The sequence below is a fragment of the Gymnoscopelus microlampas genome (genome assembly GCF_963454915.1).
Source record: "Gymnoscopelus microlampas genome assembly, chromosome: 8".
NCBI lineage: Eukaryota > Metazoa > Chordata > Actinopteri > Myctophiformes > Myctophidae > Gymnoscopelus > Gymnoscopelus microlampas.
In genome coordinates this window covers 33,088,489-33,160,577 of record NC_139945.1, presented here as the reverse complement: position 1 = coordinate 33,160,577, position 72,089 = coordinate 33,088,489, and the positions used below count along the sequence as shown (strand labels likewise).

Here is a 72,089-nt window from a genome sequence, read left to right as displayed (position 1 = left end):
AAGAAGGAGACGAGCAGTCTCTGCTGCTTACGGGGCAAGGTACGCCTTCCAGCCTTCCCAACGCCCCCACAGCCCATCAATGATCTGTGGTTTGCCGACATCCCTGAGGCCAAACTCTTTCGCACACACAGTCGTGTCTTCAATAACGCTGTCTGCCTCGCCAGCCTAGCAGTACATGAGCGCAGATTCACTCACTACTCCCCCACTGTCATCTTCCAGGGCAGGGTCGTCCAGCGCATGGGCCCACTCCAGGCACAGGCAGGTGCCCAGCCTGTCTTTGCACAACACCCTCATCCATGAAATGAAATAAAACAAACCATGTAAGGGTAAATACAACATTATGAACATAAAGATAAAATAAACCACATAAGGGGAAATACAACACTATGAACAAAGAATTAAACAAACCATGTAAGGGTAAATACAACACAATGAACATAAAGAATAAAACATAAAACCATAAAGGGTAAATACAACACTATGAACATAAATAAAACAGACCATATAAAATGGTAAATACAACACTATGAGTAGGGCACTGCAGGGAATTGAACCCCATCCCGGTAAACCAGGAGAACCACACCAGAGCCTTTGTTTTTATGTTGTTATTTACAAATCACATGGTAACATTCACTCATTTACATTTCAACAGTAAAGTCACTTCACAATTTTCAATGTAGATATTCATCTATACTCTTTGTCCAGAGTGACTCACAATAAACAAGGTAAACACATACATAGAAAGCAGAGACAGTGTAGCGTCTCAGTAAACTAGGATCACAGGTAAACCAAGAACCTAGCATCAGTCTAAACGGTATAATAAATTAATAATCTGTACATAGAAACTATAGGATGCCAGGTCAACAAATGAACCCAGCATCTGAGGTATTTTTTACTTTACTGGAGTATTTCCAATTTTCAGTACTTTTACTTATACTCCACCACACCTCAGAGGCAAATATTGTACTTTTACTCCACTACAATTTTTTGAAACGTTTAGTTACAAAACATACAAACATTAACCCTATTTAAACTTTGGCCATTTGAAAATAGCAGATCTACAAGCTCGAAATGCATCTTAGTGCTAAAGGATGAGGTGGAGTCTGAAGATGAGTCTCTTCACATTACAACAATGATGAGCTACGCTGTTGGTCACAGAATTCCTGAAGCAGCACAGCTGTACAGTTACAGATAATGAGCCTATTGAGATCAGATACGGTAATGTTTAGTGATATAGCGCCTTTATAAAAAAAAGAAGAAAGCAATAAACAAATAAATACAATAAAAAAAAAACATCACATTCTGGAAGTTAAAACAAAACATACATTACAACTGAAATATGTTTTGTGCAAATATTACATAATTTCCAATGATATTATCCATCAATGACTAATGCTATTATGTAATTTTGACAAGCCATAAAGTCATGACGACCAAGAAGAAAACAGGAAAACAATAACCCAAAATACATGTCAATAATTAACATTACAACAATAAAAAAGGAGAAAAACTAAAACAAAATACATTTAAGATACAATAAACTAACAGATATTCAAATTAATATTTGCACAAAAAAAACTCTTGCTGACCTCCCTCATCTATCCCGTCACAGAGACAGAGATTAAGAAAATATATTTGCATTTTATTTGTTCATGCTCATAAAGTGCTCCAAGAGCTAAGTGAAAAGTGCAGCAGCAAACTTTTGGGTCAAAGGACCATCGTCAGTGCCTCGCCTACTGACCTCCGTGAATAATGAAGCTTTACCCGCAAACGACAACACATAAATCCACATCACATACATCGCCTATGGTCATATGTGATGTGGACTGACATGATGAAGACTTACCTGCACATGACTGAAGTGACGTGAAATGATAAGACGAGACGCAAATCAAATTACGCAAAATGAAACAAGACATAAATCCACATCACATACTACACTACACTACACCAGACATACACTATGGTCATATGTGATGTGGACTGACGTAACGAAGCTTTAACCGCAAATGATTAGATCTGATGATATAGCACTGACGATGGTCCTATGACCTAAATGTTTGCTGCTGCACCTTTCACTTTGATCCCTTGGAGCACTTTATGATCATGAAACGAATAAAATAAAAATAGCTTTTCTTTGTCTCCGTCTAAGGAGTTTGTGGAGGGAGTCTTTTTTCTGCAAGTTTTGCTTTGTTTTTGAGACCAGCTACAGTCAGTAAATATTCCTCTTTTTCCTTTTATTTTCCTACAATAAAAAGAAAGAAAGAAATGTACAGAAATAAAACGTTATTTTTCAAAGGAACGTCATATATTTAAGGAAACACATGGAACCTAATGGACCCTTGTCCACTGTTTCCCAAGTTATGGGTCGGGACTCAATAATGGGTCGTGGACACATTTTCTTGGGTCATGAGTAAATAACCCCCCCCCCCCCCCCCCCACCTGTTAATTAAGTATTCAATCAAAGCTTCCAGCAGGTGATTGGCCTGTGGATTACGGTTCATTGAACATTGTAATGTATTTAATACGTTTGAAAATGACAATGGTTTGTTCTGAATGGAGCAGATATGACATATTGGAATATTGTTGATGTCCAAAAAACATTATAAAAAGTGAAAATAGCCGATCTACAAGATCAATGTCACAAAATAAAGAAAAACATTCAAAATAATGTAATTTAAGAAAATACTAAATAAGAAATTCCATGAAGAAAAGAAAATAATGAAAATCTACAAGAGTGAAGATCTACAAGCTCAAACTAATTTCAGTTTAAGTAAATTCAAAAAAGAAAAGCAATAAAGTAGGGGAATCATTTGTTTAACATACAACTTACATTTAGTTAAACCAGTGGTTCTCCTCCTAAATATTTGGCAAAAACATTAAGATTTAATATAAAAAAGTTATAATAAATAAATAATTTATACTAAGTTAGTACCAATGGATTGATTGGTCTTTAAAGCATGCTCTGGAAAGGCCCACCCATCTGTCCACTTAACACGGCTGCCATGTTAAGTGGTCAGATCCAGAATAAGGTTGAGAACCACTGATTTACACATTTCAAAGATCTACAACTACAGCAGAAATGAACATTTAATTAAAGATCTACAACTACGGCAGATGAAAACCTAACCCTATGGATTAAGTACATGAGCAACATGTAATTAAGTTTCACAATTAAGATTGACATTTTTAGAGGAACTTCATTTTATTTAACACTTTTTTAAAGCTCTGTGGACATTGTTTTAATAAAAACCTGATAATGCTTTTAATCGGGTAAACGACATATAGATCATATTTGTTATCAAAAAACAAAAATGTCCACAAAACTACAAGTGTGAAATACAAATTTGACTACTCCAACCAATTTTATATTTTTGAAAATTGTAATAATGTAATCATTTACAGACCATAAATGGGTAGCCATGTTAACATCTTTATAAAAAATAAAAAACGGTTGAAGAAAAGACTCACTCCACAAAAACCTTATGGAAAACTCCTTAGACAAAGACTAAGTAGATATATTAGTGTTTTAATTTTTCATGCTCATAAAGAGCTCCAAGTGCTAAAAGTGAAAAGTGCAGCAGCAAACGTTTGGGTCAAAGGACCATCGTCAGTGCATCGCCTACTGACCGCTGTGAATAATGAAGCTTTACCCGCAAATGACAACACATAAATCCACATCACATACAGCGCCTATGGTCATATGTGATGTGGACTGACATGAAGACTTACCTGCAAATGAATTATAAGTGACGTGAAATGATATGACGAGACGCAAATCAAATTACGCAAAATGATACAAGACATAAATCCACATCACATACTACACTACACTACACTACACTACACCAGACATACACTATGGTCATTATGTGATGTGGACTGACGTAATGAAGCTTTAACCGCAAATGATTAGATCTGATGATATAGCACTGATGATGGTCCTATGACCTAAATGTGTGTTGCTGCATTTTTCACTTTGAGCACTTGGATCACTTTATGATCATGAAACAAATAAAACAAAAATAGATTTTCTTAATCTCAGTCTATAAATCTTCCTCTTTTTCCTTTTAGTTTCCTACATTTTTTTTTAAATAAAACATTTACAGAAATAAAAAGTTCTCATATTTCAAAAGAACCTCATACATTTAAGGCAACAAATGGACCCTGGTCCACTGTTTCCCAAGTTATGGGTCAGGACTCAATAATGGGTCGTGGACACATTTTCTTGGGTCATGAGTAAATAACCCCCCCCCCCCTCCCCCGAACCTGTTAATAAAGTATTCAATCAAAGCTTCCAGCAGGTGATTGGCCTGTGGATTACGGTTCATTGAACATTGCAATGTATTAAATACATTTGAAAATGACATTGGTTTGTTCTGAATAGAGCAGATATGACATATTGGAATATTGTTGATGTCCAAAAAACATTATACAATGTGAAAATAGCCGATCTACAAGATCAATGTCACAAAAATAAAGAAAAACATTCAAAATAATGTAATTTAGGAAAATGCTAAATAAGAAATTCCATAAAGAAAAGAAAATAATGAAAATCTACAAGAGTGAAGATCTACAAGCTCAAACTAATTTAATAAAGTAAATTAAAAAAGAAGCAATTCCATAAAGTAGGGGAATCATTTGTTTAACATACAACTTACATTTAGTTGAAATTTAAACCAGTGGTTCTCCTCCTAAATATTTGGCAAAAACATTAAGATTTAATATAAAAAAGTTATACTAAATAAATAATTTATACTAAGTTAGTACCAATGGATTGATTGGTCTTTAAAGCATGATCTGAAAAGGCCCACCCATCTGTCCACTTAACACGGCTGCCATGTTAAGTGGTCAGATCCAGAATAAGGTTGAGAACCACTGATTTACACATTTCAAAGATCTACTACAGCAGATGAAAACATAACCCTATGGATTAACACTCTGTACATGAACATTTAATTAAAGATCTACAACTACGGCTGATGAAAACCTAACCCTATGGATTAAGTACATGAGCAACATGTAATTAAGTTTCACAATTAAGATTGACATTTTTAGAGGAACTTTATTTTATTTAACACTTTTTAAAGCTCTGTGGACATTGTTTTACTTTGTTTTAATAAAAACCTGATAATGCTTTTAATCAGGTAAATGACATATAGATCATATTTGTTATCAAAAAACAAAAATGTCCACAAAACTTACAAGTGTGAAATAAAATCTTGACTCCTCCAACCAATTTTATATTTTTAAAATTTGTAATAATGTAATCAGCAACAAATGGACCCTGGTCCACTGTTTCCCAAGTTATGGGTCGGGACTCAATGGTGGGTCGTGGACACATTTTCTTGGGTCATGAGTAAATACCCCCCCCCCCCCCCCAAACCTGTTAATAAAGTATTCAATCAAATCAAAGATCTACAACATCAAAACATAACCCTATCGATTAACGCTCTGTACATGAGCAAAATGTAGTTCACAATTAAGATTGTTTTTAAAGGAAAAACTATTTTATTCAACACTTTTTAAAGCTCTGTGGATTTTTTGTTTTACTTTTTTTTTTTAATGACAACCTGATAATGCATTTAATCATCGGGTAAACAATACATCATATTTGTATCAAAAAAACAAAGCAAAAATATCCACAGAACTTACAAGTGTGAAATACAATCTTGACTCTTCCAAACAAAAACATTTAGAAATTTGTAATAATTTAATCATTACAGACCATAAATGTGAAGCCATGTTAACATCTTTATACAAAAGGAAAACCGGTTGAAGAAAAGACTCACTCCACAAAAACCTTAAGAAAAACACCTTAGACAGAGACTAAAAAAATATATTAGTGTTTTATTTGTTCATGCTCATAAAGAGCTCCAAGTGCTAAAAGTGAAAAGTGCAGCAGCAAACGTTTGGGTCAAAGGACCATCGTCAGTGCCTCGCCTATTGACCGGCATGAATAATGAAGCTTTACCCACAAATGACAACACAGAAATCCACATCACATACTACACTACACTACATTACGGTCATTATGTGATGTGGACTGACGTGATGAAGCTTTAATTGCACTGACGATGGTCCTACGACCTAAATGTGTGTCGCTGCACTTTTCACTTTGAGCACTTGGAGCACTTGATGAACATAGAAAAAATAAAATAAAAATATATGTTCTTAGTCTCTGTCTGAGGAGTTTTCCTTAAGGCTTTTATGGAGTGAGTCTTTATTTCTGCCAGTTTTAATTTGTTTTTGAGATCAGTCAGTGAATATTCCTCTTTCCTTTTAGCATCCTACATTTGTTTTACATGAATAAAATACAATATTTAGAGTAGTAAAACGTTCTTATGTTTCAAAAGAACCCGATACATTTAAAAACAAAAATCAAAGAAATTCAATTTAAAATATTAAAATAAGAGTAATGAAAATAGCAGATCTAGAAGCCGAGCTTGTAGATCTGCTATTCTCACTAGGTCCCAGGGAGACATCACATTTCTCTTTTGGGTCTCGAGCTAAAACGTTATGAAAATCTTTACACTGAAATGTTTACATTCCAGTGTGTTTTTGCCATTGCTTGTTTATTGATAATTTCAGATCCAGATTCAAACAGTGACTATTTTTTCTGGGGTCAAATAGTAAAATGAAAATGAATTAAAAGCACATATAAGAAGCAAGCAAAATAGAACATGTGCTATTTCGTGAAAACAACAAATCTAAACAATAAATTAGAAACAAAACAAAAAAAAAAAGAGGTTGTGAAAATAGATTTACATGCTCGTTGTGAGCTTGCAAATCTATTATCTTCACTAGTTTGGGTCCTGAGCTAAAAGGTTTGGGAACCTCTGCAGTGGCACAATGCCTGGTAGCTGTTAAATATAGAGCTTACACATTTTGAATGACATCAGTTATGACTGTAATGTTTAGAATGCAATCACACAGTTATGACTAATGTTTATTTTATTTTCCAGAAGTAATACAGTCTACAGTGACTGAACTGCCTCTTACACAGTGTCAGTGGCTGCTAGCTGATGCCTATGAGTTCAATTCAAAGTTTCAATTTAAATGGTGCATTTATCTATAGTACCTTTAACCAAAGCACTTTGTAATGTGCATTACATTCACCAACATACTTAGCAGGGGGAGAGATAGAGAGATGAGGGATGAAGAGACAGAGAGAGGGATAGATAGAGAGACTCGTATAATTTACATCATTTGTGAACGATTGACATAAATCATACGAGGCGCATATGACGCAATGGCAGCAGCATTCTTTGTTTCATGTTCTCGGCATCAGTCTCAGTCCAGCATCAGTCCATTTTCTTCATTATTCTCCGGCCAAATGACGAGCATTGTACGCAAACAACGTGAAACTTAGTCCACATCACATACTGGTCATATGGTTGTATGTATCGTTTATATTATATTATTATATTATTATTATTATTATTATGTGATGTGGATTGACGTGATGAAGCTTTACTCGCAAATGACGGCACAAATAACGAGTAACTATACGTGATGCACATGCCGACATCCGTCAAACACCTTCACATCACATACTGGTCATATGCGATGTGGATTGGCGTGATTAAGCTTTACCGCAAATGACGCAACGCAAAATCAATTGTGCCAATATTTGTAAGCAATACAGCAACAGCATGAATGACATTAGTACACAACACTATGAATGACATTAGTACACAATATACAACACTATGAATGACATTAATACACAACATACAACACAAGCAACAGGAATAACCAAAGTCATTAAATGCATATGATATGAATGATGGCCCTACATCTCTCCCTGTTCTGACCTACTGTAAACAACGGCGTGTACCTCGCCTAAAAGAAAAAATTGCTGACCGATGTGAATGACGAGCTATCCGCAAATGTCGTGAAATAATCACAAAATCACATAAATCCACATCACATATAACCCTAACCCTACGACCAGTAATGTGATGTTATTGTTATTATTATTATTATTATTATTATTATTATTATTATTATTATTATGTGATGTGGATTGACGTGATGAAGCTTTACTCGCAAATAGCCTGAAACGGTACAACAGCAATAAAATTACGCGAAACGACACACAACGTAAAGGACGACATGCATCACATACCTCCACATATGTTCATATGTGACGTGGACTAACGTGATGATGTTTTACCCGCATATGTTGTGAAATGACAACACAAGACATACATCACATCAATGCACATCACATACGGCCCCCGTGTACGGTCATATGTGATGTGGGCTGACGTGATGAAGACTTACCTGCATATGACGGAAGCGACGTGAAATCAAATGTAATTTTTACCCGCATGTGTTGTGAAATGACAACACATACATCACATCAATCCACATCACATACTACACTACACTACACTACACCATGGACTTATGTGATGTGGGCTGACGTGATGAAGACTTACCTGCACGGATATGACGTGAAATCCTGAGACGCGACGCAAATCAAATTACTTAACGCAAATGACGCGAAATGCTACGAGACATAAATCACACAAACGCTGGCCGTGACCCAATAATAAAAAAAAATGGTCCAGTCCCTTACATATTCTTCAGGAATGACGGGCATTGAACGCAAACGACGCAAACCGCTGGCCCGCCACCCGTTAAATGACGCAACGCAAGCGGCGCTGATAGTGCAAATTTTACAGTTAAAGCTAAAAAAATGTTTAGTTGATACTATGACAGGGCAAAAAAAAGCTATATTTTTAACTTTATCAAAAATAGATAAAGCACAAATAGGTTTAACTATGTGAGTTCGCTATGTGACCAAGAGCCACATATACTATACCCTGTCACTATATTATACAACCTAGTATACATATACTGTACCCTGTCACTATATTATACAACCTAGTATACATATACTATACCCTGTCACTATATTATACAACCTAGTATACATCTACTGTACCCTGTCACTATATTATACAGCTTAGCGTAGGCCTACATATACTGTACCCTGTCATTACATAAACAGCCTGGATACGTATACTGTCAGTACTACGAATAGAACCAAATGGACCAGTGATGGGTCCATTTGGTTCCATTTGTAAAAAACTCAAAGACACAATAGAAGGAAAAAAAGTTATAACTTTATTCAAGCAAATAATGAAGAGAAAAGAGGGGAAGTTAAAGTATGGAGGTCAGGCAGAAACCTTGTATGTCCAAAATTGTTACTTTTTAAAATGGACACAAAATAACCTGTGTTCCAATGGATCCAATATAATTATCATGATCTTTGCGTTGTGAGCTTGCAGATCGGCTGTTTGTACTGCTTTAGTATGTGACACTGTCACACGGTATGACCAAGTAAAGAAATGTCTTTACGACAAAACATTTTTTTTATATATATATATGGTTTCTGCCCGACAACCAATGATAGACCGTGTCACTACTATCACTTACCTTCAACAGCAGCCACGACTCAAACAGCAGATGAAATTAAAAAAACACTAAGAAAGAAACAAATGACACCACGGACATCATTTGCTTTCTCTTTTAGTTTGCACAGACCTACAGCATAGATGACTGTTAACACAGTGTTAATGGGGCTACATGCTACCATAATGATACCAGACATAAATCACATAGCTCCACATTACATATATTTGTACACACAAACCACTAGTGAAGAACTAGTGCAATAGACAGGCAAGAAGAAAGAAATGTGTTTGTGAAAAGAAAGATAGACAAAAATAAAAAATCGATCAAATAACTCAGACACAAAAGTAAATAAAAACAAATAATCTTGTTATTGCTTTATTAAAGCAAAGAATAGAGAAAAAGAGGAGAAGTTACGACCACATATGGTCATATGTGATGTGGACCGATGTGATCAAAGTTTTGGGCGCAAATGACGTGAAACAATAAATAAAATCACATTAATCCACATCACAGAAAGGCACATGGTCCTATGTGATGTGGACCGACGTGATGAAGCTTTAACCACAAATGACGCGATGCAAATGACGTGAAACGATAGACGACGCAAATTACCACATACATGGTATGGTAGCATGTAGCATGTAGCCCCCTTAACAAGCAGCAGCTGCAATCAAAAGGTTCCTACCTTCCTGCAATCTTCACTTACGGACGTCTACTTCTTGTCATCTTCGTGTTCTGTAAAGACACAAAAAAGAAAACAAAAACGTTGAGTTGAGCAGGCCTTACAGGGTGACATTTTGGAAGCCAAGATGGTCTGTAGAGCCATAAGCTGGTCACTGACAGGGCTGTGTCACCATTATGGCATTTTACTTGAGTAATTGTCACAAATAATTGTGATTAAGGATTTAATTGTATTGTACATGAACATTGAACATGTTTGAAAATAAATCAACATTTTTGTAACTAGAAGAGTGGGCACCCGGGAAAAGTGGGCACTTCAATGTGTAATTGGCCATTTCTATTCCTCAAAGTAAGTAATTAAGTAACTTAAAGGAGTAGTTCACCCACAAAATGACTTATTTTCTATCAATTGCACACGCCATGAAGCCTTAATTCATGGATTTGTTTGTCGCATTCCTATGCCAATAATTAGATTCCCGTCTCCTACCGGCTAATGTATCCGGTAGGAGACACAAAGTAAATTATTTGTGTCTCCTACCGGAAATACACCCGGTCATCAAATGATTGGCTTAGTAATGAGACAAAAACTAAATCATGAATTCAAGGCTTCATGGGGTGTGCAATTTATAGAAAATAAGTGATTTTTTGGCTGAACTACTCCTTTAAGTACATGCTTTGAAGATGCTTGACTGGCCTACAGCCACTGTGGGCATAAAACAATACGTTCTAGGTCTGATAATGATGTACCCACCCGTACATGTTCAAATCATGTATACTTTACATTACTTAAAAAGGGATAGTTCACCCAAAAACATACTTTTTTTTCGATTAGTCACCCCACGGAGCCTTGAATTATGGACCGGTAAGCACAAAGGAGACTCTTTGTGTCTCCTACCGGAACCGCTGCCGGTCATCAAATTATTGGTTTAGGAATGAGACAAAAACAAAAACATATTCATGAATTAATGTCTCCATGGGGTGACTAATCCATAGGAAAAAGTGTTTTAAAGCGTTGGTTCTCAAAGTGGGGTCCGGGGACCCCCAGGGGTACTTGAGGGGGTTCCAGGGGGTCCCCAGCTAAATGATGGACAGGAACCAAATGGACCCTTATGGGTCTGTAACTCAGATTGTGTACAAATGGAACCAAATGGACCCTAACGGGTCCATTTGGTTCCATTTGTACACTCTCAGAGTTAAATTGACATTGGTTTTACAATGTGAATTGGGGTCCCAGAGGTATAAATGCCACTAGATGGGGGTCCGTAGCCTAATGCATGTCAAACTGGGGGGTCCTTGAAATGAAAATGGTTGAGAATCACTGCTAGAGAGCCGTAAAAACCTTCTCTTATTGGGGTCCCTGGCTTATCTTTTCAAATGGGGGTCCGCGGGGTAATAAGTGTCAATTAGGGGGTCCTTGACATGAAAAAGTTTGAGAACCACTGTTTTAAACTATCCCTTTAAGACAGGGGTCTTCAACGTTTTCAGGCCAAGGTCCCCCTAGCTGAGAGAGAGATGAAGCAGGGACCCCCTCTATATTGTATAAAATTGTGTTTGGGATAAACTTTTGCTGCTCTTTTTTCCCTCTACACCTATAACTCTTTGCTAAAAAATAGCCGATCTACAAGCTCACTACGCCTTGCAGCGCGAGGTGTTGTGAGCTTGTAGATCTGCTATTTTTGGCTTAAGTTCTCCTCAGCAAAGGGATGCTAGGGTTCAAGTGGTAAATGTAAAAAAAGATTTGGCGGACCCCCTGTAGTAACTCTGGGTCCCGGACCCCCTGTTGAAGACCCCTGCTTTAAGAACATTTTGCAAATTCTTCATTTGCTTTACATTTTGGGAGAAACATTGCCAATTTAGCAAAGAGGTGCCGTCTATTCCTGTATCAAACACCATGTTCAAGTAAAGTCTACAATGCTTATCATTTCATCAAGTTTCAGAAACAACTAAAGACAGTGGCTCTCAAATGTTTTCATATCAAGGACCCCCACATGAATATTCATTTGGCCAAGGATTGGGCCTCTTCCTTACTTCCTTCACATTACCACGTTACCAATGATACAAATGAAGGCTCTGTTCTATTTAGTGTAGCACAGTGGTTCTCAAAGGACACCCATAACTCTGAGGCAGAATGTTGAGGGTTGGGATTCGGCTTGAAAATAAAACCACAGACGTCTTGGTTTAGCTCTCAGCCGCTAGACCAGTGGCTCTCAAAGTGATGTCTGATACCAGTCATCAGTTACCATGAGTATAAACCCTAGGGTTTATACTAGACCGGTCACAATTATTACGCAATAGCCTAATTGCAATTATTTGAATTTGCAATTATGTTTTGCATAATCGTCATAATCATTACCATGTTAATAATGTTCATATATTTTCAAACATTTTGTGGAAATAGCAGATCTACCAGCTCAAAACGTGTTGCGATGCGACACGTTCTGAGCTTGTAGATTGGCTATTTCCACTCTGCTAATCCCACTATGAATGTATTTGTTGTAAAAAATTATGATGTATATTATGTGTCATATCTACCTTGTGCAACTTTTGTTTACGAAGCCCTAAAAGCCAAAAATAAATTACATTTGTATTCATAATGTTCCCATGCTCAACGTCAAACACAATTAAATCTTTGATCGCAATCAATCATGTGACAATGAATCGTCAACTTCCATTTTGTAATGGTGACACAGCCCTAGTTTATAATGGCCAGCAGTGGTGGAAGAAAATACTGATTTGTTTTTACTTAAGTAAAAGTATCACTACTGCAATGTAGAAATACTCTGTTACAAGTTAAAGTCCAGAATTCAAAATTCACTTGAGTAAAAGTACAAAGGTACAGGTATCAAAATGTACTTGAAGTACCAAAAATAAAAAGTACTCATTATGTAGAATATCCCGTTTCAAAAGTTTTCAAAATATATTAAAATCTTTTAAAAATAGCCGATCTACAAGCTCACAATGCGTCGCATCGCATTGTGAGCTTGTAGATCGGCTAATTTCAAATGGCCAAAATGTATATAGGGCTGAAGTGGTTAATAATTGTTTTTCTTAATTATAGTAAAAATCTACAAAGTAACTAAAATAAAGTTTTCAAATAAATGTAGTGAAGTAATAAGTACAATATTTGGATCCGAGATGTAGTGGAGTAAAAGTAAAAGTATTGAAATTTGGAAATACTCAAGGAAAGTACAAATCCCTTGAAATTGCACTTAATACAGTACTCAAGTAAATGCACCTAGTTACTTTCCACCACTGCTGGCCAGGTGTGATCCAGGTACGTACCGTGTGGGGCCTCCCGCCGCGTGGTTGAAGATAGCTGGTATTAATAGAGCCGCGTAGGTTGTATGGCACCACGTCCCGAGCACCGTACGCCTTGTATCTCAAACGGAGAACGTTCGTTGGCACCGTTATACGTTTCAGCTCTCAGGGCCTCGTCGTTGCGTCGACGCCATCGAGGTTCCATCTTCAAGCCCCTTGTCCTGAGTTACAGACACTCTATTACCAGCTATCTCCTGATGACTCCATCCATCCTTTGAACCTTCCCTGAAGCATTCATACAGTGAGTCAAACGCTGAGTCATAGCTAGGAGCCATGACTCAGCGTTTTTAACTCACTGTATGAAGTAGATTTAGTCCACTCTGCAGAAGGTCACATGATTAACCTGCAAGACACAGATATATACCAACATTAAATTTAATATATTGTATAATAATAATAACAATAATAATAGAAAATACAGTTTTTAAGTAGGCTATAGTGCAGGGGTGATACAACTTTGATGGTGTATAGGGCCACTATATTTCCACACTCACTCCAGAGGGATTGCATATTATTGTTACTGTCGGGCAGACGCCTCTTATCTCCATATTTTTACTTTTTTTGTAAATTAACCCATTGAGACCTGAAGCCGATTCTACATGTCTCCTAAATCCCAACAGTTTTCTGAAAAACGTATGTTTCTATATCAGTGGTGCTCAATCTTTTTCATGTCAAGGACCCCCAAAATTATATGTATTTGGCCGTGGACCCCCATCAAAATATCTTGTTCCAGGGACCCCCCAGAAGCAAAGATTTGAGTTAAAAATGTTCGCTTTTAAAAAATTATATATTCAAAGATTTGCACACATTTTCACGATTTTTCAAAAATAGCAGATCTACAAGCTCGTAGCGCGGCACTCAGTGCCGCGCTATGAGCTTGTATATCTGCTATTTTTGAATAGCCCAAAGTGTAAAATAATGCTTTTTAGCTCAAATCTAAAAATGACACAGTTCCAGGTATTAATGGTTAAATTCGTCATTCTAGTATGTCACACAAAAGTAGCAAAAAATAGCTGATCTACAAGCTCAAAACGCGTCGCGATGCGACGCGCTTTGAGCTTGTAGATCAGCTATTTTGGAATTGGAATCCTGACAGTTTTTTTTTTAATTTAATTTCAAACGGATTTGCTTATAATTAAGTTAACTTTATGAACTTAAATACAAATACATTGGATATAAAGTCATTGAACTAATAATATAGACTGAAGTAATTAAAGCGGGTCATGATTGCATGTTTGGAATTGGAACAGCTGAAATCAATAACATATATCACTATTAACCTGCGGGCCGCATTAAGTTAAGGTGAGGGCCGCGTGTGGCCCCCGGGCCGCCAGTTGCCCATGTATGCTTAACCCTTTAAGACCGAGAACGCGTCAGTGTAAACACTTTAACCATTATCTTACACTTTGGCTATTCAAAAATAGCAGATCTACAAGCTCACCGAGTGCGGCGCTATGAGCCTGCATATCTGCTATTTTTTGAAAAATTGTGAAAATTTCTGAATTTCTTTTACTCAAATTTTTGCTTCTGGGGGGTCCCTGGAACAAATATACATATCATTTTGGGTGGTCCTTGTCCTTGACATGAAAAAGTTTGATTATAGCAACATATGTTTTTTTCAAAAAACGTATGATTTAGAACATTGGTTCTCAAAGTGGGGTCCGGGGCCCCCCAGGGGTACTTGAGGGGGTTCCAGGGGGTCCCCAGCTAAATGATGGACAGGGACCAAATGGACCCTTATGGGTCTGTAACTCTGAGTGTACAAATGGAACCAAATGGACCCTAATGGGTCCATTTGGTTCCATTTGTACACTCTCAGAGTTAAATTAACATTGATTTTACAATATGAATTGGGGTCCCAGAGACATACATGCCATTAAATGGGGGTCTGTAGCCCTAATGCATGTCAAACTGGGGGTCTTTGAAATTTAAAATGGTTGAAAATCACTGCTAGAGAGCCGTAAAAATCTTCTATTATGGGGGTCCCCGGCTTATCTTTTCAAATGGGGGTCCGCGGGCTAATAAATGTCTATTTGGGGGTCCTTGGCACAAAAAAGTTTGAGAACCACTGATTTAGAAGACATTTGTAGAATCCCCCCAGAAGCAAATATTAGTGTTAAAAATGTTCGCTTTAAAAAAACATATTGAAAAATGTGGACACATTTTCAAGTAGTACCATCAACAGTAGCAGATCTACAAGCTTGAAACGTGGCACAAAGCAACACGTTTTGAGCTTGTAGATCTGCTACTTTTGCCATTTTTTTAATCCTGAAAAGTAACAGTTTGGGACATTCTATGGTTTCCTCCCGATAGAGACGATATTATAGTTTCATCTTAGCCTTAGATCAAGACTCAGATTTCTTATCGATTTTGATATCGATATTTAGTTTAGATTACTTATTATCCTGCCTGAGTGTTATTTATCTTATGTTACAATTTAGCTCAGTTTAATCTCTATCCTTAGGCTTTTACATTTGTTTTGTTCTAGATATTTCATGAAAAGTATGAAATGTGAAAAGTGCTGTACAAATAAAATGACATTATCATCATTATCCTATCTTTGACATTCTTAACACTCTCCAAAAATAGTGTTTGTTAGTTGGTTCCATGTTAAAGTCTCAAACATCTTGATAAATGTATGTTACTCTAAATATAACGTGTTTATCCCAAAGCCACAGATGTTATCCCACCATACAGACCCTTTATGTTCGGTAATATTCCGCATTATTCGATAAATAAATGTTTCAATCTGGTCTGTCTGAACATCACTGTATATATCATTCAATGGGTGTAAGTGGCGCTGTTGCAGGTGAACACCGGTATTACACCCCATGTAATCCAGGAAATACAATGACGTTCATCCACAGAGGGGATTAAAACACTTCTTTATTAATCTATACTGAACATTAACTGAACACCAACACCCCATATGTACGGATAACATCTGTGGCTTTAAGATAATCACTTTATATTTACAATGCATACATAAGTATAGACGCACGAGCCTTAAACACAGAACCACAAACTATTTGGTAAAGTGGCTGTTGCAGCAGGTAAATGTCCATGTAAATGTGGAACTAGAACGGCGTTCAGACGCACACGGGACTAAGACGCGTCTTTATTAAACTCTACGTAATATTACGGAACACAACAGACCCGTATGGACGGGTAACATCCGTGTCTTTGTGTTTAAACACTTTATATGTTGAATTGGGTTCATTTATGAGGATTTATGATCAGTTTAAAACTACCAACAAACATCAGACTCGATCACCATAAATAATACAATCCCTGACGGGCCGTCTTGATCCAAGACTAAAGTAGATTTATAAACACACATGAACATATGGCAGGGTTAGATCTACAAACCCCCACACAGTGAGTGTTTAAACTTTAGATATAAATCAAACATTACCTTCAGCAGAGCGGCGCGACGTGGTGCAAGCTAAAATGTTTGAAAGCAGACGTAGTGCGCTTGCGTCTTTTTTTAAATCCGAATTCACATCCGGTTTAAAGCCCCGCCTACTGGATCCGGTGCGTTGAACACGTTCAAACGAACGTCACCATAGAGGTATAATATAACGACGTGGACGCATCATTTCCGTTTTCGTTTTCCAACCGGATCTTCTTCCTGCAGAGTGAATTGATCCCCAGACTGCTTTCAAGTAATCAACGCTAAATCATCTACTGCTGTGTGGAGGATGCAGTGGTGTAAAGTAACTAAGTACATTTACTCAAGTACTGTACTTGAGTACAATTTTGAGGTGTTTGTGCTTTACTTGAGCATTTCCAATTTCAAATACTTTTACTATTACTCCACTACATCTCAGAGTCAAATATTGTACTTTTACTCCACTACAATTATTTGAAAACATTAGTTATAGTTACTTTGTACATTTGTATTATTATTACAAAACATACATTAACCACTGCAGCCCTATGAAAATAGCCGATCTACAAGCTCACAATGCGATGCGTTGTGAGCTTGTAGATCTGCTATTTTCAAAGCATTGATACATTTTTGAAACTTGTGAAATGGGACATTCTGCAAAATGTAAATACTTAATTACTTTAAGTACTTAAGTATATTTTAATACTAATACGTTTGTACTGTACTACTGGTAAATGTTGAATTCCGCACTTACAGAGTATTTCTACATTGCAGTATTGATACTTAATAAGTAAAAATGTGAGTACTTTTTCAACCACTGCTGGTATACAGTACTCAAGTTATAATGTACTTTGTCACTGTCCACCACTGGTAGATACTGTAGGTAGAGCTAGATTAAATAGATTGCACTTTATTGATCTCATAGCAGCCAAGATACAACAGATTACATACAGTACAATATGTGACCACCATCCTATAGGCTAAGCACTACTGAGAGAACACTATTTTCTTTCTATTTATGGAGAAACACACATCTCACTACATCTCAGGCTATGGGATCTGTATTAGCAGTTGCCGTCCCATAGCCAGGCGGATGCTAGTGGAAATGCGCGTTATACCCATATACTGCACATTTTTTCTAGTAAACTATTTCTTAAGTTTTGTTTTATTATTAATTTGTCTGTGGTTGTCATCTTGAATTGGTGGTGTCATTTTTCTCCTTTCCATTTGTTCACAGCCCCGCTAGGCAGCTCTGTGAGGATGGACACTAGACCCAAACAAGACATCTCAAAGGCTTCTGGCTGGAATGCCAAGGAATTAACCTTTCCTTGCACCTTTATGCTCTCTGGAGGATGAATCCTATGGATTTTGGTGACTTCAAGCGCTTTCCTCTAGCGCCATCCTTAGTCCAAACCTTCCAAATGCACTCGAGATACCACACAATCTACTGAACAGATTGCCATGAAACGTGCTGAATTAGTTCATGCCTCAGTGAATCCTAATCTTTTTACTGACCCCATGACATTTCCTCCAGCATCAACTTGAGGCCAAAATGTCAACCATGTGTGTAAGAGATCTAACAATCTCATAGGTAGATTTCAGGATGAACCATTGATTTTGTTTACCCCATGACCTTTTCTCCAAGACCTTTTCCCACTTGTTTTCTGTGTTAAATCTTTTTAATTATTTTATTCAAATTTAAAACTTGGCCTGCAGGCCGTGCTTTGAGAACCCCATGAATGAACCAAACTAAATAAGAGCTTAAAACAGCCCAATCTGCTGACCACTCACTAGTCACAGCAACCATCTCGGGCTTACAAGAAGGAGCTAGGGCACTGGCAAGCAGTGGTGGAAAGTAACTAAGTACATTTACACAAGTACTGTACTTAAGTACAATTTTGAGGCATTTCTTTTAACTTTACTGTGTGTTTCCAATGTTCAATAATTTTACTTGTACACTACATCTCAAAGGGAAATATTGTACTTTTTACTCCACTACGCTTGTGAGCTTTTAGATCTGCTATTTTCAAAGGAGTTTTATATATTTTATAGATTTGAAAACTTTACTTACTTTTGTACTTTTACTCAAGTACATTTTGAATACCGGACGTGTACTTGTTTTTTTTAATGTAGAGTTGCCATTTATTTCTTACCCCCTTTTTTTTACCCCTTTTTTCCAATTTATTTCTGTGTTGTCACTGCTGTCATATCCTACTGACTCACCTGCCAGAGAGGAGCCCCCACCGGGAGGACGTGGAGCCTTCGTCCTACTCCTCCCGCCCAACACTCCCCACTGACAGGTGCCGCCCCCAGTAGGTAGCCCGTAGGAGTACGTAGAATGACCAATACCTCCTACCCCGCCCGGCTTCCCTCCCCCGACCACGTGCCACTTGTGTTCGTTTTAGACGCTCGACAAAGCCAGATGCAATTAACTCGGTGGATTCGAACCCACAACCTCCGTAGTGGTGGGCAGGGACTTTACCACTGCGCCACCACGAGCGCTGCGACTTGTGACAGAGTATTTCTACAATAAGGTATTGATACTTTTAGTTAAAGTAAAACATGTGAGTACTTCTTCCATCACTGCTGTCAAGTCAATCTGCTGGGAAGATCAATCACCAAGGGGTTTAAGGGTCAACGCCTGCACTTCAAACGATACAGTCGGGTGACATCGGCAGCAGACGCTCACCCCGCCACGCCACTCCACCTCGCCTCCCCGTCCAATGTTCACACCCCTGATGACACTGAGGAGCTGAGAGGATCAGCGTGACCTCATCTTAACCCTAGGAGTTCAGCCAGAGTTGAAACAGTAAAATGTCACCTTCAGTAACCCCGTGGTGGATGCACGTCCGACGTGTCCTAGATCGGTGTCACGCACACATTCTTCAATCCGTAGATACATTCTCCACATTTTTTAACTGGAGCATGTGTCTATTTTTGAGTACTTAGGCCTACATGTTTCAATCCTGAGGCTGAAGTATGTTTGTGCGGCCGCATCTCATGACAATTCCTGTATGTTTCTCAGTCTCCTTTGAGGAATCGTTTGGAGGTCATTTGCTAGTTTTTGTGTGTGTGAGACAGAGATTGAGTCTGCGGAAATGTTCCATGACACCATATTACAGGGGTCTTCAACGTTTTTCAGGCCAAGGACCCCCTAGCTGAGAGAGAGATGAAGCAGGGACCCCCTCCCTATATTGTATAAAATTGTGTTTCAGATTAAACTTAATTTTTTTACTTGATTTGCTCTTCATTCCCTCTACACCAAACCTCTTTGCCAAAAATAGTCGATCTACAAGCTCACAACGCCTCGCAGTGCGAGTGAGCTTGTAGATCTGCTATTTTTGGCTCAAGTTCTCCTCAGAAAAGGGATGCTAGGGTTCAAGTGGTTAATGCACAACAATGTCATCTTCAGGCTATAATAAGGCATATATATGAGGGTGTGCAGACGGTTGCCCCATGTTGGCATTATGTTCATATGTTCGTCATGGAGTCTAATGAGGAGGAAGACATTATGTACCGGTGCACTGTAGCATGTTAAAGTGATTTGTGCCGCTCTGTGATCAAGTCATTCATCCAACAGTAGACAGTGACAGCTAACTGGGGGCCAAAGTCTTGTTAAGATTCTTAAATCAGCTCATACCAAGTGATGCCAAGCACAACAAATCTCATCCCCCTGGCCTTTCAAGGTCGCTCAAAGGTCATGTTGCCGCCAGTGGAAAGCCCATGTGACTTCCTATTCGTTGATAATTGTACATATGTCTCTATATTTTTAAGTTATAGAGTGTGTGGTAAAACTTCCAATGGAGCCCATGTCTATAATGCATTATAAACATACTTATAATGCATTATAACTCTGCTGTCCAGCCCGAAACTGCTAACTCCAAAACGCTCATTGTTCAGGAAACGAAAAAACAAGATATATGTTTTTCAGAAAATGAAGAAAACCTTATATTTTTAAAACAAAGCAATACTACCTCGTCAAAGTTGGTATAGTGACTGTATATATTGTGAGATACTTGCATGTGTCATTATATTATCAACACTTTACCCAAATCGCGGGTAAATCAACACTTTACCCAGCGCGAGTGGAGTTAGAAGTTTCAGATGAGCAGAAATCAAGCTGAAATGGAGTTAGGTGTCCAAACAACAGTAGCTCCACTCGCTGCTGAGAGAGGTTTCAAAAGGGTACAGATTCCCAAAAGCTAACAATGGATCTCCAAGCTCACAATGCATCACAACTACGTGTGAATTAATGCCCTGATGCTTCATGCCACTTATTATATAGGCCTACAACAATAAACAGGACTTTAAATATTACAATAACTTCTGCTAAGAGGTAGTAGAACACTAGCGCGACAGAAATGCTATGAACGTCTTTCTTCTTATCACAATGCTCTCCTCATTAAACACTTCATAGATTTTAGAAATATAATTACTTGTTTTCATAACATTAGCGTCAGTGCTGTTTGATAAACAGGTACATTGCATAGTTTTAACAGACTACGGGGAGTCTGTTTACGTGTTGTTCCTCCTCGTTCACTGCGCACCGCGCACTGCTAATGCTGTGCTGTAGCACTGTGTAGAGGAGAGGGGGGTTGTTTGTTTTTGACGGACAGTTTGAGGATCCAATGGAGTTGGGAGTTTTCGTCTGAGGCGCTTTTTAATACTTTTCATTGGTTCAAATGTTTAGATTTTTTACACAGATGTGAAGGGTGTTCAATAGCGTTGATTTATGGAAAAAAAAAAAAAACTGAAAATGGAGTTAGCTGGTCCCGGCTGGACACCGACGATAATATGCTTATAACACTGTATGATTATACTTATAAGAACATAAAAATATTCAATGCTTTATATCAATAATAATAACTTGTTATAAAACCTTTTATAATGACTTATAAGGTCAAGTATAATACATTATTACAGGTCACTGACCAATGTTTCTTTTGGCCAGAATCATAATGTGTTATATTTATCATAGTTGTAATACATTATGATGATTTTATAACACATTATAAACACTGTTATAATGCATTATAGTGTGATTATAAGACACGATAAGAGGTCATTGGGTGGTTTAACCCATGAAGACCTGAGGCCGATTCTACAAATGCCTTCTAAGTTCTTTCACTTTCAAGATTTTTCAAAAATGTTAAAAAAAGAATAGCAGATGTGCTCGCAGCACGGCACGAAGTGCCGCGCTTTGAGCTTGTATATCTGCTATTTTTCAATAGCCAACGCAAAACATCTAAAATGACAGATGCTTTCCCGGTTTTAATAGGTTAAGTAACATTTTTTTTTATTATTTCTCAAAGACATTCTGCACAGCTCCAGGGATTTCATTATTTCTCTTAAACTTTAAGTCTTAACTTAAAGCACCCAATGACCACTTATAGATTTATAATCTCACTATAGCTACAATCCTTGCCAGATCTGTCAGTACATGACCTCATAAGTAATTATAAAATGCTTTATAATATGTTATGATTATTATAAAGCATTATTTGTGTTAATAAGTGCTTATCTCAATAATCATACAATGTTATAAGCACATTAGAATGCATTATAACTGCTGTCCGACATTTTTCAGGAAAGAAAAAAAGTGGAGTTAGGAGGTTTTGTTCATCATTGATAAGAACAGCTGAATGGACCTCCAAGCTCACAATGAGGTTGGAGGTCAAAAGGGGGTGGAGCCTGGAGTCACCAAAACCAGGTAACTCCGGTGGACTTAGCTGGTTTAGCAGAAAGTTTGAGGATCCAATGGAGTTAGCTGGTTTTGTCAGAAGCGCTTTTTAATGCTTTTCATTGGTTCAATATTTTTGTACCAACACACAGACGTAAAGGGTGTTCAATGGCCCTGATTTATGGAAAAAAAATGCAAAAGCGTCAATGGAGTTTTGCCGGACAGCAACGATAAGTATGTTTATAATGCATCATAGACATGGATATAGTTTTAAGTAAATTAACAACTAAACTAGTCCCCCCACGGGGGGAGGTAAGTATCAGCAGTGATGTCTTGAAATAAGGTTCAAGCGTGGAGAGGAAGATGGGCATATAAGAATAGCATTCTTATATGCCCATATTACCAAAAGGGGTAACAGTCAATCAATCAATCAAACTATTTGTTCAAGTAAATGGTGTAACTCTAAAATATCCGTTTTTTGGGGGAGCTGGAAATGAGCTCTAAATAATTCAGCACACCATGATGAAATCTTCATCTCCGCCTCCACCTAAAAGAGAAATATTATGTTGTGGGTGGAATTGCTTGTGCTCGGCCACAGCCAGGAATTGGGGAATTGCTTAACGAGAATCGATCCATCAATTAGTGCAGTTGTGGATGGAGAGGGAAACCGAGCAGAGGAGGAATGATTATAGCGACTCTTACTCCAAACAGAATTCTATTTTTAGCCTATCATGGGAATATAGGCCCCACGGTGCTCCTGCAGTGTATGTTAATGTCACGTAGACAGTAGCAGCCACAAAGCACATAGAAATCACATCCCAGCTCTTTCTAATATTGCATATTGACATACACACAGGTTCCACACAGACTCTTTATTTATCCAATGTACATTGTTACACAGTCGTAGATCATAGCTTGAGACAGTGCCATGCGGATAAGAAAAATGCCTCTAGGTGAAATATGCTATTGTGAATGGACGGCTCCAGGACTGATAAAAGAACTTTCATTATGAAATTGCCTTTGTTCTATCTATTACTCTTAAAGTTCAAAGTGTTTGGATGCTTTTGGGGGGAAACCTAGTCCTTAACACAGGTTTGGAAGCGGGAGCTTATAGCTAATAGAGGCAAGGAAAAATATAAATAATACATATAAAATGAACATTTACTTAACACAAAAACACCAACTAGACTTAATGATATTTGGGGCAAATATGGCAGGACATAAGAGGAAACAGATCTTCATAGCTCTTTCTTTCCTTTCTCATTTATTGGTACAGCAATCAAATAATAGTAATAATAATTAACAATAACAAGAAGAAGAAGAAGAAGAGGAGGAAGAGGGAGAAGATGATAAGGAATAGTAATGATAGGTTACATCATGGAATTCACAGACATGTCATATGATTGACAGGCTACTGGCCTTGCATTCCCCCACCCCACCCCCACCAACCCCACACAGCCCCCCCCCCCCCCCCAACCACAGCCCCTGGAGTTCATACAGGTATGAATGTGTCTACATGCAAATGCCACGCCGTCACCGCTGCGCTGTTGGCGCCGAGTCCCCGTGGGGGGCCACTAGGACTTGTCGTCGTGCTTCTTCTTCTGGAACTTCCTGAATTGGGACTGGATGGCGACGGCGGCCTTCTCGGTCTCTGGAGCGCCCATGTCGATGTCAAAGTCCTCCGCCGGAACGTCTGCTGGAACGTCCTTCTTGGATGCATCTGCAAGAGGACAGGAGATAGATTATTATATTATAAAACATACATTAACCACTTTAGCCCTGTTTTATACCAAGCTCACAACGCGCCGCGATGCGACGCCTTGTGAGCTTGTAGATCTACTATTTTCAAACATTTTAGTACTTTTACTTTTGGTGAGTACATTTTCAGAGTATTTCTACATTGCAGTATTGATACTTTTACTTGAGTAAAAAATGTGAGTACTTTTTCCACCACTGCTGAGCACTAAATTCCTCCAAAACTGCTTTTACTTCTGCCCAAAGGTGCACCACAAATGCAAAAAGTTAAACTATGTCATAGAATTTATCCCCCCCCCCCCCCCCCCCAACTTCCTTGGGTCCTGGGTACAGCCCTGGGTAGGCCGCCTGGCTGGTGGAGATATGCACTCCATGGAGCGACCCTTTCTAGTTACACTGTGTAATCTGGCAGATGAAGTGCTCTATATGTCCTGAACCCGAGAAATGTTGTCGTATAGGTAATATGTTATCCTTTGTGGTTGAATGTGTAGAGCAGGGCTGCTGGTCCCACGATACCCCGGGTTGACATGCTATAAGGACATAAGCATTCCCTGTAGTGCCAGGCATTTTGGATAAAAGCAGGAAGGGTTGCCATGACTACACTACTACCACTCTTTTGGTGTCAAAATACCTCGACTCACCCATGTGCCCTACAGGGACTGCTTATATTGTTACAGAATAGAATATGAGCCACTGTACACATTATTGGAGGATATCAGTGTTGTTATGGTGTCAGAATCTTAATACTCTTTATTGTCACATTACAGGTTTACAGATGTAAAGAAGTGGGTGAAATTCGTTTTTGTGCAAGCTGTGCTCCATCGTTTTTCTTGTTTTCAGGCAAAAGAAGAGGGTTACAATTGGGGCAGGGAGAGCAAGGAGAAAAGGAAAGAAAAACAGAAACATGTCGAGGATAGTCACAAATCAAAGATCAAATATATACACATATAATCCAGCTGGTACAGTATGTACATGAGGTTAGACATAAGGTGGTGCATAAGGTTAGACACAGAGGTGGTAGCCCATTGGTAAATCCACATAGCAGCAGGTATGGACATGAAATTACACATTAAGGTGCGAACGAGTGTCGTTGTACATGAGATAAAGTGCAAACAGAGTATCAATGTATTTGTCTCTGGGCTCTCTGAGCAACAACACGCTGTGCTCCAATCATAATACCCATATAGGATAAGGCTGAGGGAGTATTTCCTCACCCCCGAGGAGGACAAAATTACTTTTAGGGATCTTGATCAAGGAGCTGCGGGATTACCCCAATCGTTTCATGTTTAATTCATGACCCAGTTTGTTGCTTTGCTACACTGGAGCCACATTAAAAAGAGGACCACCAATTCCACAATCCTGAACAGCGCACACGCACACGCACGCACACACACACACACACACACACACACACACACACACACACACACACACACACACACACACACACACACACACACACACACACACACACACACACACACACACACACACACACACACACACACACACACACACACACACACACACACCACCAATAGTACCATCCAATCGGGAAAGTGCACACTAGGCAATGAGCCTTTCCTGAATCCACAGGCTTCATTCTTCAGTGTTGGTTGCAGCCTCAAAAAAATGCAACAGACAAGATAATGCGAATGCGAAAAAGCCAGAAAAGCTAACCCGGTCCGAAAAAAATTGGGGGCAGACGAAAAATTTGGGGGCAGTGTGATAACGTGATGGACACAACGTGAGGTTGTGTTCTTTTTTTAATGTGCGACAATTTCGGATGAAACATTTTGGCAAGCTCCTTTACTGCTTCACTCAGCAGATGGTTGCTCAGATGGCACAGGGAGCTAGGGGTTAAGCTCAGTGACGCTTCCGACACGTAGACTGGGCGAGCTTAGGGTCGAACCAGTGACCTTCTGATTCCCAGACCGTCTCTACCTCCTCAGCTACTGGGAAGGTAGCTGAGGTAAGGGGGCGGTAGCTTCTCAGCTATACCGCCCTCAATATAATCTACCAATCTACCAATGTTTCGCACAAACAAGAAAACAAGTCCTGGGAGATTAAAATGTCCTCACATGTCCCTCATCAGCCCCATCTTTCATTACAATAGCACAACAGGCGAAGCCCTTAGAGGCTAACACAGGCAGTCGTTTTCCAGGACAGAGGGTAAAGCATAAATTGATCTCCTGTAGTTAATCCTCTCTGTAGCGATCCAACCTATCCAATGGGACACGACTGTAATCCCACAACTGTGCACAAAACCACAATATAACAGCTGGCTTCATCAGGCATTGCCTACTGCAAAGATAGAAGAACAAGAGTGTTTTGTGATTTGGATGGGGAGGTGTTTAAGGGGTTAAACAAGAATGAACCGTTTATTTGAACATGCTGTACTGGTGTTTGTTCTTGGATTAACAAAGTGAACCCAGTGAGACCCACCCAGTCCCTAACTGCAGAAAGGTGTTGATTACTATATTATTCTGTTAACCAATTATTTATGCCCTATAGGCCTATACGTTGTCGTACTGTATGATGAATAGAGAAAACAGGCTATCTACACTACAAGTGCACAGCAATGTTTCAAATGATTGGAAATGTTTTGAACATTTTTACCTATAACGACAAGGCCAAAACAGTGATGTCAAGTTGAAAGTGGTTAAAATGGCCTTGAATTCATACAAACTTATACTCAGTACTGAATGGTTCATTTCAATCTGTCTTTGAAGTACAGCTGTTGCTGAAACATTGTTCTCTATAGTGCAGAACGTGGCCACTGAACTCCTTAGATTCTTGGCTTCAATCATTTATTGTATGCCATCACTTGATCCTGTATTTTGTTTTGCAGAGTTTTAACCAAAGAATCAAGACAGAATCAAGGGCAGAAAAGCCAACTTGTGAATCGACGGCCCCTCGACTCCATCTGGGTGACTCTTCCTGCAATATTCAAGGGGGAAACACTCTGCTGTGTCAAGCCTACAGTACAATTGCTCTGAGACTTTCATTAACTGATATTGAATTGTCTAATGCCTGCCACTTTCATCCATGGAGCCCAGACCATTTACTGTAAGAGAGATTCACTATTTACATCTCCATAGTCAGTGGAGATACTCCAGTCCACAGACAATGGAGCAAATAACAACAACGGCAACAAAATGGCAGGTCTTCTTCTCCAACGAAGAGCCACCGGGGAAAGAGATAAGGAATATGACAACAGCTTAAGTCAAAACCACTCAGATGGATCTGTAGACCACCCCAGCAAAACACTTCTCTGTGTTCTGTGTTGAGAGGACTGAGTAGGAAACAGACAAATCAAGGGAGGTGGTGTTTGCTTTATGATGAACATTAATTGGTGTAATCCACCAAGTTGTCACGTGATTGTGTTTGGTTAATCAATCTTTTACTCTTATGCCATCCTTTATACCTCCCATGGGAATTAAATATGAACGTCCGTAACTACGCGACAACATCAACGGACTACAAACCAAACACCCAAACGTTGTATAGATGTACCGGTATACCTTACAGCACATTCTATAAATCTGATATTAAATTACCCCACATCATTCTTAACATTCCCCCTTGTTTTCTTTACTGAAGGTTACAATGTGTATCGTGCCAGTATTCTTTAACTTACTTTTTGTTTTTTTAAATGTATCCATGTATCTATTTTTTTTTTCAAAACGATTTTTTTTTTCCAAAACGATACATATCGTCACGAAAACGTATCGCGATATATCGTGGGACGATATATCGGCACACCCCTAATTAGCATGCACAATACTCTTAATTAATGGACACACAATCGTGAGACTACCTCCAAATAATGCACCTTGCAAATCCCCCCCCCCCCCCCAAATAAAAAGAGCTCTATTTCTTTAATCATAACATCATCGATGCAGTTTCAGTTTTAAGTGAGCACTAGGGGAACTCTCAAAATAGTAAGAATCTGAGGCCTATTAAAACTGTGAAGGTTCTATGCCTAGTACAGTAGATCCAAGACGGGTTTAATCAAGTACAACGTGACAGAAGACGATGGCTAGGCCTGACATAGATGGATGACACTCCGCAACAATACCTGGAGGATATTTCTCTCCCTCAAAAGGACGGATTATCGGTCTTATTACTTGAGGCAGCACTTTCAACACCCCTACCCTCAACTAATTGGAATGTGATGTCAGAGTGCCATTTTCTGTCATCTCTACAGTGCTCTCAGCAGGATGAAGGTAGTGCAACCTTGTATATCCAAAACCGTTACTTTTCAGGAAATGGAAAAAAGTACCTGCATGTGCTCCAATGTAGTTACTATATTATTTAGTCACTAGCTGTTGGTAATACTTTTCATTCGTTAAATATTTACAAAACCCACAGAGCATGTCATTATACTGTATGCAAAAATGTTTTCACCCCCCACTCCCCAAAATAGCAAAAACAGTAGATCTACAAGTTCACAACTTGTGAGCTTGTACTGTAGATCGGCTATGTCCACTACTTTTGTGTGACACTGGCATCCAACAAAGAAAGCATTAATTTATGAAAAAACATAAAAAAATGAAAAATGGACATACAAGGTTTCTGCCCATCAGCGATGGATAGAAAGTATTTATAGGGGGAGCAGGCGCTTGCCACTGGATCGAAGTCTACATGCCATCCTGTCTGAGGTCTGATCCATTCACCCATAGCGTCATGGCCTCATGCACAATCTCATTTCCACTATAGAACATGCACTGAGTGAATGAAAAGGTACAGTAGTGGCGGAATTGGTTTTTCCATGAAGTGCAATCACCAGGTGTATCCAGGTTAAAGCCTTTGTTGTTTACAGTCAAGCAAGTTTAAGAAAGATTTTGCAATTCGGAAATAGTTAACCACATACTACCCTAGCATTCCCATTCTGGGCATGCAGCGAAATTAGGTGAACATTCACCGATATTCATAATAATATGGTCCCCAATGCTTTGGGGTATTTCTTGTCACAGTACATTTGCACATATGTGAAATGTTACCTCTGCATTTGCCCATCCTAACAATTAGGAGCAGTGGGGGCCATTAATAGAGCACTGGGGGAACAGTTAGGGGTTAAAGCTCACTCCCAAAATTACTTTTTTTCAGAATCCAAATACAAAGAAAATAGTAGCTGATTTGAAGCTAATAGGTGACCAAGATTATCCAGTCAAATGCTCGTACTTCAAAAACATCGGCGGGCTAAATCGTCTCATGCATGAATTACGCACACACCTGGGCACGTGCTTGTGAACTGAGCTCCCATTGACCCCTAGTACGGACACGCCCAGGCGTGTTCATCACTCGTTCATGTCACGGTTTGCACTGGAAGGGAATTCAAAAGTACATTTTCTTCAGCTTAAAGCAATGTTTTGGAAGTACTGACTTGGTTAAGACACTTGGGATTACACTGAGCATTCATAGTTTATAAACAGATTTTTTATATAAGATTAGTTTTGCTATTAACATTGGCTGCTATTTACTTCAATTAAATGAGTATTTTCTTAGTGTTTGGATTCAATTCAATACAAACAAAATTTCTCTTGTATTCAAGCCAGGGTCTTGAGAGCAAACCTGAGACCGTTTGATTCCCAGATGGCTTCTCTAACCATTCAGCTATGACTGCCCCGGCATAGGCCAATCGGCAAACATTCTGTGAAATTAGTATATAGGGTTTAAGTGGTTAAGTGTTGATAAACCTTTGTACACCCAGTTTAGATGCACCTAAGATGGCTTAGATAAATTGTACAGTTTGAACAAGGGGTCTTTGTGATTGAGTGAGGGCTTACACAATGTTGAGAATGATGTATCTTCAGAACATCAGGATCAGAAGGCTTGGGTCTTACATCAATTATGTATTCAGTACAGTGCTTGACATATGTACTGTATGCGAGTGTTGTGTGCATGGACATATGATTGTGTTTGCTTTTGAGTGTGTGTGTGTGTGTGTGTGTGTGTGTTTGCTTTTGAGTGTGTGTGTGTGTGTGTGTGTGTGTGTGTGCGTGCGTGCGTGCGTGCGTGCGTGCGTGCGTGCGTGCGTGCGTGCGTGCGTGCGTGCGTGCGTGCGTGCGTGCGTGTGTGTGCGTGTGTGTGTGTGTGTCTGTGTTTGTGTGAAGGTCAAGTATAATGAACCCATCTCTCCCAAGCCACCTGAAGGGCACTAAAGCGTGAGAGGGACCCCTGGAATCAATAGCCAGAAATAGACATCAAGGGTTGATTCTGCATTGATTGGTGCTTGTTTTCCCAATGTGACTGCATTTATTTGCTTCAGGGAGATAACTACGGGGCCTACGTGTATGCAGTACCATGTCTGTAAAAAGATATACCATAACAATGTTTCAGTTTGTTCATCGACCTATAGGGAGATGGAAATAACATGGTCTCAGCACCTTTACTGTTCCATTCAAATGCTTCTGGTATGTTCTAAATGCAGTGATACAATACACATTTATCATCCAAACGATTACCAATATGACAGAACAGGATGGATTCATTAAAGCTATAATTGAGTACAGTAAAGCTAATTACAAAGTATGTAGAAAATGGGTCATCCTGCCTCTCTGAGAGCTTGTCACAGGCTAATTATAACGATATGACTTTGATCTCTAAGGTGAGCTAGTTTCAAATTACTGCCTCTGCCTCTTTGAAGTCAAAGGAACCCACCATGTGGCAATTTCCACCTTGTTCTCTGTAAACTTTGTCTTGCAATTTCATTAAAGTAGATGTGTCAAAATAGCTAAAACGGCAGATCTACAAGTTCACAATGCATTGCATCTAGTCAAATTGTGCTTCCTGATTATTCGATTAATCGAAAAAGTAATCGATAGAATAATCTCTAAGATAATGGATAGTTGCAGCCCTATCTACAGCCACGGAATGATTTCACAGCACAGTTACTGCTGCTGCTCCAGTTGAAAACTCAAACACATTAGGCTGTTCTCCACCACTCCAACACACACACACACACACACACACACACACACACACACACACACACACACACACACACACACACACACACACACTGGTCAAAGGATTATCAAGATGTTTTCTTTTTTCCTGTCCGTGCGGTTTGGTTGGATGATGTAAGACGGCCATGCTAAGCGTGCACTGTCCCCAGCTGTTGTAGTCATAGGGACAGTCTGTGTTGTGGTCAGAGTCATAAGGCGAATGAACATATGGCCCAATTGGCCCAAATGCCACAGCAGCTGCCTTGCAACTCTGCTGACAATGAAAGTCACCGAAAAGAAACGTGGGGCGAAGCGATACGCTTCAAGCTTGTAGATGTGCAATCTTTTAATTTGAATCCTGAAAAGTAACAGTTATGGACATATGAGGTTTCCACCCGACAGAGACAATATTGTCCTGAATATTGGTTTGTTTTATCTTTAGACTTGCGTGATTTGGTTTAATCCATCTCTGTGATACTAATGGTATTCTGTAACAAACTAAAGAATCACAGGGATTGTCTTACGGAATAATTACGGTCTTAAAGGTCTTTTATTTCTTCTCCTTTTTTCTGGGGACTTCTTATTGTCTCGGTACATGTAGCTGCTTTTAAATGAATGTTCTTTCTTTCTCTCTCTCATGGTACAGTACATTGGTGTCATCTTACTTTATGTCTTCATATTACAGTAATGCTATGGGAGCCTCTACGCTCTGTGTGGCATTTGGCTCCGCTGGCTCTGGGACATGAAAGGGCAGTGAAGATTGAACAAGTCATACTGTAGCTCAGATCTGGACTTCACCCTGCAGTCATGTTAAATCACTGCCATAGTTAAAATGCTCCTCCTGCATGGTAGGAGTGAAGAAACTCCAAGTTAACATCCACACAAGTGGTCTAAGAACAAGTTAAGTGGGCCCCCAAACAGGGGTCATCACCATGCCAGCTTGTGATGGACATTTTCATTGATATTTTATTAAATGTTTTATTTTATAATTTTACCAGAAATACATAATGAGCTCCTAATGTGCCATAGTGTCTTTACAATGATAGTATTTCTGCATTAACCACTGAGCCACAAATAAATATACATATGTTTTTTTAAAGCCAATCTACAAGCTCACAGCACATTACATTGTGACATGTTGAGAGCTTGTAGATCTGGCATTTTCGAAACATTTCAGATATTGTTCTAATTATTTATTTATTTACTTAGCCTATAATGACATGCCCAAAATGGGGATGCTAGGATTAAAGAGGTTACCTATTCTGAATAAAACCTTAAGACTGCCAGGTGGCTAAGACAGGCATTAAATGTGGCATGGTGAAAGTCTATTCCGTATTTGAGATTTCAATAATTGGGTCTTATCAGTACAGTTAGTGCTTCCATCTCAAGGGCCTTTTAGGTGCACCGGTGAGCGGGTGCGTGTCATACGGTTATTATAGAGATTTCTGGCTTTTCAGAGGACAGTGTTACTTGAGGTCAGGAGGAGATCAAGTTCAACCAGTTCTACCTTACCAAACCAAAACAATGTTTTGGTTTGCTAAGGTAGCTTCGATAGTTGTGGTTTCAGTTACGGTGGCATCTTGATGATCTTCTATCATAATGAGAAAGTCCTTAGACCTTGCATAGTTGTGATGTAAGGCATGACTATGGAACAATAGAAAAAGAAAAGCCATGTACCTGTACGTACATGATGAGTGAATAGATAAGGATAAAGGGCATGACAGGATTTAAAGGAATGCAGTGTCACAACTAGTTTCATGCAAGGGCTCCTAACTTTGATCAGAGGTGAGCAAACGTCTAAAGGTGACTCTCCACCAAACAGACTACTTCAGACTACTTCATACTGCAACAGTATCTATATCCAGTTGTGATTGTGTGTATTTGTCTCTTCTTAAGTAGACGAGAGAGAACCTTTAACGGCCATGGTTAATCAGTCTGTAAGAATAGTTATAGTCGAATAGTTACGATGTCACACTCTAATAGCAGTCCACTTCTGTGTTTTGGTACGGTCGGACTTGACACCTGATGCGTACTGTACCCGAGTACACATGACTCACTTGCATGCACTCCTCCTGACCACCTTTTTCAAGAGGATCCGTGTGTACCGTGCGGTACACAGCGTTCACACTAATCAAACCATATGGACTTTGGACTCCTGGACTCCTGAGCCCTTGGTGTGAAAGCAGCTGTGTCTGTGAAAGGTCATCTCTATAGACAGCACTGCTGTGTGGCATGTTTTGCAGAGTGGAGAAGACTCCTTAATGGTACCACACCCTCACCACCCACTATATTCTCCCTGTTTATTCTCTCTCTCTCTCTCTCTCTCTCTCTCTCTCTCTCTCCCCCCCCCCCCCCCCCTCTCACTGCATTGAGTAAAGATCTTGTGCCATGCAAAGAAAGCAGTTTTTCCAAGCATCAAATTAATTGTCAAGGTCAAACAACAAAGCCTTTCCTGTCCTTTATAACAGCACTAGTGTGTGTGTGTGTGTGTGTGTGTGTGTGTGTGTGTGTGTGTGTGTGTGTGTGTGTGTGTGTGTGTGTGTGTGTGTGTGTGTGTGTGTGTGTGTGTGTGTGTGTGTGTGTACACACATGTGTGTCTAATGCACACATGTGCGCTCAGACTGGTGTGTTTTCATTCCATTCCTGTTTTAATTAAGTGAATAAACAGATGGGCAGACCAGACCTGAATCCTAGAGGCAGTGAAATATGTGTTGCCCTGCAATACACTTCTTCCTTCTTTCTCAACAGCCAGGCGTGACTTGGGATCCAGTAATTACTGCTGCTGGGAAATGCTGCTGAATCGTAATGCCTGCATTTGATGTACCCGCTTTTGAAGAAGTTTAAATAGAATCACTGAGCTGCAACTGAATTTAAAGCAACCCCCCCCCCCCCAGTTAATACAAAAACACTTTCATTTTCTTAATACATTGTGGTGTGGCCAAAGGCCAAGCTGTATATAACAGGGTTTGGAGGATGATGCTGTCCATATTTTCCTGTTTAATGTGGCTTCATCTCTGCACACTGCATTGTGATTTGTGCTGCTTCCTTTACAAACTGTATACAGTAACTTACAGTACCATCGACAGCTTAAGATTGGACTGGGAGGCCACACCATTATTAGATATAGCCGTCTTGTTTTTGTCCCACAAGCAGCTGCATATTTACATAATTAGTTTGTCCCGCCTGCTCATGTAACCATACATCAGAGGCCTGCACTTTGGGTAACAACATACTGCGGTTTCTACTGTGCTCGTCACATCAAGAAATGTGTTTTTCCACGGTCCAGCTTACCTCCTTTAATAAAGGGATCATGCATACAGTGATGTGAATGGAGAACATCCCACAATTATCTCGTCAAACCAGGACAATTTGATCCCTATGATGCCATCCCCAAAATAGATATCCTAAGTCCACATCAATCTGGTTTTACAGGTAATCACAGCACCACTGCAGCTGTCACTCTCGTTTTGGACAATTTTAATTTCATTTAGACAACAGGAAACATGGTATTACGGTATATTGAATATGTTAATTTTCATAGATTTAAGAAAAGCATTTGATACACTTGACCATTGGGGATGATTGCAACTGGTTTCAATTACCTATGTGACAGTGTGTTAGGATTGGAAAGGAGAGCCCTTCGAAATGTTTGGACATTTTTATGTCAAAATGGTTTGGCAAAGAGACCTGTTCAACGAGAAGTTAGATAATTCTCTTGTCAGCAAAAGTGAAAACACAGTGATCAGTAACTGTGAGATCTACAGTTGTCAGCATGCTGATTTGCCTTGTTTTATCCACATTCCCAGTCTGCTGGCACCTTGCTTGAAGATGCTTAATTTACGAAGATATGCCATCGCACGCTCCGCCACTAGGCAGGAAATGGTATACATAAGTGCCTCTCCCCTCCACCTCCATCTCTCCCTGGCTGTGAACGTCATGTGGATGAAAGCATTGGTTGTGCGTCGCATGTTGTTACCAGATCTTGCGAGAGTGCGTGCTGGGATAGAGTAAGGTTGATGACAAAGTAGATTTTCTCCTGATTTGTTTCTCTGGAAAATGCCATTTTAGTGTCCGAATGTTTGGAATATGTGTGGCTTGTGAATAATGGCTCCAATATTTAGTTGAGTGACCATGGGGCTACAGACCTGGAGCACAGGTAGATATGTAGAGCCCAGGCAGTTTCATCACACAGACCAGAATGACCATATCAAGTTCCAAAGGGACAGGGCTAAGCATAAACATCTAATAAAGAAAACACAATCCCTATTTAACATATATAGTACAAAAATAGTTACTTCCGGGCGCCTGACACAGTGCAAGCCTCATCCTTCTCTCCCTGACCCTGTCCGTGATCCAAGGGAAGCCCTCGTATGGGTCCACCTTTCTGATGTGGTCCTCCCATGTGACATCAAGTGCCATTAGTAGCTTTCTTGTGTAGACACCATCCAGTCTGCCCTTTGTAAATGTGAAATAAATCAATATTGAGCGACTGCGTGGCCTATTTCTCGCCTAAAATGTTATCCGAAAATATTTTCTGATAACAATACTGCGTCAGTGGCAGCAGGGTCGTAAAACTGCCTGGTCTTGAAAGTGCCATATATCTGCCTGTGCTCCAGGTCTGCATCCTTCCATTATTGCCCAAGGGGTGGCTTTGTTGATCAGGCCATGCTGATGAACCATCGCGTTGGATGACAGTTTAGTCCTGCCTCTTCCCAATTAAGATTAGTCGGTCGGAAAAAAGCGACTTTGATAAGCGCCGCTCCTCTCCAAATGTTGAACTATTTTCCACTCGAGGTGCCCAGGGTGCTCTACCAAAAAACACTGAACGTGGAGATAGCTGAAATGCAACCCTCTGGGAAGAGGAGCGTCTTCTTTACCATAGAAATGCATGTCTGAAAAGCAAAAGTCTCTGTGGACACGGCCCCTAATGCTATGTCAATAGTAAAATTAACTTCTGATTCATGAGGGCTGTGGTATGAGCATATACACTTTACACATGCCCTGAGACAAAAAAAAAGGAGAAAACTGACAAAGATACGACGATTCTGATATGGAACCTTGAATTTTGCTCAGCTCCTAATATAAATTGATGGGTAGTTTCAAGGTTATTTGCGGTGTGTGTGCCCACGCACACGTATATATTTGTGTGCATGTTTGCCCATGCCCCGAAGGCACAAGTTGTCTTTCAGGCCATGTTACCATCAGTTCTGTGAGACATGCACAGGAAGACAAGGGCAGTAAGCACACGGGCAGGAAGCATTGGAGAGCTTGGTTAAGGCAGGGGTTCCCAAAGTAGGGGTCGCGACGCGGGAGACTGACGTGGGGTCGCGAAATTATTTTGGGTCATTTAAAAAAAAAAATATTTTTTTTTTTTTATTTTTTTTTTTACTTTTTATTCAACAGAATGGATGAAATACCATCTAAAATGATCACAAATGGTACATTTTACCATTTTAACACATTACAAATGCGCACCGAACGTGCAAGTTTATGTGCATAAATGACCTCCAGGTTTAGGTGGGGTCGCGAGTCAATTTCCACCTTATTTTGGGGTCGCGGGCTGAAAAGTTTGGGAACCCATGGGTTAAGGTACATGAGCCAGCGTATAACTTCTGCTACACACTTACACCCCTTCATCTTCCGTGCCCTTCAATCATTCTCTCGTTCTTTCCCCTCTCTCTCGTTCCATTAAGCTACATTACTGCATCGCCTTGGACAGCTGTTGGGTTTTATTTTCTGCAGAATGGTACAAAACTTTTGCCCGTTTCAAAATGCTTAGCTAGCTCTGGCTTAATTTCGGGCCTACAATGCAGAACGGTGCCGTGTCATTGGGTACTTGATCGCATAGGGCGCACATTTTTTGGTGATTGAAAAAGCCACTTATGGCTTGGCTGGCAGTGGCGCTGCTATCTATTGGATCTATCCGAGATACTTAACTAAAGACTTTGTATTTTCCATAATGGAATTCATTTCTTTCTGGACTTTTCTGTGCAAAAATGTTGCAGTTTATGAGATGTGAGGCGTATAAGTGTGCAAATTCAGGAAAATCTACAGGAAATCTAAGCAGTTTGAAAGCAGATTCTAAGATGTCCAACATCTTAATGTTATGTTACTAGGTAATGTTTGTTTTTTTACATGTTTACAGCCAATTTATAATTTGTCACATGGCTATATTGCTCAACAAAAATGATGTGTTCAACCTTCAAAGTATCAGCTGCGTTGACCCTTTTGTCAGGTGCAAACAATTTATCTCATCAGTATCAGTATAAATTAAGCCACACAAATCTACAGATTTCCTTCTTTTTTTTTTACCTTGTGCTCCAGATGTTTGGTTGTTGCCAGCTGCTGCTCTAGGACCCTGTCTCTGCAAAACACAAAACCATAGAAAGGAAGAATTAGGCCCAGGGGAACTGTAAAACCTTTTATTCCTTTAAAGCCTCGTATCGTTCGCAAATCTCCGACAAGATAACATTACCCATGATCCTTTGCATGTCAAGACACAGACGGCAAGGACCTGGTGTCACTAGGGCCTCTATACAACTGACTTTTCCGTTTTCGCTCTACATGAAATGTCTTCGCCGGAAATATCAGATCTACAAGCTCACAACGCGTCGCGTTGCGACGCGTTGTGAGCTTGTAGATCTGATATTTTCCCCACAATACGGATGCTGGGGTTTAAGTGGTTAAGTTGTGTCGTCACAAGTGCAGTGACCTCCGCTGAGACCAGTGTGATCGTGAGTGACATCCTGCCACAGGTGGTGCCATTAACTGTTGTTTGGCACTGATATGTTCGCTGCCTGTAAGAGAGGCGATACGGTGGCATGACGTTAAAAGACAAACTATGCCTCTGAAAGTATGTACAGCATGGGCCAAACACGCACACATCTCATAAGAGAATCAATGCAAAAAAACGTCTCTACTAGTCAGTCAGATTTTTACAGTGGTGGAAAAAGTACTCACATTTCTTACTTAAGTAAACGTATCAATACTGCAATGTAGAAATACTTTGTTACAAGGAATTCAAAATTTACTTGAGTAAAAGTACAAAAGTATTGGTATAAAAATATACTTAAAGTACAAAAGTAAAAGTAGTCATTATGCAAAATGTACAATTTCACAAGTTTTCAAATGTATAAAATGTTGAAAATAGCCGATCTACAAGCTCACAATGTGTTGCATTTTCAAATGGCCAAAATGTATATAGGGCTGAAGTGGTTCATTTATAATTTGTAAGTGGTTGTTTTGTAATAATAATCAAAATCTACAAAGTGGCTATAGTAAGTAGTTTTCAATTACATCTGAGATGTAGTGGAGTAGAAGTAAAAGTAGTAAATGTACTTTGTTACTTTCCACCACTGGATTGTTATGCTGTCACCCACAAGAAGCAATAAAACGTTTTTAAAAAGTAGTAGCAAAGCAGTCTGACAAAAGGGAATATGGACACAGATTGGCCCTCATTTATCAACGCGGTGCAGACCAAATAATGGGCGTACGGCGAGATCACCGCAACTTTCGGCATTTATCAATATATCCTGACGTTGCCTTCAGCGTACCTCCCGTTCAGTTCTCATGTCTGGTCGAGAGCAGTTGTTGACGTTGGCTGCACCCGTTTGTTCCATTCTAGACCTGCGGAGCAGCATTGTCTGACTGTCTGGCATTTGGACACATGTATCCACTCCAAAATATATTATCTAACACACTAATAAATAATCCCTGTGAAAATATAACATTTTATAAACTCATTTAAACAAACTGCTTTAACAGTCATTCAGATAAGATTGAAGATCTGGCTGCATTGAAAATAGCAGATCTACAAGCTCACAAGCGTTGCATAGCGACGCTTGTGAGCTTGTAGATCTGCTATTTCAAAATATACAAGCGCATTTTCGGGAGTCGGGACTCCTGACCATGGACAGTGAGGTCTACAAACTTACAGTAGCTTGTCCTATGGCATGGAGCTATGACCTGGCTGGGTTAAGGATATAAACCCAATCTCTTATTAACTTGGCGGCACAGAATCACTGCAGCCCGCCCGGGTCTCATGGGGAATAGCCTACTGTACATGACTGCTTTATTTTAGTGTAACTCGAACGCGCACTGCTCTGTATGGGTTAAATAAATGTATATACAAACGCATTCCATTCCTGGCGATGTGATTGGTATCATAATATGTCATTCATGTAGGCTACAAGCCTACGTGACAAAGATTGCACCGTTACAGATTACATGAAAGACACAGTTTGGCGTGTGTGTGTGTGTGTGTGTGTGTGTGTGTGTGTGTGTGTGTGTGTGTGTGTGTGTGTGTGTGTGAGAGAAAGTGTGTGTGTGCGTGTGTGGCGAGGTGAGGCGAGTGGGGGAAACTCTTTCTTATTGGCTTTCCATGTTGTCCGTTGTTTGGTCGTATTCTGGTTCTTCATGTCGTAAAATCGGGGCGTTTCGAGAATATTTAAGGGCGTGTTATTTAAATGATGCTCGGTTTCAGCTGTGACATTTGTCAAGGCTCCGACCAAATGTACGCTAGGATTGGCTGTATAGGACCGCTTCATAAATGTGACTTGGACGTTGGTGTACGGCCGAATTTATGAAAAAATATAAGCCATTTTTTAAGCTCCATTGATAAATGAGGGCCAGTAACTCTGTTATGCATACAATGGACTTAAAAATGCATTACACAACCACACTTATCTGATGTAACATATCCCATTATCCAAATACTGGGGGTAGCAACTATTATAGAATTATTCCATCTTCCAGCAGCTGTTTATTCACCCTGCCATTTTACCACTCAGAAATTCGAGCGCTCAACCAGCATTTTCTCATTAAATTGCAAACAGGCACTCTTCTCTTGGGAAATACTATCAAAACCCTGGTGTTAAATGTATTTCCCCCCATTTCCTCTGATCTAGCATAAGAGCCCATGTTTGGTAGCGCAAACTGATCCGTATAGAAAGTGGAAGCGATCACAGAGACTGTGGGAGTTATATAAGAAAAATGCATAATAAAACAAAAAGAAAATAAATGACCCAAATGACTGCTGTCTTTGAAAAATAAAATATATATTTTAAGACCTTTGTCTATGAAATGCCAAATGTTTTACATAGTATTTATTCTTTTAAACTGTTGCTTTGAAACTGTAGTGAATTCCAAGAGCCAATTGATCTTATTCACACAGTGGCCATTTTACGTACATTATAAAACTGACTCTTGGAATTCATTACTTAACAGTTTCAAAGAAAAGATAATTATCTCTGCCCGGCCGAAAGGCTGGGAGGCGGAGAGTGTCTTTTTGCCCCTGTCCGTATGTGTGTGTGTGTGTGTGTGTGTGTGTGTGTGTGTGTGTGTGTGTGTGTGTGTGTGTGTGTGTGTGCGTGCGTGCGTGCGTGCGTGCGTGTGTGCGTGCGGTGAGTGCGTGCATGTGTGTAATGTGTATACAGCTAATCTCGGGTAGAATAAGACTATGACACAAGAGAAAAATGGCTTGCATGCGAATACGGTCAATTACTCAACTAATGCATTTTAAAGTGCGTGGATAAGAAACCCTCCCAAACGAATACCCAAACCCGTGGTTATCATGCTGTGCCTGCTTGCATTAGTCTAAAGGTAGCTGACAGCATTTATAGAGTGGAACGTGGCAGGCGGCGCAGGTAAAAGCACAGATACTGCATTAGAGAGAAAACTACAGGAATGACACTCTATATCACAATGGAGCAGATTAGGCAAGGCTATTCTTAGAATCATATTGTACTCATCCTTTTAATATGCAATAGGCAGCGAAGCGAGTGAGAGCAGAGAATATCACTGGGAAATGATAAAGGAAAACCAGGGAAGGCATACAGGAGATAGATAGGAAGGAAGGAATGGGTGCAGGGGGAAGGGTTTGAGAGGGGAGGGCTGTGGTACTGTAGTTCTTAAGCCTTTTTAGTCGTCACGTGGCGTTTAGGTGCCATGGGAAGACAATGTTCTGGGGAGATTACCTCTGTAAAAGGTGGAAAAGGGAAGCTACATTTATTATTAATATGTGTATTATTGCTTTCTTGCTGACAAAGTGTGAATGATTGGCCCAACAACATATACACGACAAAACAATTTAAAAGTCACAGCACGCGGATCATACATCTGACACAAAATAGGCCATAAAATGCTTACTATCGGTTATCTGAGCGAGCAATTTCAATTGTTCTGCACAACATAGCACTGCAAATAGAAATAAATTGTCAAATTACAAGGATGTTTTGACACAACACACACAGAGCTATTACCCTTATGAAAACGATAGCATCAACTGATCCTCACGTCTCCTGTTCCCAATATATCTGCCCAACGCTAATTCCGCATTAGCTATCCTTCCTATAATTGATGTCCCTGGGCCTGGGGTATCAGACTGCCTTGGTGGCCCATTTATCTTCCTGATCGCAACGAAAGAGTTGTCGGCATTCAACTCCAAACGACTCTGTCACTGCCACAGAGCTTACGAAAACATTACATTTTAAAAGTTTCCATCACAGAGAAAATGCTCCAATTGGAAATGTTCAAGAAACCAACTGTCCCAAAAAAATCTACGACAATAATAACATACATTTGCTCTTGATACTTGATACTTGATACTCTTTACAAAGTTTTATTAGGAGAATAGGGTCCCATGGGTCCATTTGGAGGCTGGAAGTGAAGTTTTGTGTTTGAATGTTTAAGAAACCAGTAGTTATTCCAACCAGTTCCAATCTCCTGGAAGAGCGAACACTATCCCTTAGCCCGAGGACACAGTCGCCTTTTGGCTGCAGTGTCCTGTCTTATGACTAAACAGATTTCAATTCATACATCACTTGTTCTGACAAAAATAAACTTCAGCAAAGGATCGACTCACTCTAAGCTCCTTGGAGAGTCTCATCGTCTCTGCAGTTTTTCTATGGTTTCGGACCAGTCCAAAAAAAACGGCATCAACACGCCTGCCAGCTCGCTGTAAATTCTCTTAACAATGACCTGGTCTATTCACACATGGAGTCAATCAGACATTACACAGTCTTTGTGCTAGCTGTCAGAGCCAAGTCCAATTCAACTGATTCGGACATTTGCGTTCTCACTTACAACCCCTCCGGGTAATGTCTACATTGCAGTGTATGTGTGAAAGCAGCTCTAATGACCGTCTAGTGGCCGTCTAAAGAAGAGGAGAGGAGAGCAAGGAGAGGAGAGGATGATACGAGAATGGAATAAAGGGGTTGGGATCAATACATCCTTTTGCAGTTAAGACTTACTCAGGCCAACATTGGCACCGAGAAGAAGGATGACCTGAGTCAACTCTCTGATCGTCTGCTCTTGTCTTAGAGAGCAAGATATAAAAGAGAGGAGAGAAGGGGCAGTGAGAGAGAGAGAGAGAGAGGAAAGGCAGAGAAAGAATCAGGGAGAGGGTGAGAGAAAGACAGGGAGATAAAAGAGAAATAGACAGGAAGAGCTATAAATGAATGAGCAGAAGAGAGGAAGAGGGAGACACGGAAAGGGAGAGATGAAGAGAAAAACGAACTGAAGGGAAGAAAAGAAAAGAGAAAGGGGTGGAGATCAAGAGAGAAAGAGAGACTGCAACTGCAGCATCTATGGTAAAATTGTGAAGAGTGAAGCTTAACTCTGACAGTTAAATTAACCTCTGTCTACAGTCTTTTCAACATAGGTTGCGCAACATGCCTGACCAAAACCACGCTTTGTCACGCAAATTTCCATGTTGTCACTTAACAGATGCAGCATGTAAGCGATGTGACACTACGAAGACGCACAAAGCAACATAAACAACAAGAAGAAATCCGGGTTTGGCACATCCTCTCACGCTTTGAACTTGTTTGTGTTTAATTTAGCATCTTACGGGTCTTTTCTTTTTCTGTTTTTTTAAACATTTGAAAATGTGTGAACATCTTTCAACATGGAAACGATTATGCAAAAATAATTGCGATAATCTCAAATAATTGCGATTAGACGATTATGTAATAATTGTGACAGGCCTATCCCTTACTGACTGACTGACTCCCAAATGAAAAACACTATCCGTTCCCTGGTTTCTACCCCGTCACATTCAATAATCTGATTGGTCACTGCCCGGCCGCACTACACAAGTCAAGTGTCACTACCTGTATGCTTTGTTTCAAATTAAAAGCTCTCCAGCGTTTCACAACCCCTATCCCCACTAGCATGTATCCAAATCTGGCTTAACTAGACTTGCCTGCCCTGTAGTCTTGTTAACTCATATTGAATCTCAGCGAAGCATTTCATGAGGATGTGTCATCGCAGCCCCTAACACATTCTGAGGGAATGTGCTAGGGAGTTTATGCAGGTAATAAAAAAAAGGGGAAATATTTAATTTCATATTTCATGCACCTCGTCTCTGAGCTATTCTTTCCTATACGCTTTTGCCTGTGACCTTCACCAAAGCCATTCCCCGTCTCTTGCCCACAGGTTTTCCCCATTTGGTCATGTCAGAAAGTCTTCCATGCCTGTAATAGTTGAGATGGGGAGAAGGCACCATGATGCTACATGCTTCAGCTTCTCACTTCTCGTTCCTGCATTATTAATCTGAATGCCTTCAACAAATATCAAAGGGTGCATGTCACACTTTGATACTGCGGGGGCGCGAGAACAGCACATGACTGGAGTCTGAAAAATCTGTGCAAAATGTGGGACAGCTTATTACTCATCGTGTGTAGAATATGTCATATGCGTATGACACTGCCGTGTCTCTTTGCGCTGTATGTTTCATCAGGCTGTCAGAACAACACTGCCTCCCCTCTGAGGACAGTGCTACCTTTCATTGGCCTGTCAAGGAATAAATTGAAAGTCCCACACCTCACAGACAAACAGTTCTACATTGCTTTAGTCAATTATAGTCAAAGACCTGCTGGGTTCTTCTCCTTGCCTAAAAACACTGGTGATGCTGAAAAAGCTCTGCTGTATTTTTATTGCGTTGTCAACGTTTCGATCTATTCAGATCTTCATCAGGACATATATTCAGATGAAGATCTGAATAGATCGAAACGTTGACAACGCAATAAAAATACAGAGGAGCTTTTTCAGCATCACCAGTATGCAGACTCTGTTCTTTTTTATGATACCTTTGCTTGTCTTGCACCTGGGCCACGGATGTGCGTGCACTGCCTTCTTCATGCTGTTCTTCCCCTTGCCTCCCTGCAGGTCCAATAACAATACCAGGTCCAGAGAAACGGCAAATGTTTTGCTCCCCTGCCTCGTCACTAATCCCAGTTCAAAGGGAAAGAGCTGAGTCTCCACAACAGGCCCTTGTAAAGGCCGTCACGTCAAATGAACCGGTTCCTGAGCGTGAACCAGAGCCACATCCTGACTACCAATACCAACCAAGACTAACCTAGTGTATTGCTGATATCAGCCTCTGGTCAGTCAGGAAGAACCACTCGCTGCACAGTCACACCCCAAACTGCATTAGCTTGCTGTCGGGCATAAACCCGTTTTTGCTGTAAATGAATGCCCTACTTGATCCTACTACAGCGTCACACAAAAAGCCTCAAAAGTAGCGGATCTGCAAGCTCGAAACACGGTAAGTGTGGGCTCGCTATGACTGCAGCATTGAAAAGACTGGACCCAGGAGAGGATCCTTGGGATTTAACAGGGTCAAAACTCTGGCATAAATATTATACTTAGACTCTGTTACACAGGACACTTATTTTGTGAAATGGCAAATGTTCTGAGATCATTGCAGAGGTGATAAGAGACTGTAAGACCATTGTCTTACTTATAGCCAGAGGGCAGCGGAGAAGAGATCCCATTAAGGCTGAGCAGGTCTGGGGGGGGTGAGCCAAGTGTAAATTGCAATAACAGAAGCTTGATGAGTGGGATTACTGAAGTGGAAAGGGGCTATCCTCACTATGGCGCGCACGCACACACACACACTCCCAGAAACACAGGGGTCATTAGACATGCCATGCATTGTGTATATCGTTGCTGTCGGGCAGAAACCTCTTATCTCCATATTTTAACTTTTTGTGTTTTTTCGTAAATTAACGCCCTACTTGACCACACTAAAGCATCAAAAGTAGCAGATCCACAAGCTCGAAACGCGGCACGTTTTTTTGATGCCTTTGAATTTGAATACTGAAAAGTAACCGTTTTGGACATATGAGGTTTCCACCCGACAGAGACAATATTCAATGTACATGTACTGTATAAACACAATTTGGTCCATTAATTGCTACACTCACTGAGTTAAATGAAAACTCTGTTTTACTGCTCACACACTTAGTACATTTAAACATGCATAGACACACACAAACACACTTGAGCACACTCTCCTTGTCAACTCCACAGTGGCTGCTGCAGTATTATGCCTCTGGGCGTTAGATCCTTCATAGAGCGAACACACACACACACACACACACACACACACACACACACACACACACCCCCACCCCCACCCCCACCCACACACACACACACACACACACACACACCCCCACCCCCACACCCCCACCCCCACCCCCACCCACACACACACACACACACACACACACACACACACAGAATAGCAGAATATCTAATGTGCATATGAAATGTGTTGTTGTTTTTTACATCTGATTCAACACAGGGGGGTAGGAGGGAGAGATACAGTAGACATACAGAGTGGGAGACAGTGAGGGAATCCTTTGGATAATGCTTAATGTATGCTTTGTCATGGGACGTTGTCACTTGCCAAAAATAGCCAATCAACAAACTCACAACACATCGCGGACGCGAATCGCTGTGAGCTTGTAGATCAGTTATTTTCGGCGAGTGACACCAGCGTAGTGAGCGTACACAACGAAGCATAACTCTGGCTTAATTCCACCCCCTCTTACAGCTGCTGAAGAGTGGCTTCATACTGTACTTCACTCCAAACCATACAGCTAGCTTTAGTTCTGGGAGTGGAGATTACATGAAGGTCACCCAACCATTGGACCTTCAGAAGACAGACAGAGAAGATTGGCCGCTACATTGCCAGCATGTTCACACCACTACACTATTAGATGGTGTGTGTGAGCCAGGTCTCTATTAGCGCAGTGTCTGTGGTGGTGGTGGGACGTTCAAAGCACACTGGGTACTGCACTGCTGAGAGGCCCGTAAATTAAAATAGTCTTTTCCACTTTGATCCCACCCGACCCTCCTTCTCCCCCTCGCTAGCTCTTCAGAAATCCCGTTGAATGCAGCCCGTGGGAGGGGTGTGAGTGTGAGTGTGTGTGTGTGTGTGTGTGTGTGTGTGTGTGTGTGTGTGTGTGTGTGTGTGTGTGTGTGTGTGTGTGTGTGTGTGTGTGTGTGTGTGTGTGTGTGTGTGTGTGCGCATTAGGGAGGACTCACCACTATGTCTTCCATACAGCTAGTTACATAAACTGTGCTGCCTCGTTGCAGTCCCCCCAGTAATAGGTCTGTAGTAGAACATTTTAAACTGAGCAGGGATATAATGGTGCAAGCATGGTGCAGAGCCAATGATTAGCAGGGCCAGGGAATCTAATCAGTGGTGTTTTGTTTGAGGCTTCGTGGACCACTGTGCGCTGTGGGTAAAGTACTTTAGTGTGACAGAGAGTGGGCCACAGTCACCGATGCAAGGAACTTCTCTATCTATAGCCACGTTTTCACTACAGTGCCAGAATTGTACCAGCAAAATAATTAGCGTAACTTGCTGGAATGGCAATGGGGAAGGCCTTTTTCACATGCCCTCTTTGGCAGCAAAAGTTCTGGTATTGCCTGATAAGCGACCATTTTCATTTGTTTATTTTCTAACGTTATAGTACCTACTTTATACTCGCGCGAGAGGTGACTGTAAGCACACGAGATTGTAACTTTAATCCATCGAAAGAACAGAGGATAAGCAAGCTGTTTTCTCATTCAATCATTCATAATCGGGGGTTAACAGGTTGAGTGGAGTTGGCAGATCTGTTTCTAGCATAAAATCTCCGTTCAGTCTACGTCCAGTATAGGCGGTGGGGTAGCATCAATACCATACTATAGGAATCACTATAGGACTGTATATATGCATGCATAGCCTAAAAGTGTTTATTACAGTAAGACCCATAACACTATGGGTGGCCATAGCTAAACGGGTACGGGTAGAGAGGCCCCCCCCGACCCTGGTCTATGTGTCAAAGTGTCCCTATGCAAAACACTTCAACCCCTAACTGCACAGACTGTATTAATGGGACCCATTTGCCTGCCAACTATTAGGATTACCCATTCTAATGAGGACAAATTTCACATACTCTATGTGCACATATAGACCAAAATACCCCAAAGGTGTGGGGACTAAATTATTATTCATATAATATTCTATATATATAACTATTTTAGCTGGGGACACCCTGGCTGGGGACCCCCCCCCCCCCCCAGGACACGGAGCCCACTTTGATAACCAATGTACTATACATAGCTTTAAATCTAACATGACAAATGACGCTTTCCCGGATTGAATGGGTTGAATCAGATTTAAACGTCAGTGTGTATCGAGAGGGCTTGGACGTGAACACGAGGAACTCGCTCATACATAGCGGCGGAATTAGAGCTGTGACTCATGCTAAACATACAGTATCAACAGTGTTATAGCCGGCACCAGTCGTAAAAACAAACACCGCAGCCCCCCCCCCCCCCCTCCCACACACATCCACTGGGGAGGGAATTAGAGCCGAGGACAACTCCATTACCATGACAAATGCTGGCCTCGTGGTTTTGTGGCGGTTCCCCTGTCGAAGACCCTCTGCCACAGTGGTCTTAAACCTTTACACGGCCTGATCAATAATTATATTTTCGTGTGATACCGCTGGATTTACAGTGTATGCCTGGGCTCCAGTTACTGTACTTCCCCTGTTCTGTGTAGTATTATATTATCATTATTGCTGCTACAATATCTGAGGAACCAGTATAGAACAAAATAATTATACTCTTACTGTACATAACCGTACACAAGATGTAACAATAAAGGAAAACCTTGAAACATTGTATTCTGTGATACTGTAGGACTATTCACTGTCAAATCTTGAGTGTTCGATTAACCTTTAAGGGTCCATTTTGGTTACAGTACTCTCTCAACATTACAAATGGACATATTAACACTAAGGATTTTACTGTGTGCCATTCATTGCAAAACAATAACGAGTAATATCGTAACTTGCAAATGGCAACCCATTAAGCAAATTGTTGTGTTTTTTGCACAATTGGTCTAAAAAGTTACACTTTAGAGTACCGTAGACTATACTAAGTTAGACTTCAGAAACTGATGTATTATGAGATGCGACATGCTGCATGTTGCGCCCTTTTCAGTCATTCACTCAGGCATTTTCTGCTTTCTGCGACATCATTTCTGCATTTCCAGATATTCAGAGAGATGACTTTAATTAGAATTTTGCCGTTTTTGAACAAATGACCTCTCAAAACACTTTTTTTTATTTCACATCCAAATCAACTCTGTGTTTAAGATGCCTTCCATTTCTCTCTTGCAGGAATCTATCAATAATGTTATGCTACAAACTCAGAGTCCATTTACAATCCTGTCCTCAAGGACAAAAGCAGTTTTTCGCCCTTTATTCACATTAATTCTGTACTTGGTAATGATATCTAGAGAATAGGGGGGGAGGGGGGAGTATTTTCTGGTCCCCGCGGGAGGGGTAATTGCTTTTACTGCTTCAACAAACGGATGCCTGCTTGTATTTTAGGGGTTATGTATTTTGCTCAGGGACACTTCAACACACAGTGTCACAGACTGGGAGAACTGCAGTCTGACAGCAAAACATATTTTTTATCTGGTTGATTTTGGTTTCCTATACTTTAGCAAAATCATGTGAACTTTCCCCATTCCAGTCATTATTATTCCACATTTCCATCTAAACGGACAAGTCTGGACATGGTGGTCCTTTTGTAGGACCAGTGCAGCAGGACTGCACCTGTTCTCAGAGGGGCAGAGGCTGGCTGATTTGCGATGTCATAAACATCAGCTATGCGATGGTGCTTGGCAGGGGCTAGTACCGAGGGCATCGCCTGATTGCTGTTCCAGGAGGCGCTGACACTCAGCTGTGTGTTCCAGTCCCATTTCCCTGGTGGCAGTCACGGTTCCTGAGTCACAAAACTGTAGTGTCAGCTCTTACCGTTGAGTAAGATCTGTATCTCTTACGCACTTATATATATATATATATATATTTATTTATTTTTTTTGCATTGCAGCAGCAACTAAATTACATCGTAAAATCCTCAGTATTCATTTATCCATACCTCTGAGAGCATACAAATGTAACCAAATGGATTTGGTTACATTTGTATACTCTCTCACTCTTTTTTATGGTGTACTCTGCAGCTGACATACTGTACGCTTTGTTGCTTTTGTCTCTGACTCATACACCGGAGTTGGAAAGAAAAGCCAAAACGGTGAGCTGGAGGCCACCTCCTCCACTACTGTCAGAAAGCGAGGCATGCGGTCTATTCTTGTTGCGTTTACATTGTTCTACTCAAACAGTAGTGGAGGAGTGGTTTTGCTGAAATTATGTGCCTAAGCAAAAAGCAGGCGGGCCGGTGCTTGTCACACGCCCACAGAGCTGTCCTTGGCTTGGCAGACCCTTGATCAAACACACACACACACACACACACACACACACACACACACACACACACACACACACACACACACACACACACGCACACACGCACACACACACGCACACACGCACACACTGCGACATAAGTCTGTATCTTTGCATTTCTGCCACTCAGCACTATTTACCTTGGAGCGCACACTGTACCTTACCTACTGTATAAAGTTCAAGTTGTGTCAGAGCCTGTCTGTGGCAGGCGGGCAGATACGCCCATATATGGACTGGACATGCCCGACATCAGCCCAAGTCGCCGATGTTAAGCAAGGGTTAACGTCAGCGCAGTTTGCTGTTGTTGGGCATCAGCGTCAGTTGAGCGTGTGACATCACACCAGTGTTGATTTCGTCGACTAAAACTATGACGATTTTTTTTCGTCGACTACCTTTTTTCACAGACGAAAGCTAAATAAAAACGAAATAAAATCTAAGCTGCGATGACTAAAACTAAGACTAAATATACTGACAATGTCATCAACAAATAAAAACTAGACTAAAATGTAGTGAGGGACTAGTGGAGAAGAGATTCAGTAGAACTAAAAGACAAGTCATTTTATGTTTGGTTGCGCTCGGGTGTTGCGCTCTGAAAATAGCAGATCTACAAACTCAAAACGTGTCACAGTTGTGAGCTTGTAGATCTGCTATTTTCAGCATGTAACCAAGTGTAAAATCAGCCATTACGACACCATCAACAAAATACATTTTAGTTGACTAAATCAACTGTAGATTTAGTCAACTAAAGTCTTATGATGTTTAGTCAATTAAAACATTTCAGGTGACTAAAATATGACTTTTTCAAAAGACTATGACTAAAACTGCTGTCAAAATCAACACTGCATCACACCAGTGGTCTATCAGCGAGAGAGAGGAGAGAAGTGAGAGAGAGGCAGAGAAAGAGAGACAGTAAGGGAGACAGACAGAGGGAGAGTGGGAGGGAGAATGAGAGGGGGGAGGGAGAGAGAGGGAGACAGACAGAGAGCTTGGTCAGCGCGAGAGAGAGAGAGGGTGGATGAGAGAGGAAGAGAGAGGGGGAAGGGGGAACATTTCACCCACGCAATAACCCGGCCAATGCAGGGTACTTAAACCTGAACAAGCTGATAATTATGCTTGTATTTTATTAGCAAGAACAGCTCAGCACAGAAACAAGTGTGGCCTATTGAATGTTTATTTGTATTAATCCAGTGGCGGGCTACTGGGACAAAAGTTTACCCCTCACAGGGTGAAAAATCACATTATGGTTCCTCTTAACATTATTTCTTTAAACTCCCGTCTATTACACGGTTTAATGAGCCCTGAAATGGGCGAGATTAAAATTTTCTGCAATTCTATCATTAGTGAGGAGGATGGTTCCTGGGTCAGCACCCTGGAATGGGAATAGCACTGTACCCGTGGCACACAGCGAGGGGTGTCAGGATAGCAACAAACTAACCAAGCCGGTAAATAGGTGAAGGAGTTCCCTGAGATCAGGCTGTTTGCCGGTGCAATCAGCCGTCTGATTGGCGCATGTGGCACAGCTGATTAAAGACCATTTCAGTTCCACCAGTGCTGCTATAGTGCTGTAGGGGTGAGACAGGGCTAAGACAAGCAAATAGGATGAAATTAAACTGCCATATCAGCGTAAACATCGGAAACATGCATATATAGAGCACTGTAAAATCCTGAGTGTTACTTTAACCACTTCCACCTGTGAACAATCTTCCCCTATGAGAATGTTTTATTTTGACTTTCTAAAATAAAAGGACAAATACAATATACGTGTATATATCGCAATTTTCATCATAATCAGATCATAAATTCATCATTTTCATAACAGAATTAGAGAGATGCTTGTGTGCACCACCTGACCTTCAATAATAAGGGGAAATACATTGCAGTTTCTACTGGATGTACGCAATAATAGTAAAAGCCAGTCCAATTCTTCCAACCATTCTACTTGTCTTCTTAGTTTTTTATGCTGAATGACAGAATTTCTTATCAAACTGATGTTAATTTGCACGACTGCTTGCGTAACCTAACTGTGCCATGCATTGATTGTATAGAATATGACTCAACCGAGCCCATGCAAATGCTCGCTGTTCAATTATCTGCACTGGTGCAGATTGTTAAACTGTTATTATTTCAAAGAAACTAAGACATTGCTGAGGACAGGGAAATACAGAATGCAAAGATGTCTGGATTTTTCTAAAGGAATGGAACAATCAAATCAATACCATATTGGCTGCCAAAAGTTCTTTAGAGTTTAATCTGAATCATCTGATTCATAAGCAGTAGACATAATGCAGTAATGTTTTGGCTCCAGCTACTTCAGCCCAGCAGCAGTAAACATGTTGGGGTCAGACTCATGTATAGCACTTTTCCACTGCACTAACTCCACTCTATTACAGTGCCTCCCATACAATGGGTCGGGACCCATTTTGTATCCATCTTTTTACGCTTCCCGAAAACTATTTATTATTTTAAAAAAGGACAAAAAATGTATAATAAACAACACGTCACCAGACTGCTAAAAGAACAATGGTAACTTGTCTATTTAATCTATATTCAATATTCTATTATACAGTCCAGCAATAACTGTGTCTGTCAACATTTTAGGCAAGAAATAGGTCATGCCAGTTGCTCATTATGGATTCATTTCACAGCTAGTTTCAAAGTACCATATTCAGGAAGTTCATCAGATGGGGCTAGGATTTGCTGTTCGCTAGTTCAGTGACTTTTAGATCCCATCTCCCGAAGTGTACGATTTATATCCCATAGCCCGAGGAGACGATCAGCTGCAGTATTCAAACATTCAAGTCATCAAAACGTATGCAAATGATCCACTTGTGTGTCTCCTCGCTCCAAGCTATGCTTTCTCCTCTCTGACCACTCAGTCAGTACTCTGCAGTGTTTCAATGACCAGGTGCAGAACAAATGACAGTTCAACATAAAAAAAATATATATTAATAAGGTTGCACACTGTAACATGCTCCGTTTTGTGGCCAGTCGCCATGAAGATTTACAGTATAAAGAGGCACACAATGGTCACTCTGCCCGTTCAATAGTCTAAGCTCTGAACAACAGTTTATAACAGTAAGTACATCTGACATGGTTACTACTGTGTGTATTCGTATTCTTTACTTTGTCCTGCATAATGCAAGCATTGTTCAGGGTGTGTATACTATTGTATATTTTGTTTAATCTTGGTGGTGTTTCTTTTGTGTGATGTCTTTACCGTGCTGTACCCACTTTTTCTTGCCATGCTTTCTAGCTTAACTGTTGTGCTGCCTTCGGCGACTGTATTTCCCTCACAGGATCAATAAAGGCCTTATCTTAAAATGTTTCGATCACCAGATCTTCATCAGGAATGACAAATCCCTGATGAGGATAGAACAGTCTTTAGCCCCCCCATTCAGCGCTAAGCGCCTAAATGGCCAAGAGGAGGGTCCACGTGACTCAGCACTCACTGTGTAACCAGGCGACCCAGATCATATTCTAGCCGGCTTTTGTGGGCCAAGTGACAGGAGAGTAGCTTGTGCAAATGAGCTGAAAAGAGCAAGGTGTTCAAATTAAGCCCCTAATTACAAGAAATGATGAATCCATCCTCTGCACGTGCCGTCCCAAGAGGCATTGCAGCAAGGAACCATCCCACATTGTAAGATGGCCAAGACCACCCAGAAGACAGACAGTTCTATAATGTGACAGAAATAATAAAAGGTTCCAACTGGAACTGAAACTGGTTCTTCTGAGTGATGCCTTAGATTAGAAGAACCATTTTTGGTTCCAGGAAGAACCTTTAGTTCTTTAAAGAACCATTTATTATTTATTCATAACCATGTATCACTTAACATCATATTTGCAATCAAAGTGAGGAGGTGAAGATCTAACGTTGGAGGGTTGCTCAGATAAATAAACCACCAGTACCACACAGCCTTTGTGGGTCTATTTTAAGGCCGTTGGCTGCGTGAGTGGTCCAAGAGATCCATGCTGCCTTCAGTGGCCATTAAGAATTTAAAGAAGCAGAAGTAGGCCACAGACAATTCAAGGACATAGAATGAACACAGGGCTACACGCCCCCCCCCCCTGTTTGGGAATAAGAGAGGTGACCAACTTGTGGTTGGGTTCCAATAGAGCAGAGGCTTAATGCTCCCATCACAGTCTCTACTAAAAGTTCAGAGTGGTATAAAGTGGTAACTGCTGTTTCATCTTCTTCAATTTGTTTGACTCATGTATTGTGCTCCAAGACACACTGCCTGTATTACACTGTAAAATCTTTAGAGTAAATTTAACGCTGACAGCGTGTACAAATGGACAATTTACTGTGTAGTATTCAACTTCATTGCCTACTGTTTTCACATGGTTTCTCTTGGTTGTGTGGTTCTGGTCGTGCAAAAAAATTGCTCAAACCGGTGCGTGGTGAATTTTTGGTCCTGTGACCATGTCTGTTCACTCTAGGGATGAGCAAAATTGTTACAGCGTTGACATACTGTAGTAGTTACGTTGCAAAGGATGCATGTACGCAGGGGTTATCATCATGTACGCAGGGGTCATCATCAACGTTTCTGTACTGTACGTGGACAAAATGTGTCCGTGGCAAGACTTTTCTTTTCTATATCTGTCGGGATTTTTTTTTCATTATAATGTTCTTATTTATTTTGTTCATGTAGTGTGCAATTAAAACACTGACTGTATTGTGATAAGACCTAATTATTGAAATCCCAAACACGCATTAGACTTGGACCAATGCTGCACTTATGTCTGTATAGTGGCTGACTTGCCAGTCTCCAGGTTTTCTTTAAAATATGTATGTTTTCTTTCAAAATGTGCAGCACATAGGCTTATAGGTACTATAGCACATTAGGAGTCCACTAGTATATATTTAGGGCTAGATGTGTTTCTTGTCATATTATTGACCAATCATTTTTTAAGGTCGTGGATTTTGTCTCATGTTAATTAATTCCCTGATATTGCAGTATTATAAGGGTTAATTTAATGTTAAATTGGAGGGCAGTGAAATGAAGCATCTGTAATCTCCTTAATCATCTCTAGACCTTGTTTCACTTATTCACAGATGAGCACCCTTCTCTTGGGTAAGTAAAGTGTATTATTAATATTGTGTTGATCATGGACTTGAGCCTGGATTGATGGGTAAGTATTAACTGAATTAAATGGTTCCATGTCAACCAGAGTATTAAACAACTATCTCAATTCCCATTTTAAAATCACTTTAATCATTGCTAGATGCTTAACCCATTTAGACCTGAGGCCGATTCTAAAAACGCCCTCTAAATCCTGACCAAAGTTTTCTGAAAAACTTCAAATATTTATTCAAAAATTACAAAAAAATGTATGTTGCTATATACTATACATAGCAACAAGAACCCCAAATGGGGTTTCCATCCTGAAAGGTATAGTTACAAATAGGGGTTCCCGCTCAAAATGGGTTAAATCCAAATGGAGCACTTGAAGTTAAAAGCTGCACACCTGGTGAAATTATGTAATTCCTGTTTTATTTTCACAATGCCTTTTTTCAATATCTTTAAACCCTACAGTAGATTATGCAAGGCTGGATTGTGACGCAGTCCCTTTAGAGCAGTCATGAGCAATAAGTCCCACCATGCACTTTCCATGGTAGTGTAAATGTTAAGCAATTCATCTTTCACTAGTTGTTTATAATTCATTTATTGTGAAAAGAGGATTAGTAAATGCACGTAGGTGAGGTGATTGTGTACACTTCTTTGGCCATGTTGCAGTCTTGATGAAGTTGAAGTTGAAGTCAGACACACTTTGGACTGAGGTTGTGTCTTATTTTGGGACTTAAGTGGAAACATCACAGAATAACTTGAGAAAGGCAGAGATATTTCTTTGGGCCATATTGGACAGCTCAGAGAGTGGGCGGGGTCTATGGTCTGGAACCAGGCTAGGACAGCTTTGGTAACTGTAGGCTACAGAAAGCTGCTTGGGGTAACGGAGGGATAGAGCGTGAGAATCTTTCCTCCCAGACCTTTACAAAAACCTCAATTTTGTTTTTCTGAAGGTGTAGTGGGATTTGGAAGATTTTTGTGCTCGCAAAGATTTAAGGAGAAGGATGAGTGGGATCTTATGTCCCTTCAGGAAACAGGTTGAGTCCCAAATTAATTAAAGGTTAAAATGCTGAATGACACATTCTTACTATCAGATGATGATTGATGTTAATCTGTCAGACAGGCTGGCAGATTAACTGGCTGCCTCTATTCTCTGGGCATACTGGGTGATTGTGTTTACTTAAACGTATCACTGTAACTAGTTTATAATTACTTACAACAGAGATACATTCTTCCTCCGAGCACCAGAGCTCCAATATCAATTGAGCTGGCGTAGAAATAAGCACATACATTAAGTGCAGATAATGGGAGTCGAGAATAATATGTCAATAATATAGCCTAATAGCTGTGTGACTCTGATCTGTCAGATCCGATCTGTCAGCACAGTGTAGTGGAGACAGCTGACACAACTGCCTGACTGTGTCACTTGTCACCTTGTTGACCTTGTCCACTGGCCGTAACCAACTCTGGAGTCTGGACATTCTCAAAAGACATTTTTCCACAGAACGACTAAGCTCAGTTTAGTTATGCAGAGCTGTTTCTAATGCTGATGATGCAGGATCAAATGCAGTTTCTTACTTTGACTTTCACGTTTGTAATTAATATGTCCTGCCTAGCTGAAACTAGGATTTACAGTTCAATCTTCAAACGTATTAAGCCTTGACACTGTCCCAGAACGAAAATAGTGACGCGCTGTGAGCTTGTAGATTGGCTATTTTCGGGGGAAGAGATTTGGTGTAGAGGGACAAAAAGAGGGGACCAAGTATATAGGCCCCTGGGGGACCTCGGTAAACTGTAAAAATACAAGGTTTATGTGGTTAAGGAATCAGACAATGTACACACTTGCCACTCCTCATGCATGGCAGAAAACTGCAATATTGCTGACATCGCTGAAATGTGCATTGATTTACATGCCTGTGGTAATCACAGAGAGGAGAGATTGAACAGCTTTTAGTTTTTCAAGACAGAGATGATCAAATTACCATATACTACCACATTTCAATGTACTGTAGTTACACGTTTGGGATCTAAACCAACATCACATGTTGGATATAAATTCCATTCTAAAAGGTCATGATTTTCAGTTTTCTTTCTTGTTGATTTCAATTTCATAACATCCTGACAAACAGAAAACATAAATAAAAAAATAATGACTGGAAGCTGATAGAAGTTCATCCATCAGGCATTGGATGAAACGACTGCAGTCGCTGCCTTCTATTGCACTCTCATCCAAAGCAACTGACTTAATAAACAAGTCAATTTATTTTTATTGATTCAATTTACCAATACGCATTTGCCTCTGCAAGATTCAGGGCATGCAAACCAAACAACAGAAGCCCATCACAGAGCCGAGTACGAAGCCGGTGAATTTATTGGAAGCACGGTAGTAAAACAACAACTTGTTTTCACACCAGACATTTAGCCACCCAGGGTGCATTAACCCTTTAGAGACCGGGAACGCGTCTGTGTCATTTTTTTATTTCTTTGGGCTATTAAAAAATAGCAGATCTACAAGCTCATAGCGCGACACCGAGTGCCGCGCTACGAGCTTGTAGATCTGCTATTTCTTTGTTGTTGTAAAATCGTGATTTTTTTTTGCAAATCGTTAACATATATTTTTTTAAGCAAACATTTGTAAAATATTTTTGTTCCAGGGACCCGCCCCGCCCCCCCCCCCCAGCAGCAAAGATTTGAGTTACGAAGGTTCACTTAAAAAAAAACATATATATTTTAAGATTTGCGCAAATTTTCACAACTTAAAAAAAAATAGCAGATCTACAAGCTTATAGCACAGCACTCGGTGCCGTGCTATAAGCTTGTGTATCTGCTATTTTTTGAATAGACCAAAGAAATCTAAAAATGACAGAGATGCGTTCCCCCGGGTTGAATGGGTTAAGTTCAGTATGCACTCTGCGTTAAGTAGAGTGATTTACGGTCCTGTGATTGCAGCAAATTGAGGTTCATATCTTCATTGCAAGTTGATAGAGATCACAGACACAGTGGGTGATGGAGTGTTTGTTTACTGGGCTTGCGAGGGAAGAGACGACCTGATATGAATCAAACATGAGGAGAACAAATAAGTTAATAGCACAAGATTGCAAATAGGATTCAGTAAAAACTAATTAAAGTGTTTATTTCAAAATTAGATCATTCATTTGAATGGCTTCTGCTCTATTTTAAAATGCAGCTGAAGAGAAATGAAAAGTCATTTTAAATGTAATGGTTAATGGACTGCATTTCTAAAGGACCTTTCTAGTCTATCCGACCCTTCAAAGCACTTTGTAAAGCATTTCCAACTAGAAAACGTGCTCCTCGGAGCACAGGTCTCCGCCAGGTCAGGTAGGTTATTGTGGGCCAGCAATGTTGATGGATTATGAAGAATCGGACAGATCCATCTTTTGATCACATGACTATAGAGATAATGTGTATGGATTTGCGTGATATTTGGACAAAATCTGTATGAATAATATAAAGAAATGAGTTTTGCAAAAATCTGCCTCCTAGTGGCGCTATAAAGGCACTGGGCAGATGTGAAAAATGCAGGGCAAGGGTTTTTCCTTGGCCTCTAGGGAGTGCGCATACAAAGGCTTACATAGATCGGTGCAGTTATAGGTAAAAACACGAATCGGCCTGCAATAGCGCCACCATGAGGCTTGAAAATTGTCAAGTGGCATTTTTTCCTCGGCCTAGTGGGAATGTGCGTGCAACATTTCACGGAAATCGCACACTGCGTTCATGATTTAAGGCATTTTGTTCAAAACGGAGGACTCCTGTAAACTTTGGAAGCCAATCTTAGCCAATCCAGGATGGAATATGAAAAATCTGAAAGACCTGTTTTGTTTAATGACTACAGAGATACTGTGTACCGATTTGCATGTTGTTTGGACAAAATATCAAAAAAGTTGTTTGGCAAAATTCGGCCTCCTGGTGGCGCTATAACAGGCCGATCTGAAAAATTCGGAGCAGAGGTTCTGCACTGGCATCCAGAGAGTCTGCGTGCACAGTTTTGCTGCGATCAGCCCAACAGTGGAGAGATTAGCCAGAGATTAGCTGGTCACAGACAGACACATGGACACACGCACGCACGGACGGACGGACGGACGGACGGACAGGGTGCAAAACGTAGTCTCTGCCACGCCTTCGGCCTGGCGGAGGCAATTAGGGGTGCAACAATTAAACAAACTAATTGATCCTGAATCCATTAATCAAATCCTATTTTGGGCATTACAGGTGAAAAACTTCAAAAACCAACAAAAACAAACAAAATAGTGAAAATAGCCCGATCTATAAGCTCACAACGTGTCGCATTTTTGCACAACACCATTGTAAAGTACGACACAGTATAAAGTAGGGCTTAAGTCGTTAATCGATTCTTTGATATATAACAAAATTGTAATTTCTTTTTTTAAACGCTTCTCAATTATTTGATTAATCAAAAAAGTAAGAATATCGATAGAATAATCGGAATGAAAATAATCAACAGTTGCTGGCTGCCCTATTTCACATTCACACACTGATGTGACAGCGGAGTAAACTGTGCAAGGCACCAACCTGCTCATTGGGAGCAGTTAATGTTTCAGTGTCTTGCTCAAGGACACTTCGACACGGCCAGGAGGAGCCAGGGATCGAACAAGTAACCTTCCGATTTAAAAACGGCCACTCAACCTCTGGAGCCACTGGCTGCCAGCCAACGTCGAACTTGCTTTCAACCATTTTAGGAGAGTTGCCTACAAGACAGATACTATCATTTAGTACAAAATCACCATAATTTTGAAATTATTAGGTGCTGATTTTCAAAGATGTTTAAAAGTGGATGAACACCACTTTGAAAAGTACAGAGTGTAGCATTGGGGTGTTTGTTTCTATATGATACATCATTTACCTAACAGCTCTGTTATGGTCTATGGTGACAGCCCATCTCATTTACACACCATAACTAAACCACAGTAATGTTTTGTTAGATACACATCTGTCAGAGTAGAAATACCTAAATACCACCATTGTTAGACAATCCATATATAACATAACAGAGGGAGATTTTCTGCTTAGTGCCAGGGAGTGAGGATTCATTTAGGCAGGGTTGCATTGTAACCCAATGACGTTGGGATATTCGAAAAGGTTAAGCCTTTTTAACCCCCGGGCGCCATTAAGGAAGGAAGGTCTTGGCTCGTGTAGCTTGTCTGCCAGTTAAATACAGCAAACAAGTGTCTGTCTCGCAACGGTTGAGGCTACAACACATTAAATTCTAATCCAGAACCGTCCCCTAATCCAGTCATAGAAGACTATAGTCTAAAAGCTGCTTAAATACTCCTGTATTGGGACAGACCAACAGTTTCTGTTTGTGGGCTTACAAATCTGTAAAACCCAGGATGAGCTTATCTATGGCATTTGGCCGAGCACAAAATGTAGATTTGTAACGTTAGATACAGCTTTGAAGATTAAATAACGGCCTTTTGAATCCGTAGTAAACCCGTTGCTGCTGCAGTCCTGAACTTGACTTGATTACACTTGAAACAATCAAACGTGCAATGAAAAAAGGAGAATTGAGAATATCCAAAAAGAGAAGGGAAAAGAAAAACATCCAGTGAACAATTTTCCCCTCTTGGGCCAGGGCTGATAATGAGAAGGAATTCAAATGAATGGTGTTCACTTCCCTCAGTCCACACAAGATATACTTATGGATCATAACTGAATGTCCTCTCCACACCCATAGTTGAAATAAGAAACTTGGGCCCTGTCTCTGCAGTAACATAATTCCTTCTACCACTTCCAGTGAAAATGATACATCAACACCGCTGCAGAGGATGTATCCAATTGAAAGATCTACAGATGTTAAGACGCCGGTTCTGCAATGGCTAAAGGCAATATACGCCTGTTATAGTTACTGATACAATACGTCTCCCACCCTGAAGCTCACAAAGCCACCCTGAGACCCCCTGAGTGCCATGAAACAATGCATGGCTGTGAGATGATATGTGAAGATGTCAGTCCTGAATGGATATATCTTTATCCCTTCTTCTGGTCAGACTGTTTGATAATATCAGATAAATAATGTAATAAAAACATTATGTTTACCACGTTAACCCAGGCATCCCTAATTTGGCAAAGTTTCATAATTTTCTAAACAAATTAAAAATAAATGAAAAAAACAGCAGTGCATTTGATCGGCTATTTTTGCTCTTTGTCATACAAAGAAGTATAAATGGCTCAAGTGGGGCACTGTTTTTTACAAATCGAACCCTGCAATATCCATCCACAGTATGAACCATGCTCACAGCTTGGTGTAATGGCTTTTGGTCAGTGTGTGCGTATGATTAACATTCATGGCCCAGCAAAAGGTAAACATACTGTAGATAGATTCAAATATGCTATTCAAATATTGCTATAATCAAATCATTGTTTGACAAAAAAACTGTGAAAAGGGGCTCGTGCATGTAGAAATAACATAACTATCTGGGCTGCATTCTAATGGTCTCATTATGTTCCATAATGTAGTCCACAGATGGGCTGACATGTTAGTGTTGCCTGTCATAGAACATAATCCTCCCAATCCCAGACATGTACAGTACAGTACAGTACAGTACAGTACAGTACAGTACAGTACAGTACAGTACAGACACACACACACACACACACACACACACACACACACACACACACACACACACACACACACACACACACACACACAGTGTAAACACACTGAAGCACATGATAGCACATACAGTACATGCAGGCGAAAACGTACAGTAAAGTCTCACACACTCAAAAGTGGAAACGTACATGAGAATCACCTCTTTGATGTTAATTAGTCCAGAGCATGAGGATGTGGATGGGGACGCTGAGGGAAGATCAATATGATCTAAAAATGTCTACAGTACATACTCCATTTGAACTAATGAATCTGAGTCACATCTGGAGTCTTCACTCTTGAATAAGTCATGAGTCATTCTCTGTAGGAAGATGGAGTAACACACCGACAATAACGGCTGACTTTCAAGCTTAACGTATAACGCTCCATCACACGATGGTGACATCCACATAAATCTATAGTATTATGTGCATATTCTATTGTGTATTATGAGTCTTAAAAATAATACAATTATAAACTGCATCCAGCGGATTTCTAAGCCAGTGGCTCTCAAACGTTTTCATTTCAAGGACCCCCAAATTGATATGTTTGGCCGTGGACCCCCCCCCCCCCCCCCCCGCTCTGTTAGTAAAAGTTTGTGCCAGGGACCCCCATAAGAGAGAATGTCTTAAAATTGTTTTGAAAATAGCAGATCTACAAGCTCACAACGTGTCGTATCGACGCGTAGCGAGCTTGTAGATCTGATATTGTCAATTAGCCTATGTAGGGTTTAAAGTGGTTAAACTGACCTTGATGCTATATTAACTCATTTTGCTGGGGATCCCCTGGAACCCCCTCAAGGACCTGTGGGGGTCCCGGGACCCCACCTTGAGAACCACTGTCCTAAGCATGCCTATTATTATTTTCCCATAATGCCCAGCTTCCCATTCATATTAAACTGTAACTACACACCTTCACAACAGGGTGCTTGCTCTGTAATCTCAGGCAAAGCAAAAAGTGGGTGATATCTAATTTTTCCAGAAGTCCCAAGACAATAGTGTAGCAGCAAATCCCACAGGTACAAGGGATAGGTTGTACAGGACACCATAGTATGATTGATTGTGCCAATTGTTTTGGGTAAAGGTTGCCAGTGCCATCACTGGAAAATATCCAGCATCAGAAAGCTGACTTTGAGCCCAACAGTCCTACAGTAGAACGCTAAGGCACTGTTATAGAGAGGAGTGATAACCTACACTACTTTTTATACAATCAGGATTAAAGCGGTGGATGCAGGTTTGAATCCCGGGACATTAGGGCTGTCAAATAATTAATCGAACCTTGAATAAAGCGTCGGAAAGCGTAAGGGTTACAGTTATCATAGACCTACTTGGTAAATAGGTTCACATGTCCGATATCCTATGATGGGAAAAATAATAACACTGATCAGCCTCATGGTGGCACTATAACAGCCCAACGTAATTTTTCCCAGCGTATTCATCAGGTCGGGACAGCCACAATCCATGACTTAAGTCAAGGCAACCAAAATGTCCTAAAATGCACCTTTTTGCACAGTTTTCCATACAAACAATTTCTAATCAAATATAAACGAAAATGAGCCAATCTTTTTAGCTTGTAGATCTGTCATTTTCCAAAAAATGACTGATAAATCTTGAACATTTTTTATAAATGTTTTAATGAAAATAGGAGAGTGCTACTTTTGTGTTCAATTGCACCTGTCTATTCACAAAGTCCTCCTGAAACTTTGAAAGAAGCCAAAAGCTTTAGCAAGATTGTTTGATTTAATGTCTAATCCCTGTTATCGCAGACTCAATTAATTTGCCATAGAACAGAAAAAAAGTCATAAGATTCTAAGACATATGGGCAGGCTGAAACTGTGTCAAAATTATAGCTCGGAGCAATGTACGTGTTCTGAGAAGCAAGTGCATAGTAGACCATTGACTGTAGAGAGAGAGAGAGAGAGAGAGAGAGAGAGAGAGAGAGAGAGAGAGAGAGGGGGAGAGATTAAGGAGGGATGGAAGGCCGCAGTGCTGACCACTGCGGGAGACGCATTCATCCAGAACATGCTAGGTTGCTCTGCTTCAATTACTAGCTTCATGTCAAGCTTGGAATGGTTGAGGGGGGAGGGAGGGATGGATGTGGGGGGAGGCGAGGGGGAGGAAGCATGACTTTGATTGAGAGCAACTCCGCTGTGCACTGGGCCTGACAAAACAAATCAGCTACGCAGAGGAAAAGCATTCTGAATTCCATCATCATCCACCGCCTCTACTGACCATTATCAAGGGGGGGGGGGTCAAGTCCTTCCCTCAGATTGAACATCTCTGAATCAGCAAGGGGGGGGGGTTCTCTTTACTTTGCGTGTCATTCAACAAAAGGCTCAGGTGTCTTTCCACCAGACAGAGGACAGGTGTTTAATTATTCAACAGCTGTTATAAACTCCCGCCATGCTGTGCACGCACGCACACAGTCATTTTTTAGGGGGCGGGGCCATGAATTACCCTTCATGAAGAAGAAGTACTGAGGGAAGTGATGTGCGAGTTCTGCTTTGCTCATCCGCCTCTGAGGTGGTTGAGAGATTGCATCACCACCACCAGTAAACTGTAGGATTGCACTCGAATATCATCATCATCACCCACCCACCCCAGGAGTACAAACATGCAGACTCTCCTTGTTTTTCCCCTTGCACATGGTGTCTTTGGGAGCCTCCGATAGCATGTCGTGTGTTTTTGTGTGGAGGAACTGCAGAGTCAGGGTAGGTCAGCAGTGTGCCTTGGTCAGATGCATGTCCTGCAGACACACTCTTCTGAGGTCTGTCAGTGGAACCTTACAGTACACACACCTCCTTTGGTTGGACAGTCGGGCAGACACCATGTATCTCCATATTTCAACTTTTTACGTTTTTTTTTTCTTCGTAAATGAATGCACTACCTCGTCATACTACAGTGTCACACAAAGGTAGCATTTGTTTTAAGTGGTTAAGTCTGTCTGTGGGTTATATAAATATTAAACCAATGAAAAGTAGTACCAAGAGCTTGTGACTAAATTACAACTACATTGGGTCCATTGGAACACAGCTTATTCTTTTCCATTTTCTGAAAAGTAACAGTTTTGGACGTACAAGATAACTGTGTGATGGACACTTATGCTGGCAGAGTATACACACAAACGCACGCGCACGCGCACACACACACACACACACACACACACACACACACACACACACACACACACACACACACACACACACACACACACACACACACACACAGAAAATGCTAATGCGTGCACAGTTACAGTTAAAGTGCAACAACTGCAAGCACACACACACACACACACACACACACACACACTACATACATTGTCCAACTGAATGAAATCTCACAGATGCCGCTACGAGCAACTGTGTACTGACACCAGTATAAATTTACTGTGTAAAATATGGAATGAAGTACATTCCAAGTGGCTTGTGTGCAAAGTAGCCTACGGACGATGTGTCTCACAAAAAGCACAGAGTTGCCTTCATTGTTTTCATCTCTGCCTTAGTGATGGGTGCACTTGTTTTTTTTTAAAGGCATTTGTGTGTGTGCGTGCGTGGGGGGCATTGATTCAATTCAATTATTTTCTTAGATCGAATACTAAATTTGTATATAATTAGAACTCATTGAATGTCAAGTGAATTGACCCCAGATATGCTTGTAAGAACTGAGAATTCTTAGAATTCTTAGAGACCTTAGAATGTCCACACCCTATAGGCTAATGTTTGTTCAAGAACTGAATACATAAGGTATTAGAATAAGTGGCTAAGTCATGTGATGAGGGTATTTGATTCAACGACAAACATAAAATATTTTTTTTTTTGTGGCTGGCTTTATCTTTAGTTTAGTTGGAACCGATATGTGTAGTATAAATGGCCAATTTCATAACTTTATCACCATTTAGCATATTGAGAATATCACAAGTTGTTGACACGTCTAGCCTAATTATTTAACCCGTGATTGACATTGCCACACCGCCTAGGCTTCAAGGTTTACTGTTAAATGCCAGCGACCTCAATAGAGCAGCGTGGACACTCAAGTAATGAACTTTAGAGAGACTGTGCCGGATGAAATGATCTTATTCTTATTCCCCGACTAAAAGGAGCTATTAATATCCCCCTCCAAACACGTTCAGATGAATGAAGCCCAAACATCTGTGGTGGGGGGCGGGGGGGGGGGCTCAGGGGCCAGTGAGCTGTGGGAAAACCTAACAGCAGTTTTCCATTCCATGCTCTTAACCCCCTGTGATGTTAGTGGGCTGTAGCCTTGGAGTCAGGTCTCTCTCTCTCTCTCTCTCTCTCTCTCTCTCTCTCTCTGACTGTGAATTGAATTATAAGAAGACCACACTGTAGCCTACTATATGGTGGAATCATCAGCATTATAGTCTACAATGTGTATCTAATTCAATCATATGTCTAATACTACAGTATAGTAGGCTATGTGTCTACTATTCTCCCCACACCACTTCCCAAATGATGAAGTCTACTTTGCAAGTGTAGGCTATGTTTAATAGGATGAAGAAAGTTTCTTATCTCCAGTGATAAAAGGACACACTGCCTTGAAAAATAGGCTAAAGGCACATCATTTCCATGTTGATCACACATTGAGCACTCTATTATATATATTTTTTAAAGATTTAACAAAAAATATATAATTATTGATTAATTAAATGATCTAAAAAAGAAGAAAGATCTTGTTGGCAGAGCCTATATGGATGGAAACGTGAAAGATGCGCGGAGTTCAACGCGCGGAGTTTCCAAAGATGATGTCCGCTCGGGAATATCAAAACGCTCGCCCCAAAACAGTCCTCGGAACGGTCACCACCTGGTATTCGTATTCCTAAACTTAACCTCAGCAAACTATGCCTAACCCTAACCCTATTCATAAACTTAACCTCAATAAACCATGCCTAACCCTACACTTATTTCTAACCTTATCCTCAGTAAAACAAATACAAGAATTCAAGAACCGCTGGGGGTGAGCGTGTTTTGGGGCGAGTCTTCCGGTTACGCCGCTCGGTACTTACAGTAGGACACTGCAGCTGTGCAACATCCAACTCAGTCACAACCCTAACACTAATACAGTATGTATCAACACACTGCATGTTCGTTCACTGTTTCAATGAACACAGCGACAAATCACGTTATTTGAAATCCGTCCGTAATGGAACGAGGTGGGGGCTGCTCCACTTTTAATTCTCTACTTACAGAAGCTGTGCGTGTGTTTGCACTGGTACTCGTGCGTAATTACGCCAATTCCAACGATTTCTCTGGTGTAAATTAAAATCAGAAAGTCCTACCTCACTCATGATGGACTGTAATCTCGAGGTGGTCCGCGGTTTCCAACGACTTTGAAGTGACAGCAACAACAGACAGTGTTTTAACAGTAGCTCATCGCCGCGGACAGAGACACGCTTTATAATGTGTGTGAGTCCAACTCCTCCGTGTCATCATCACGTTCCCACTAAACCAATAGGAATGCACTAAGTCACCACCCAATCCCCAGTGGTGGATAGTAACTAAGTACATTTACTCAAGTACTGTACTACAATTTTGAGGTACTTTTACTTTACTGGAGTATTTCGAATTTTTCAATACTTTTACTTCTGCTCCACTACAACTCAGAGGCAAATATGGTACTTTTACTCCACTACAATTATTAGAAAACTTAGTTATTACTTTGTAGATTTTGATTATTATTACAAAACATAGTACATTACCCACTTCAGCCTTATATACATTTTGTCCATTTGAAAATAGCCGATCTATACAAGCTCACAATGCATCACATCTTGTAGATCAGCTATTTTCAAAAGATTTGTATACATTTTATACATTTGAAAACATGTGAAATGGGACATTCTGCATAAGAGTCCTACTTTTACTTTTGGTACTTTGAGTACATTTTGATAGGCAATACTTTTGTACAGTAAAAGTACAAAAGTATTGCCTATCAAAATGTACTCAAAGTTACTTGAGTCAAATTTTTACTCAAGTACATTTTGAATTCCGGACTTTTACTTGTTACAGAGTGTTTCTACTGCAGTATTGATACTTTTACTTAAGTAAAAAACGTGAGTACTTTTTCCACCACAGCAAGTCACCACCCAATCCCTTCAAATATTCATAGGCTGTGTAAGCCTTTTTCATCATCATCATCATCATCATCATCATCATCATCGTCATCGTCAGGGACAATATGCTACTTTTCCCTTTGGCAAAATGCCCACAAATAATTAGAATATAGACTGAAGTATTCATAACTGTCATCATAATTTAAATGTAGCTACAACCTATGTCGTTATTATTCCTAAACAGAGATGTGGTGTATGCCATGGGTAATGGAATATAGGCGGTAAATATTGCTTAAAGGGATATTTCACTTTCAAAAAAACTTTGGGTCATTTTATAGTCTACTCAGGCTTTTGTGAGCCCCCCAGACCGTTTTTAAGTTGCTTGATTCATTATTTAGATATTTGATATTCATTTTATCAGACACGCCCCCTTCCTATACAAACCCATTATAACTTCAAACTCCATTTTTAACATGTTAGATTCATCAAAAACACCCGTCCTTTTTTCTGGTGACTCTCCCTGCCCTCCTAATACGCGAGGGGGCCGTGTTTTTTCGATATTTTTTTTCATTTCTTTTTAATATATTTTTTTGAAAATTTAAAAAAGTAAATACAATAAAAACATTAAATAAAATAAATGAAAAAGGTAATCGAAAAAACACGGCCCCCTCGCGTATTAGGAGGGCAGGGAGAGTCACCAGAAAAAAGGACGGGTGTTTTTGATGAATCTAACATGTTAAAAATGGAGTTTGAAGTTATAATGGGTTTGTATAGGAAGGGGGCGTGTCTGATAAAATGAATGTTAAATATCTAAATAATGAATCACACAACATAAAAACGGTCTGGGGTGCTCACAAAAGCCTGAGTAAACTATAAAATGACTGAAAGTTTTTTTGAAAGTGAAATATCCCTTTAACTCCCAAACACATTGTAAACCAGTCAATGACTTTGTTTCCGTCATCATCATGTAGGCCTACTTCTTTCTACTTTGTTTAGATTAACAATTAGAATTTATTTTGGGTACATTCCCAGACAACAGCTATAGGGGCTTTTCCCAAGATAGATGTGCTTTTAAATCCCCTATAGGCTATTCCCATAGGCTACTTTTCGTTTTCACAGACTAAACAATATTGAGGTTATACTGTTTTTTCTACCCATCTTCCCAACTGCATGTGCCATACATGCCATTCTCACCATTTCACATCCTTTGCACACACACACACACACACACACACACACACACACACACACACACACACACACACACACACACACACACACGTGCTGCATTCTCTTGTTCCGGCAGGTGTTAACAGAAATCGTTTTAGACCAAGGGGACTGGAAGCAGTGCACCCAATGCTTTGATGTGGATGAGACTGGAGTGCTCTATAGTGTCCTCAGTTACTGTCACCTCACCCATGGGAGTAAAGATTACAAATGTTGGCCCAATGTATTCGCTCTGACATGATCTGTAGCTAACTATTGCGCGAGTAAAATGTATGTCTGCATTTTTTTGTTCTGCAACAGTCAGGTAGCAAGGTTTTTTGTTTTGTTTTGTTTTTTTCTGATACATTTACCTGCCCAAATAATACATCTAGAATTGTTGAAAAGAAAATGTTGATACTGTTATATCGAAGAGAAACACTGCACCGTCCAAGTGTCCATATGCACTACATTTCTACGCTGTGAATTCCTCAGTAGGCTAACAATAGGTAATTGGGCCTCTTCCTTGCTTGCTTCACAGGTGTTAACAATTATACTGATTAAGGCTCTGTTCAGGGTGCTGATATTGTGCATGTTGGCTCACTGGAAACACTCTGCTTCTGCTACACCAGTAGGTCTCAGGGTCCAGGGACCCTCATGGTTCCTTGAGGGGGTTCCAAATGGACCCTTACTCTGAGAGTTATGGGGTCCTTGAAATTAAGAAGTGTGAGAACCACTGTGCTGATCTTGCTGTGTATACTGTCCCATGTAAGGGAAGAGGATCATGTCATAGTCCTGCATTTTCCTCAATCAGTAGATCTTAACACTAAAATCGTAGGCTGTACAAATTGGTGCATAACAATCTAAAGGTCGTTCGAGGTTGACTCAGCGCATAGGCCATACGATTGACTGATTCATGTTTTTATTGATACAAATGCATGACATGAACATGTGATAGATGTCAAAAGGATAAAACAAAATAACAATTGAGAGCCTAATTCCATTTCGGTCCTTTGAGTGTAAGTGTGTGTAATCATATAATCTCCAATAAAGACCACAAAAGAAACTACAAAAAACATACAGTATGTTAAGGCACTATTCAGGTGGTAGTTACCCACACTGAAACAAGGCTATACCAAAATGTATGCACAAACTCAATGAATGCTGAATGTGTTTGTAGAGCCATATTATACAGTCTCGTTCCCCAAGCTTGCACTGTACATGAGGTCCTATCGCCATTGTCATCACTGTGTTAATATACTACCATTAACCAAAGTTCTCAATACGTCCCTGCACCATGTGCCACCAATACAAAATAGTTTATGCTTATTGTACTTGGTATATTTGTTTAGTATGTTGAAATGGGGAAATAAATACATGCCACTCAGTTTACACACTCATCTGCAGATTTTGCACTCAAAGAACCACAATGTAAATTAGCTCTCAAGCTTTCTGCGTTTCACCCTTCTGACACATATTATGTTCATGTAAAAGCATTTTTGTCAATAAAAACATCAATCAATCAATCAATCAATCAATCAATCAATGTTTTCTCTCTCTACTACACCTGTCCCTCTATTGCGCGCGCGCGCACACGCACACACACACACACACACACACACACACACACACACACACACACACACACACACACACACACACACACACACACACACACACACACACACCATTTTTGTCAGAATCAATCTCATCTTTAATACAGGAGCCACAGGAAGCAGTTCAAAACAAAAATAGATAGCTTTTCCTTTCCTTTCTGTAGATATACTGTAGGGGCAAAGAGAAGGAAGTCTCCCTTGGGTCTTTGATTGATTGATTGAATGTTCTATTAGGCAGAAATGTAAAACAGCACGAGTACAGTCAAACACTTTGTCTAAAAGGATATATTATATATACAATAATATTACGATGAGTGGTCATACACATATGTGAATACAGGTATTGGAGTTGCATGCAGTAAACCATCACCATTCTGTATCCAAACATGTTCAAAACAACCCGTAAATTACATTAGAGAGCTTTACCTGTTCAAGAGTATATAAGAGGTTCTGGTTTGTGAATTAAATTAAACACACATCAAGCAGTCCTAATTCAATAACCTTAAATATACCCTCACCGGGTCCCCCGGGTCTGAATCATTGACTAGTGAAACGCACAGAGAAAATTGTTTAAAAATGTGTTTTAAAGTGCGCCAAGGAAAGCCCAATCAGTATCCTCTAGACAGAGCAGAATAAAATGGTAACTTACAGCAAATAACTCTAACAGGAAAGATACATTAATGGCTCAAGAGGTAGAATGGCTGTCATGGAAGGGGAAAGTTCCCTGTTTGATCCCTGGCTTCTCCTGGAAGTGTCCCTGAGCAAGAACAGCCTGTTCTCAATGAGCAGGGTGGTGCTGTGCATGGTTTCCTCCACCGTTGGTGTGTGAATGCGTGAATGTAATGCACATTGTAAAGCAAAAGAGAAAGGCACTACATAAAATAAATGTTTATACTTAATCGTACAACTCAGTTTCAGTATTATCTCTATACCTTGACAGACCAAATCATGTCTAGAAAATAGGAAAATATGTGAAAAGGGTGCCATTTCTTCTGAAGCCTTTCAATCGGACACTGCATTCATGATTTGAGGCATTTTGTTCCAAAAATGCGTTTTGCTAAATTAGACCTGGTGGTGGCGCTATAACACGCCAATGTGAAAAGGGTGGCATCTCTTCCTCTGCCTAGAAGGAATGTGCGTGCAAAATTTCACGGAAATTGCACGCTGTGTTCATGTTTTGAGGCATTTTGTTCAAAACGGAGCTCTCCTGCAAACTTTGGAAGCCAATGTTAGCCAATTAGGATGGAATATGAAAAATCAGACAGATCTGTGTTGATCACATGACCATAGAGATACTGTATACTGATGTGTGTGTTTTTTGGAGTAGGAGTAATATATATAAAAAAGATGTTGCACAAATCGGCCTCCTGGTGGCGCTCTAAAAGGCAGATATGAAAAATACAGGGCAAAGGTTTTTCCTTGGCCTCGAGGGAGTGTGTGTGCAAAGTTTCACGCAGATCGGTGCAGTTATAGGTAAAAACACGAAACAGCCTGTTATAGCGCCACCATGAGGCTGATTTGAACATTTTCAAGTCGCATTTCTTTCTCTGCCTAGTGGGAATGTGCGTACAAAATTTCACGGAGAGGGTGCAAAACATAATCTCTCGCCATGCCTTTCAGCCTGGCAGAGACAACAAAAAAAGCGTTCCTTAGATTGGGGTCCCAGAGATCAAATTTTTATCAAATAGGGATCCATGGCCT

General features: G+C 40.3%; 1 protein-coding gene across 1 annotated transcript; it reads right to left on the bottom strand.

The window, feature by feature from the left end:
* Window positions 1–23,981: 23,981 nt before the first annotated feature.
* On the bottom strand, window positions 23,982–66,922 carry pcp4b (Purkinje cell protein 4b). The gene is made up of 3 exons (XM_084064810.1): window positions 66,796–66,922; window positions 37,520–37,571; window positions 23,982–24,219 (listed from the first exon to the last, which is right to left on the bottom strand). The coding sequence occupies exons 1-3, from the start codon at window positions 66,802–66,804 to the stop codon at window positions 24,074–24,076; spliced, it is 207 nt and encodes a 68-aa protein (XP_083920936.1). The 5' UTR covers window positions 66,805–66,922; the 3' UTR covers window positions 23,982–24,073.
* Between the last annotated feature and the right edge of the window lie 5,167 nt (window positions 66,923–72,089).

What these genes read in the sequence shown, in the direction of transcription:
- pcp4b (XM_084064810.1), bottom strand. An exon ending in CCAAACATCTGGAGCACAAG is followed by an intron (nt 24,220 to 37,519) that starts GTAAAAAAAAAA and finishes GTCCTCTTGCAG; the next exon opens with ATGCATCCAAGAAGGACGTT.